Source organism: Sinohyriopsis cumingii, chromosome 3 (assembly GCF_028554795.1).
Source record: "Sinohyriopsis cumingii isolate HCF-2022 chromosome 3, ASM2855479v2, whole genome shotgun sequence".
NCBI lineage: Eukaryota > Metazoa > Mollusca > Bivalvia > Unionida > Unionidae > Sinohyriopsis > Sinohyriopsis cumingii.
In genome coordinates this window covers 35,276,751-35,344,274 of record NC_142963.1, presented here as the reverse complement: position 1 = coordinate 35,344,274, position 67,524 = coordinate 35,276,751, and the positions used below count along the sequence as shown (strand labels likewise).

The 67,524-nt window shown below is 36.0% G+C and overlaps 2 protein-coding genes and 2 long non-coding RNA genes across 7 annotated transcripts in view; 1 reads left to right on the top strand and 3 right to left on the bottom strand.

Annotated features, from left to right (window-relative positions):
- The window catches only part of LOC149802672 (NAD-dependent protein deacetylase Sirt6-like), a 16,018-nt gene extending 15,182 nt beyond the window's left edge, over positions 1-836 (bottom strand). Inside the window, exon 1 of one of the 3 annotated variants that reach the window (XM_089952043.1) lies at positions 766-836. The gene's annotated coding sequence lies outside the window, so the exon portion shown is untranslated. Of the gene's footprint in view, positions 150-696 lie in introns of those variants that run through there. The other 2 variants (XM_089952041.1, XM_089952044.1) reach the window with 2 other exon arrangements.
- A 6,726-nt stretch (positions 837-7,562) lies between these two features.
- Positions 7,563-21,804, top strand: LOC149802671 (uncharacterized). Its single transcript, XR_016420083.1, has 3 exons — positions 7,563-7,648; positions 19,907-20,025; positions 20,825-21,804. It is a non-coding gene; the product is annotated as an uncharacterized LOC149802671 (long non-coding RNA).
- Positions 20,096-24,290, bottom strand: LOC149802670 (uncharacterized). The gene is made up of 2 exons (XR_016420084.1): positions 23,187-24,290; positions 20,096-21,745 (listed from the first exon to the last, which is right to left on the bottom strand). It is a non-coding gene; the product is annotated as an uncharacterized LOC149802670 (long non-coding RNA).
- Positions 24,291-24,967: 677 nt separating this feature from the next.
- Positions 24,968-34,472, bottom strand: LOC149802669 (NAD-dependent protein deacetylase Sirt6-like). 2 transcript variants are annotated; one of them, XM_089952039.1, is made up of 5 exons: positions 34,337-34,472; positions 32,373-32,837; positions 31,198-31,529; positions 28,520-28,713; positions 24,968-27,635 (listed from the first exon to the last, which is right to left on the bottom strand). In XM_089952039.1, the coding sequence occupies exons 2-5, from the start codon at positions 32,803-32,805 to the stop codon at positions 27,440-27,442; spliced, it is 1,155 nt and encodes a 384-aa protein (XP_089808165.1). In that variant the 5' UTR covers positions 32,806-32,837; positions 34,337-34,472; the 3' UTR covers positions 24,968-27,439. The 2 variants fall into 2 exon arrangements, with proteins under 2 accessions (XP_089808165.1, XP_089808166.1); XM_089952040.1 differs by having other exon boundaries at positions 34,369-34,467.
- Positions 34,473-67,524: the final 33,052 nt, after the last annotated feature.

Genomic DNA, 67,524 nt, shown 5'->3' with positions numbered 1-67,524 from the left:
CCCATTTTTGATATTTGGACATTTATGATGAGATGTAGGGACCCCTACACCCCCAAAAAATGTCCAAATAAAAATGGGGTAGCAAGGGCAAGTGGAAACTCGGTCTAATCTACACCGAATACGTAATTCTGCCTCTCTCTAAATTAGAGCCAAAAGTCAAGTCACATGGCCATGTTACGCAGTGTATAAAAGAGCCAATAGAAATGAATGTGCATCCTGTTCTAAAGACATACTGATACGTAATTGTAAAAAAAAAAAAAAAAAAAAAAGTCCACATTTTGCAAAATGCACAGCGAACTAACGATAATCATCAAATCATACTGGTTGTAATTACTTGGAATTTTGATCTGAAATATTTCAGTCCATGATATCAGCTATCTTCATTTTCTGACTCTAGTTTCTTCCTTTTTGAATTACCACTTTAATAATGGCTAGGACACAACATTTTTCAGTCAAGATCCTACTGAAACCTGTCTATAATTAGGCCACGATACACTGGCTCCCCGCCCACCACAAAACCAAAAACAGTATCTGATCTACACTCATGGACTTGAGGTTACTTTGTTTATACGAGTACCCTATATATTCTAACTCGAGAGTAACCACCGGTCCCTGTAGAACTACCTGTGTTGCTTTGAGTCTAAAACAAACTGATACTTAACCTGCTCTATACGGTGCTTAAAATAATCACGTTACCTTATTTATGTGAAGCGGTCAGCTAAGGCTGGTTTCGGACACTAAAGAAAGAAAAACATTCGTATGTACCTAAATTTAGAAGAAGTGTAAGCCTAATATTGTTAGAACTGTTTGTCAACATCAACTCCAGTCTGAATAATAATCTATTTTTAGCAACGATAAACATCGCTGACCCAAGGGAAACAACTCATACAAGCTTAAAATTAATACACGCTATACAAATTGATAATGAAATGGATGAAAACATACTTTCTAAGACCGATTGTTATGTTTAAAAATCTATTATATCGTGTATCTCCTTAAATAAACATATTAATAAACCTCAACAATATGTACACTGTACTCACAAGAAATAATCCACTTCCATAAGTAAATTTAATTTTCTAATCCTTTATAGACATGCATGTTTCATAATGTTCGGTGATTGGCGTGAATATGTATCCTCCCCAATTTTGTTTGGTACAGCTTGTACTCTTTCATAAAGGATGAAATAAAGAGCATTCATTCATTAATTCATGCATACATGGCCGCCTGATGGTTGTTGTATGGATGAGCGGATATCTATACAGGCTGGGACTGGAAAGCTGCCGCAGCAGTGGTAGTAGTGGGCTTAATTTGATCATTACAGATTAATGTTGCCATGTCTATTACACAGTACTATCATCATTATAAACAATTTAGTTTAATTATTTTTAGTGAGTGTAAAAATTAGAAACAAGACCTGGATCACACACACACACACACACACACACACACACACACATATATATATATATATATATATATATATATATATATATATATACACAGAGGAAGCATACATGTATACGAACATACTGTAGCAGAACTCTTATAATAACCCGAAGAACAACAGTGGCAATGTATACATCCTGAAAAGCCATAACTGTCGTGTGTGGTGCGTCCTTAGCAATTTTTTTCCACAAGGGGCTTATCTATGCCAGCTTGGAGTTTCATACACCTCTTAAAGGATTGGCGATGTGATCAGTCGGATCAAGGCACTGCGCGTTGCCATAAATCGGTTGCATAGACAATTACTGAAAGATATGTTTCTTTGTAGGCTTGGGTAACTGGCAGATACCGATGTGGATCGAACTTTGTCTAAAAACTATTGAGATTCAGCGGTCCATTAAATGCAATAATGATTGCAAGAGAAATATGAGACATAGAGTAAATAAGGGGCCACAACACCGTCGATATAAAATTAATGCGATGTAGATATTGCCACAAGAAACTTCCACCTGTTTATTTATGCTCATGTTAAAAATTTGATCGAAAGCAATACATACGAAAGACTGTTGACAGTATGGTATTAGTAGTAGAAAATGGGGGTTCTGTCTCACCTACCCCACTGTGTGGTCTAGGTGAGTAAGAACCATCATAGAACTCTACTACTCTTCTGGCTACCTGTGCTCAAAGGGGGTTCTGGCTCATTTTTCATCACTACTCACCTGTGCTCGAAGGGGTGTTCTAGCTCACTGTACTAGATATGTGCTTTGTAGTATAGCGAAGATGTATCTTCCGTGTTATCTCTGGAGTGAAGATAAGTTGGGTTTGAGTGAGAAGAGCTCTGATCCAGAGCTGGAATAAAGTGAGGAGGAGTCTAAGGAATTGTTGAAGCGTGCGAAGGAATTGATATGGTACGCGCATAAGGATTTGAGTTAAGTGCCTGAGATGATCTGTTGTGAAGAGAGTGAAGGGGAGTAAGTGAAGCGTAGTCACCGTCACTAGCGTCACTTGCTTGGGCTCAGATAACTGAAAACGCTTCAATTTATTCCTGATGTAATGCTGCTAATTGTAGTAAGCAGCAGTATTACATCAGGAATAAATTAATGCGTTTTCATTTATCCGAGCCCAAGCAAAATGAGTTTTATTGCTGGTTGAATAAGGTGGCTCGAGTGCAGTTGGTGGATCGTGCGGAATTTATAAAATTTGAGTATGTTGTTTAAGCGCATTTTTGAAATGGGTCTTGACGAGCATGCCTCGAAATGTAAGACTGTATCTGAAAAGAGCTTGATGGATGAGTATTGAAAAGAGCTTGATGGATGAGTATGATAAGATTATTTCAGCAAACTTGTCCTAATTGCTGTTGTACTCGTAGGGATACAATCCTTTTCTAGTTAATAAGGCAGTGTTAGTAGTACAATATCGACTCGTGATTTTTGAAGTTTTCTGCCACAAGATTGTTAACTAGCTAGCTAGTGATGAACCGAGAAACTAAAACGCATTGATGAATTGGGACAGCACGAAATACCCCAAAACTAGACCAAAACTGCAAAAACAACTACCCAAAACTAGCCTCAGAGCACCCAAAACTATTAAAATATATCACAAACTACTGTGATTTTATCCAAATCTAGGATGTCAAAACAAAACATTATGCGATATGTAATTTCTGGAACATTCGTTCCCATAGAGTTGAAACCTCTAGATAATATTTTAACAATCCATAGGTATTATACTAACTTGAAAAATGACACAAATTGCAAAAAGGAGTCTCAACAGTCACAGAGACGCCCGAGAGATTGTCATTCCTACAAATTCGCACTGTTGTATAACACGTAGTCACCAGACAATCTGTCCAAAATCACCTGCATGGAAAGTCCATATCAGACGAAGCGTATAGAAGAACCGATTCTAATGTGATACGGGCTGCGTTAGATAAAGTTAGGATGAAAACGGCCACTGATGTAGTGAATGATACTGCGGAGGAAAAAAATCTGGCTCCAAAATCTGCTCGTCATCTTCAGACAAACTATACTGTGAGCATAGAAGACAAAAACTGGTCGTGTGCCCCGTAGCCACATTGCTGATAACAAATTATCCATTATATGACAACTGGATGAAAATCCATTTATGCAAGAAGTAATTCTTACTAAAGGAAAACAACCTGTAATTATTTTATATAATAATAAGAAGCAGAACAAAAATACTGTTTCGGTACCAGCAGTAGCATTATTGGTGTCGACAGAACGTTTGATTTAGGTAAAGTATTTGTCACCAACATATCGTACATTTGTTAATATACTCTTGTTCCAAAACAAACACATTGTAACTGTCAGCAGGTGTCTTGAATGTGCAGTAGCTGTTTGGGTAATCGAACAGCGTGATTGGCAAGTGGCGATAAGTCAATTATGCGCTAGATAAACAATATGTGCTTCCTTTCATGCTCTCGATTTGAACTTTCCCGGGCTTTCCCATATAGGTTTGGAATATATTTTAATAGCTTTGGGTAGTTGTGGGTAGCTTTGGTAGCATTGGGTAGTTTTGGGCTGGTTGTGGGTAGCTTTGGTAGTATTAGGTAGTTTGTCTTGCCGGATGAATAACATTTGTCAGAGTCTAATCGTCATATACTATTTGATATTATTGGGGATGACACTTATTGGTGCACTTGATGCCCTGGGTACCCACTGCTTGCATACTTTAGTGGACATCGTACCAACGGAGTTTAATACAAACTACAAGAATTCTTATTTTGTTTGAATAAATTCGTAACTGTAGATTGTAGGGGTGAAACGAAACACCTGTGCCGCGTATCAATACGATTCACGATATGCAGCATTTGATACGATACATATCGATACAAGTATGAACTTGATGGTCTTTCCATCTTTGGAAGGTAAGTGGTGCCCTTTCATGTATGTTGACATTTGTTGTTGTATGTCCAGTATGCAGACTATAGATAGACATATAGTAATCATGTATTTATGTGCAACTCTCACTGATGAGAAGATTTCAAAAATACTTCTAACAGAGTACCTGCTGGTTGCAGTGAGTTTTATCCAACGTTTTAGGCCATTTAATAGTGAATCCATTCAACTTCCTTTGTTTTGTACAACATTAATGATTTGAAAACATATTATTACCAATTACATGTCTCAAGTATACTTGGAAGACATTACGATGTTATCTTCAAAACAGAAGAAATAATGCAATTTCCTTGTGCAAAGAAAATCTCATCTAGAACATATCGGGGCATTGGGAATAAGAAAGAATACCAACAAAATCTTTCACATTTAATTTCCTGCAGATGCAAAAGACTGCTGCAGCCACAGGTACTTGTATTTGTTAGTGAAGAAGGAAACTAATGAAGCCACCCAGTCCTATTCTACAATTTTCTTTTATCTTACACAAGGTGATAAACTTGAGCGGTTTGAAATCTACCCCCTCGCTCATTTTATGCTAATTTAATTTATTCCGTCAGCACCTTCATTCACTGGTTAAATATATCTGCATAAAAAGATAAATTCCGTATTTGTTCCACATGTACAATTTAAGGAGAGATGGTGACAGGAATTTATCTTAAGGGAGACCTCCCCCGTTATCAAAGAGAAAAGGAGGGGATAGGTTCATATTTATCTAAAATTCAATATATGTCTCTCTTTCTTCCAGCTCCACTCTCATTTGTCTACTGAAATCAACATCTTTGACACAAGTCACCTCTAGTTGTATAAGCATTAATATGTTAATTATTTCTGAGCATACTGTGCTCCTTTACCTTGTATCAATATTGTTCTCTGCTTCTTTCTGAAGGGGCATATACATAGCTAGCTTTGTCAGCTTGGATATGTTGTGAAACTGATCTTTGTGACTGTTATGTACAATTTTCCAGAGATCACAAATATTATCTTTTGAATACATCTGCTCCAAAATAGGACGTTTCAGTAACATAAACTTTCTTTGTTAAATCAGTAGTTTACTGACTACTATGCCAGATTTCTTATATGTTCCATAATGCTGTATAAGGGTATTTAGTCCATCAATGCTTGTGCAGACAGAGGTATTAAAATAAATATCTTTACTTCTTTATTGCATTTGTTAACATTTATTTTACTCAATTTATCTTAACCCTGATATGGATAAATGTATATGGTTTTATAGCATATGATCCACAGGCAGAATTTGATTAATAAAAAAATGAAAATTAATTATACTTTTAAATTTTCTGCATTTTAATTAGGCTCAGTATTCTGCCCTTTGTACATTTACTTTCGAAATATCCCTGAAAGGGCCATGCCGTCTATTTGTTGTCCATCCATCATGTACATCTGACTCGTGTTTAACATCAGTTCGGGCTCAAAATCTCTCACTGGTGTCTCGATTAATGCTTTTCCAGCTCCAATAATCTGATATACGTCATAACTTTAAAAATTATTGTCATCATCACTATCATCAGCAAGTATTTAGTGAAAGAAGTCGTAATGTAACACGCCGGAAATCCGACATTTGGGGTTTTCTAGGTAGCCCGCATTTTAAACACGTATTTGTAAAACCTTCATCAATTGTTTAAACTATGACATATTTTTATTCCTGGGTACGCTGTTATAATCAAACAAAGTTTCACAACCATTCATATCGTATTTGAAGAACCCAGATGTGAAACATTTGCTACCCGAAAAACAGATGTCTCGACAAGAACGGTTAAATTAAAATTGTATATTTGGCCGAGCATATTTTCGTATGTGGGACTTGCAACAAATTTGCGGAAGTTTTCGCGTTTTGCTGTTCTCCAAGCGCGCCAATTCGTACAAATTTTGCACGATTCGCGCAATGGCAAACACTGACAGCATCTCCGCTTAAGCACATGATATATCTAATGACTTTCTCGCGAAGTCTCTTTTGCACTGCCAATACTTCCTGTTTGTCACACAGTGAATAAGCGACATTGATTTCTGATTGGTTGTTATTGTTAACCTGGAGTGGAAGAAGCAAAAATGAGAATTCATTGTAACACATTTCAGCGTGCAACACACCAGTAGCGTAGTTTTCAAATCGACCAAAGCAGTCAAGATGCAATTCAAAGTAGAAACTCCCCGTGAAAGTGGTTATTTAATTATGAGTAAAGTACTTCATTAAACATGTGGGGAATGTATATTATATGCTGGACATACTTCTGGGTTAAGATAATTAGGATGCAATGGGGGGGGGGGGGCGCAGATTATGAGCCATATCACTTTGTGTTAACTTCTAGACGGCGAGTGGGTATTCTCAAATTATCTTTTTCGCTTTTACTGTTAAACATGAGTGGCTGTGACTGCAAATGCTGTTTCAGTTGGATTATAATTTTACAGAATAATAATGCAACTAATAATAATTATTTATGACTGCTGAAGACTATAATAACATTCATACGGTAAGTATAGTTTTGTATAGAGTCTCCATCTCTTGTATCGATATATGTATCGTTTCAGCATAAGTATCGATGCATCAATATATAGATAAATCGTTTCGTCCCTAGTAGATTGCATGCTTTGTGTTGCTCCTCTATACGCTTTAAAACATTTAGTTCCTTTGAAAGAACCATCACAAGCAAATGACTATCCTCAGAAAACGTATGAATATCATCATAGTATAATCTAGCTACGATGTCATAGCCTCAGCTTGATTTGTTGTTTAGGCTACGAACTGATCCCATATCATTTAATGTAGCAACAAAAAAAAAAAGAAAAAAAAAAAAAGAAAATCACTAAGCCAGAAAAACAAACGGTGTAGAAATCTACTACATAAGTATAATCATGTTGTGAAAGAAGTTTGGCTTATTTTGAATTTATTAAGCCCTTACACGATAACAGAAATTGTCATGGTTACACTAACCTCACCGTGTCCGCCATGACAGATAACGCGAAACTCTCGCAGTGACCCCTTTTCTACGTAAGGCTTGCCAGACCATATTTGGATATTCTACGCTATGTTATTATCAAACAAGTGGCGAATAATCGCTTCTTGGTGGAATTTCAAAGTTGCCGATAAACTGTATTTACTTTTAACGCGCATAATTTATGACTCAAACCGCGCCAAAGTTTTACTACGGTTTGTTTACGTTTCCAAATAAGGCCTCATTGTCCTTATATAGAACACAAACAGCTAGAACGGAAGTAATCATTATTTGAACTAATATGGCGGACGATCTCAACGAAAATATCGAATAAAAAAGGTAAACGAGATTTTAGAACTATTTCTACAATGATTTGCGAGATACTTCCGGTTTTAAATAAGAGGACTACTCAATTTATTGCATTAAACGCAAGGAATTTGTTCAAATTGTTGATATTAGGCTAAAAGAGCGCCGGGTGTGAATCACACCCGGCTTGGCGTGCTCCATTGACACACATGGGCTTGTTACAAAGAAAATCAAGGGATGGGGGTTCTAACCTGTGTTATATTGTTACAGGTTAGAACCCCCATCCATTGATTTCTTTGTAACGAACCCCTGTGATTGATACGTATATGCTCATGTTAGTACACTGTCCACGAAGTAGGAGTAAGCATACTAATATTAGTACTAAGTATAATCGTGTCGATGACCGATGAGAGTTAATGTCTGATGCATTATGCCGTAACTTCCAACAACCTGCATTTATCACAGTTAGCCTAATATCTGATTACGACCGTTTGGTTCTTGATGCAAATAACTTGCCTGTGTTTTCCACAGACTCGGGCAATTACCTTTAGTGTAATTGGACTTTCCATAGATGTATAATAGATTGGATCAATGAGTGACAGAGGATAATAATGGTGACAAGTGAAGTCTCAAATCTACATATGCATGCTCTATCCCACACATAACTCGGCCATTTTGACTGAATGTCCACAGTATAGAGTTCATAATGCACAGTTGTAGCTGAAAACAGTTCTTGGTTGGTTGGCCTGTAGATATTAATGATATTCCCATGTACCAATGAATTCTGTGTGTAGTATCCAACAGTACCAGTTACAGTATCATGCCAGATATTGTTAGGATCACCCAAATGATTCAGGTTAATTTAACCTGTGCTACCCTCAGCAGCAGTTACAGTTCAGGTTTATGAAGTATTGCATCAAATTGTTACATATTGTTTGGGCTTGCCCCAAAAATGAATCCAAGTCTTCTATGACCCTTCCCACCCCGTTTTGAATATTTTGACATTTATGTTCGGGTGTGGGGTCCGAGCCAAATGCCTACTGAAAAGTTAGACAATTCAACAAAGACATACTTGTCCATGTTAGATGAAAATGAGAATGATCATTTCAGACAACATTCAATGGTGTAACTAGTAGCCAGGCCCCAAAAATGCACGATTGCCAGACACTTAAATATTCTCCATGCTATTATTTTCTATGATTAAATAGAAGTTGTACCAGTAAAAAGAGTAATTGGTTAGAAGTGCATGATGTGGGGAGACTGTAGAGGGTCTGCCTTTTGAGCAATTATACAATGTGATTACATTATTCATAGAACTATGATGGACCCTCATAGCTACTGATAAACAAAATAATTGAAGTGGAATAACAGCAGTGAGCTTAAATCACCAGGAAACTAATTTTACTTGCAAAATAAAAATGTATGTGTGTGGTTGTGGATGCTATTTGTGGACTTTCTGCAGCAAACAACCATTGGCCATGGTGCTGTTGGAATTGCAACAATGGCAACTATCAGAGGCACACCAATTGGGTTTGTTGTTGAAGCCATAGCAATAATAAGTGGTGTGAATGGTGGCACTGGCAAAATAATTTTGTTAATTTACATTCACTAATACATGTTTATTCAGAAATTCTCAGGGATGCTCTAAGTTGTCTTAGCACAATTTACAAGATATTATCTTGATTAAACAATAGTAATAAAATTAAAAAAAAAGTATTTGTGGCAATCTCCAGCCATTGTACATCTGACAGTCAATATATATGAAAACTATTTTATTCTTAGTGGAGATACTCTTTATTCTGCAAGTTTTGAATACAGACTATTGGGTTAATGTGAAAAATGAACATCTTAGATATATAAAAAAGTTCAACACAGATTCTTTTTTATACCCAATCTACCTTTGCTTTGTGATAATAGGGAAAATTCTCTTTCTGACCTACTTTGATTCAAAACTTTAGAATTGGTTAAATAAAAATTATCTAATGACAAAGTGAATGCAACATAGCTCTTTATTAAAACATATTTTTGACAAAATATTGCTATCCTATCTACAACATACAGTACCAGACAACTTTTATCACATCAGACATCTTTTTAGCATGATTTAAACATTCAAAAATATTCTGTACATTTTTTATGGTCATACACACATTTTCAATGTTATACTTAAGGTAACATGAATTTAACACAAGTCTTCATGGTGTATATACAATGAAGACAGATAAAATGAATTCAACACAAGCCTTTATGGTGTATTTCCATTGTAGACTGATATCATGAATTCAGTACAAGCCTTTATGATGTATATAAACTGTAAACAGATACCAAGCATTCAGTACAACCCATCATGGTGTATATACATTGTAGGCAGATACCACGCATTCAACACAAGACTTCATGGTGTATATCCATTGTAGACCAATACCATGATTTCAGTACAAGCCTTTATGATGTATATACATGTACACTGTAAACAGATACCAAGCATTCAATACAACCCTTCATGGTGTATATACAATGTAGCAGATACCATGAATTCAGTATAAGACATCATGGTGAATATAAAATTTAGCAGACACAATGAATTCAGTACAAGACATCATGGTGAATATATAATGTAGCAGATACGATGAATTTAGTACAAGAATCATGGTGTATATACAATGTAGCAGATACCATGAATTCAGTACAAGACATGAAGTCTTGTGTATATACAATGTAGCAGATACCATGAATTCAGTACAAGACATCATGGTGAATATGCAATGTAGCAGATACCATGAATTCAGTACAAGACATCATGGTGAATATACAATGTAGCAGATACCATGAATTCAGCACAAGACTTCATGGTGTATATACACTGTAGCAGATACCATGAATTCGGTACAAGACATCATGGTGAATATACAATGTAGCAGATACCATGAATTCAGTACAAGACATCATGGTGAATATACAATGTAGCAGATACCATGAATTCAGTACAAGACATCATGGTGAATATACAATGTAGCAGATACCATGAATTCAGTACAAGACATCATGGTGAATATACAATGTAGCAGATACCATGCATTCAACACAAGACTTCATGGTGTATATACAATGTAGCAGATACCATGAATTCAGTACAAGACATCATGGTGAATATACAATGTAGCAGATACCATGAATTCAGTACAAGACATGAAGTCTTGTGTATATACAATGTAGCAGATACCATGAATTCAGTACAAGACATCATGGTGAATATACAATGTAGCAGATACCATGAATTCAGTACAAGACATCATGGTGAATATACAGTGTAGCAGATACCATGAATTCAGCACAAGACTTCATGGAATATATACAATGTAGCAGATACCATGCATTCAACACAAGCCTTCATGGTGTACATACATTTAAAATTTTATAGGATAACTATAATACAAAGTTAAAAGTTTTTAAATATTTGGGGATTTAGGACACTATGTTTCTAGGAATTTTAATTAAATTAAATACAGTTTAACTTTAAACACCTGTTGTTCTGAAAATCTAAAATAAAATGAGTAATTTGTGGAAAAGATCACCTTGCTAATCCAAACTGCTTTAAATCCATTCTGTTTTTTTTCCAATTTAACTTTTAAAAAAAGTATTATCAATTTTTGTTCGGAATGAGTACAAATATAAGATTCTATTTATCACATGACAAAAAAAACCCCTGATTTTATTTGACACCACCACAGAATACTGTAGAGAAATGACTTTGAAATACATTAGGTAATACCTTGTCCCTTTGTTTAACAAGCCATCTAGACATTATCTGTGATGCCATAACATGTTATTATATGTGTTACAGATAAAAACTTTGATACAGGTATACTAACCTAAACAACACAGTGGTCATGTGATCAAAAGAGTATATAATATATATATAGACAGACTGTATAATAAATAAGTAGAGTATATAATAAATAAACAGTATATAATAAATAAATGGAGTATAATAAATAGAGTACATAATAAACAAATAGTGTATAATAAATAAATAAAGAGTACATAATAAATAAAAAGAGTATATAATACATAAATAGTTAATAATAAATAGAGTATATAATACAATAATAAATAGAGTATATAATAAATAAATAATAGTGTTTGCACTATCCAACAGTGCAAACACATTTATCTATGGGTATATCTATCCAACAGTGCAAACACATTCATCTATAGATATGTCTATCCAATAGTGCAAAAACATTAATCTATGGGTATGTCTATCCAACAGTACAAACACATTAATCCTTGGGTATGTCTATCCAACAGTGCAAACACATTAATCCATGGGTATGTCTATCCAACAGTACAACCACATTAATCTATGGGTATGTCTATCCAACAGTACAAACACATTAATCCATGGGTATGTCTATCCAACAGTACAACCACATTAACCTATGGGTATGTCTATCCAACAGTACAAACACATTCATCTATAGAAATGTCTATCCAATAGTGCAAAAACATTAATCCATGGGTATGTCTATCCAACAGTACAAACACATTAATCTATGGGTATGTCTATCCAACAGTACAAACACATTAATCTATGGGTATGTCTATTCAATAGTGCAAGCACATTTATCTATGGGTATGTCTATCCAACAGTGCAAACACATTCATCTATAGATATGTCTATCCAATAGTGCAAAAACATTAATCTATGGGTATGTCTATCCAACAGTACAAACACATTAATCCTTGGGTATGTCTATCCAACAGTGCAAACACATTAATCCATGGGTATGTCTATCCAACAGTACAACCACATTAATCTATGGGTATGTCTATCCAACAGTACAAACACATTAATCCATGGGTATGTCTATCCAACAGTGCAAACACATTAATCTATGGGTATGTCTATCCAACAGTGCAAACACATTAATCTATGGGTATGTCTATTCAACAGTGCAAACACATAAATCTATGGGTATGTCCATCCATCAGTACAAACACATTATAGGTCTGCTAGTGTGCTCTAACAAATTTCGTTTATATGATATATTTAATCTTCAAGATGCGATTTTTAAAGGTATTATGTCAATTACCTCAACATTAATGAAAATAATGGCCACAAAACATTGATTTTTTTATTGCACAAGGAAAAACGCTGCTAGACAATTTTGTGCTCAGCAATTTCCAGAAGACAAAGCAGAAGTGACATGCTGTAGGGAACTGTGCAGGTATCAAGGCACCAATTGTTTTACCATAGACCTCAATGCAAATGTTCCGTGATATAAATATACTTTATATCCTACCGCAGCATGAGTGTCACACACTGTCATAGAGAACAATGTTAGATAGTCAATTTGAAAAGGAAAAAAGCCAGGTATTCCATTTCATTTAAGAGAGATAACTCTGTTGGAACTAGACAGGGGTAAGAGTTATATAGTCACAACAGACACATTTTCTGCCATGTGTACCACATTTTAAAAAATTCAAAAAGTACAGACTATGATCCTTAAATGAATTAACATAATCTCACATGTTGCCAAGAGGCTCAACTTTTTCTTAAGTCTAACAGAAAGTACAACTCTTACATAATGCACCAATCACAGCTAGTGTTGTTGTTTATTTCTGAATACAATGTTCCCTACACCTTAAGCTCTGCCCACCTGGGATTGTACAATTGGTACCGTTATACCTGCATTTCTACTTTCATTGTTAGTTGCATTCAGTAGATGGTACCATGTGTTCTCCGACCAGCGACAGGTGAGATAGTCAGCAGGGACCATTTGAGAGACGACGATTTCGATACCATCTATAAAATTAAAGAGTCACTTGGTATTATGACCATCAGGTGACTCCTGCCCAATGCAGTACCAAGTGTGTTTTCTTGCCAGATAACTGAGTCCATGAACACGAGATCAATAAAAACCAAGGGTTATGGCAGGGCTAACAATGTGTAGACCAAAAGAAGCTTGTACAGAAGCGAGAGTTAGTGTGGGAAAAATATTTATACATCTTTATCTTGCTATATTACTGGTTGTCAGACCCTAGCCGTCGCCACAAATATACCTAGCAAAAGATTGATCAGTGGGAGAGAGCGATTTTAGAGGGAGGGTGTTTGCAAACCATAATAGCCACACCCCTACCCCCCAATGAATCCTGCTTTACCATGATGAGTGTGTGTGTTTGACCCTTGAATTTTAGTTTTGCCCACCCTCCCATTATTCTCCCCCCAATTTTTTTATATTTGAATGTCCATGCTTATTTCATGCCTATTCCACAATAATAACAATAATAATAATAATAATAACAACAAAACAAGTTTTCTGTTGTGAATACTTGATGTACTGATTATGCTTAATTGTAAAGGCTAATTACCCCTTCATGTTGAGGCACTGAGAGTAAATTACCTTGTTTGCCAGAATATGCACAAATGTATCAGTGGCTGACAGTCTAGGTCAGAGTCAAACCCACAACCCATTGCTTTTGATTGTGAATACTGATGTCCACAACCCATTGCTTGTGAGTGTGAATACTGATGTCCACAACCCATTGCTTGTGAGTGTGAATACTGATGTCCACAACCCATTGCTTTTGATTGTGAATACTGATGTCCACAACCCATTGCTTGTGAGTGTGAATACTTATGTCCACAACCCATTGCTTGTGAGTGAATACTAATGTCCACAACCCATTGCTTGTGAGTGTGAATACTGATGTCCACAACCCATTGCTTGTGAGTGTGAATACTGATGTCCACAACCCATTGCTTGTGAGTGTGAATACTGATGTCCACAACCCATTGCTTGTGAGTGTGAATACTGATGTCCACAACCCATTGCTTGTGAGTGTGAATACTGATGTCCACAACCCATTGCTTGTGAGTGTGAATACTGATGTCCACAACCCATTGCTTTTGATTGTGAATACTGATGTCCACAACCCATTGCTTGTGAGTGTGAATACTGATGTCCACAACCCATTGCTTGTGAGTGAATACTAATGTCCACAACCCATTGCTTGTGAGTGTGAATACTGATGTCCACAACCCATTGCTTGTGAGTGTGAATACTGATGTCCACAACCCATTGCTTGTGAGTGTGAATACTGATGTCCACAACCCATTGCTTGTGAGTGTGAATACTGATGTCCACAACCCATTGCTTGTGAGTGAATACTGATGTCCACAACCCATTGCTTTTGATTGTGAATACTGATGTCCACAACCCATTGCTTGTGAGTGTGAATACTGATGTCCACAACCCATTGCTTGTGAGTGTGAATACTGGTGTCCACAACCCATTGCTTGTGAGTGTGAACACTGATGTCCACAACCCATTGCTTTTGATTGTGAATACTGATGTCCACAACCCATTGCTTTTGATTGTGAATACTGATGTCCACAACCCATTGCTTTTGATTGTGAATACTGATGTCCACAACCCATTGCTTGTGAGTGTGAATACTGATGTCCACAACCCATTGCTTGTGAGTGTGAATACTGATGTCCACAACCCATTGCTTTTGATTGTGAATACTGATGTCCACAACCCATTGCTTGTGAGTGTGAATACTGATGTCCACAACCCATTGCTTGTGAGTGTGAATACTGATGTCCACAACCCATTGCTTTTGATTGTGAATACTGATGTCCACAACCCGTTGCTTGTGAGTGTGAATACTGATGTCCACAACCCATTGCTTTTGATTGTGAATACTGATGTCCACAACCCATTGCTTGTGAGTGTGAATACTGATGTCCACAACCCATTGCTTGTGAGTGTGAATACTGATGTCCACAACCCATTGCTTTTGATTGTGAATACTGATGTCCACAATCCGTTGCTTGTGAGTGTGAATACTGATGTCCACAACCCATTGCTTGTGAGTGTGAATACTGATGTCCACAACCCATTGCTTGTGAGTGTGAATACTGATGTCCACAACCCATTGCTTTTGATTGTGAATACTGATGTCCACAACCCATTGCTTGTGAGTGTGAATACTGATGTCCACAACCCATTGCTTGTGAGTGTGAATACTAATGTCCACAACCCATTGCTTGTGAGTGTGAATACTGATGTCCACAACCCATTGCTTTTGATTGTGAATACTGATGTCCACAACCCATTGCTTGTGAGTGTGAATACTGATGTCCACAACCCATTGCTTGTGAGTGTGAATACTGATGTCCACAACCCATTGCTTTTGATTGTGAATACTGATGTCCACAACCCGTTGCTTGTGAGTGTGAACACTGATGTCCACAACCCATTGCTTGTGAGTGTGAATACTAATGTCCACAACCCATTGCTTTTGATTGTGAATACTGATGTCCACATCCCATTGCTTGTGAATGTGAATACTGATGTCCACAACCCATTGCTTTTGATTGTGAATACTGATGTCCACAACCCATTGCTTGTGAGTGTGAATACTGATGTCCACAACCCATTGCTTGTGAGTGTGAACACTGATGTCCACAACCCATTGCTTTTGATTGTGAATACTGATGTCCACAACCCATTGCTTGTGAGTGTGAATACTGATGTCCACAACCCATTGCTTGTGAGTGTGAATACTGGTGTCCACAACCCATTGCTTGTGAGTGTGAACACTGATGTCCACAACCCATTGCTTTTGATTGTGAATACTGATGTCCACAACCCATTGCTTTTGATTGTGAATACTGATGTCCACAACCCATTGCTTTTGATTGTGAATACTGATGTCCACAACCCATTGCTTGTGAGTGTGAATACTGATGTCCACAACCCATTGCTTGTGAGTGTGAATACTAAATGTCCACAACCCATTGCTTTTGATTGTGAATACTGATGTCCACAACCCATTGCTTGTGAGTGTGAATACTGATGTCCACAACCCATTGCTTGTGAGTGTGAAACTGATGTCCACAACCCATTGCTTTTGATTGTGAATACTGATGTCCACAACCCGTTGCTTGTGAGTGTGAATACTGATGTCCACAACCCATTGCTTTTGATTGTGAATACTGATGTCCACAACCCATTGCTTGTGAGTGTGAATACTGATGTCCACAACCCATTGCTTGTGAGTGTGAATACTGATGTCCACAACCCATTGCTTTTGATTGTGAATACTGATGTCCACAACCCGTTGCTTGTGAGTGTGAATACTGATGTCCACAACCCATTGCTTGTGAGTGTGAACACTGATGTCCACAACCCATTGCTTGTGAGTGTGAATACTAATGTCCACAACCCATTGCTTGTGAGTGTGAATACTGATGTCCACAACCCATTGCTTTTGATTGTGAATACTGATGTCCACAACCCATTGCTTGTGAGTGTGAATACTGATGTCCACAACCCATTGCTTGTGAGTGTGAATACTGATGTCCACAACCCATTGCTTTTGATTGTGAATACTGATGTCCACAACCCATTGCTTGTGAGTGTGAACACTGATGTCCACAACCCATTGCTTGTGAGTGTGAATACTAATGTCCACAACCCATTGCTTTTGATTGTGAATACTGATGTCCACATCCCATTGCTTGTGAATGTGAATACTGATGTCCACAACCCATTGCTTTTGATTGTGAATACTGATGTCCACAACCCATTGCTTGTGAGTGTGAATACTGATGTCCACAACCCATTGCTTGTGAGTGTGAATACTGATGTCCACAACCCATTGCTTTTGATTGTGAATACTGATGTCCACAACCCATTGCTTTTGATTGTGAATACTGATGTCCACAACCCATTGCTTGTGTGTGTGAATACTGATGTCCACAACCCACTGCTTGTGAGTGTGAATACTAATGTCCGTTCAGTGTGGAGAGTATAGTATTATTATTCACAATAGGTACAGAACCATAGTTAAAAGGAATTTTTAAAAATATTTAAAGGTCACCGGCCACACTCTAACATTTTCCTTTTTATAACACATTTGCATTACATGATTAAAAGTAGTTATACTCGCACAAAAAGAACAAAAAAATTATGAAGTGTAAAGAAGAAATAACAATTTAATTACTTGAAATAGAAGTATACAATGCTGTTACTTCCCCTTAGTTACGATTTCCCACCTATAAAGGATGCCAAGCAGAAATGACATACATTTATCCTTACAAGACTAAGTACATGCTTCTTGTTGTTGAAAAATTAATCACTATAAAGTATGAATAGGGAATATTTAGATGAAACTAATGAAAACTAATTTACTGTTCAGCCTTATATCGGTATGCATGCACGACGCACTAGATTGTTTCACTTTTAAAACTGTTCCATTGTTTCAATTTATTTTGAAAATCCCCGTTAATACAGGTAAAATGAATCAATGCTGGTTTCCGTGTGTTGGCAGACTTTATAAAAAAAGAAGAAAGAAATCGGCACACTTAAAGAATCCAAAGGAACCAAACTTGACTTACTGTAGTCGGCTGTCTTCATAAGAAAAAATCGGCACACTATAAAGATACCAACGTTAGTTTCCGGGGTTGGTTTGCTTTGTAAGAAAATAACCTATGTATTTGATATCCTGTTGGTAAGTTTAAACAATGAGTTTATAGCTCCCTGCCAGTTGTGTTTATCACCCGGGCTTTTATTTATTTTCCATATGTAATCATTATTGATGTTTGCAGGGCAAATAGTATACACAATAATAACTTACTTTAATAATACTTTTGTAACCCATTGTTAGCAAAAAGATTATCATTTGCACTTACATTGAATGTATTTTAAAATAATGATTTTTTATTTGCGAGATACCGTCTTATAGTTAACCTGGATACAATACAATCTGGGTCAGTTTGCAATAAGTAACTTATCATGCGTAAATGGCAGGTGCCTTCAAGCAACCAAGTGATATTTTCGTCTCATTTGTGATTTTATTATTTAACATAGCAATACACACTATATTAAGGATGCATATGCAAGCCGGCATTCACTACATATACAGAGTTCGTGGATATATATTTTTTTAAAATAATTTTCGCATGATGAAAAAGAAGGAATATATGATAACAATGCAAGGTTAATTTCTTTCATTTTATTTTAAAACGTGTATGTTTATCAATTTATTTTGTACCATGAGTGTGTGTGTAGGGGGGGGGCAAAAATTAAACGCAAAATTATTTCCTTTCTAATTTGTATGGAATAATGGAGCAAATATGATTGACGATATTGACCAGTAATGACAAGCTTTCAATTTACGTGCACACACACTAAGACAACTTGAAAAATAAAAACAAACAATAAAATTAACTGGTAAGAGCTTCATATTGCAGCAACTAAATACCGACAAAATCCTCAATATTATTTCTCTGTCTCTCTCTCTCATGTGTATTCTAGTGTGTATTGTATGCAGCTGTGTTACAACGTGAAGCCTAAAATTAAGTATATTTGTTACAGTATCTCATGTACACTATCTTAGCAAGATGTATACATATTATGTAGAATATTATCTATTAAGTATTATTGTTTTATAAATCAATATTGATAATTTGACTGGAAGACTTAAACTGAGAATGTCGTTGTGCAGATGCATATATTTTTTAGCATAAAAAATGTATATAAATATTTTAATTAGAACAAGCAAGATATGTCAGTTTGTGTTTTCTCTCAGAGTACGTTACGAAGTATGATTATTTTCTTTCAAAGAATATCAAAATGGTTTGTTTTTCTCCTAAAACCAAATAACGTACAAACTATTGTTAAGTTTGAACGAATTGTATTTCTAGTTGGGCTAAATTGTCTTTGGGCCAAATTCACTATAATCTGGCATAAATGATACAACTTTCCCATCCATCCCCTATTTGATCCCACAGATTAAATCCACTTTTTTTATGGTAAACATGGTCTTTCAGAAAAAGAAAGAACCCGTTTTCCCATCATCACTCTTTTGGTTACATCTGTATGCAACAGTGCACCATATTTTCTGTACAAAAGCATGATCGTATACTGTATCACATAGACATTTATGTGGAGAAATTAAACATCTGAATGGCTAGGTTGAATAAAAGGGATGAATGTACGTCATATCCGGGTTTGGCATGCGGAAACTACCAATTGTTTATGGATATTGCCAAATAATTTTTTCATTTAAAAATGTGGAGTTTTAAGTCTAATTAAACATTTGTATGGTGTGCATAACCAATGCATTTTGTTTATAACTATAATAATATCACACATTTGTACAATATAGGTAGCCAGTGACCTTTAATGCTGTCAGTGTAAAGATTTTACCTTCTAATGCTGCTCTAATTATAACATATATATATATATATACATGTATGTAATTTTTCTTTAGGTACTGAAGCACCCGGAACATAATGCACTAGAGAGAACCAAAGACAGTAGATGGTGTGACATCTCCTGTGGTGCATTTTGATGTCACAGTGAACTTTCCATTCATTCCCCGTCTACATGGTTTGTATAGCTTCATAGATGATATGGATTCCTAAGGCCTCACAAATTTTATCAGCATATGAGTCAATAATTAAGTTATGTAATTTTTTATTGCAGAAAAACTACAATGTATTGGTAATATGTCAAACTTTATGATCAACCCTTAGTTATAAAAGTAAGCAAAACGATTTGGTGCAATTGTCAGTTATAATTCAGACATGCAAAAGACTTCATGTGTGACTACCATATCTACTGCAAAGGCATGAAACACATTTTTTATACTCTTATTCAAGGGACTAGATACACCATCACACAGTATTGCTGTTCAACATCAGACTGACAGGATACTTAAGAAAAACAAACAAGCAAACAAAACATAACATTGTATTAACTAAGCTCAGTATGATTATGTAAGCGTTTTGACTCGGTAGACCAAGCACTTGTGAACTTGTCATTATTGAGCAATGATACACTTTAAATGATACACACATTCATGAGAAATCCTCGTCTTTCTGAAAACTACGATGATCAGAATACATGTCTAAAATTTCACCTACTATCCAGGTTGTGAAGTAAATGTCCAGCAAGTAAAGAGAAGGAGGAAAGGCATTGCAAACTTTCATGTACTTGTCAGCATTCATACACGACACTCATGTAAGAAAATGAGCTTACTTTTTCAATGCTACTTATACATTAGTCCATTTTTAAAATGTTGGTAAACACATTTAAGCTATGTACAGATGATGTCACATTTTAAGAAATAGAAATATTGTTAATTTTGCCCAACATAATTTTTTCTCTTTTCTTCAAAACAATGAAGTGAAGAGTAGTTATGAAATGGAGAAAGCAGGACTTTCTAGAGCCATACCAAACTTAAGTTATGACATGAAGAAAGCAGGACTTTCTAGAGCCATACCAAACTTCAGTTATGAAATGGAGAAAGCAGGACTTTCTAGAGCCATACCAAACTTCAGAACCACAGTATGGAGGTGGACACTATTATTACAGACAGGCATGTGCATATACAGAACCATAGTGTGGAGGTGGACACTATTATTACAGACAGGCATGTTCAGATACAGAACCACAGTATGGAGGTGGACACTGTTATTACAGACAGGCATGTGCAGAACAGAAATGGATCAGAGAGAATATGAGAGCCACACACTATTATGTGTGACATAAAGCCAAGTGTATGTAGATATTGCAGTTTTTACTACACTGAATGATACCATTTGATAAAACTCGTCTACAAGCACATATAGTAATATAACATTTCTATGTTTAAAGTTATATTAAAGTTGGAGGGAACATATCACTAGGAATACAGTCAGCCCCCTCCTCCTCGGCTCTTTACATACGCACACACATGGAATGGAGAAACGAACTAAAGAAAGATTTCAACCAAAACAAAGCTAACACAGATTCTTTTTTGTAGCACATATTCAGTATCATATATCGCAACAAAAACTATTAGTATTATTATTCATTCATTAAACTATGACTTATACATATGTTAAATTGAATACTAACAAAGTCTTGTTTCCAATTCCATTAATTCTCTTTGGTAAATTGTCAGTATGAATATGGGCAGTGGATGACATTTTTCAGTTTCTTGAATTATTGGGGTAACAATTTCTTTTCAAACTATGTTGAAGAATTGATGGTATTGCTGGAGGAAGTGGTCAGGAAGCCACAGTCAGTTGATAGACACCTCTATGTAGCCATGTATCTATTATGACTGAAAAAAGAACATACAGCAAATTTTAAAACTTGAATAAAGTTATGTTATTTCATGTATCCCTGTTTTCTGTTACTTATTTCGTGTTTTCAGAGTCAATGCCTTTAACATAAAATTGGATTTTACTACAACCAGCCTTAGAAGCTAAAGAAATCAAATGGGAACAAGAACAGACAGTAATATGTTTTTAATGTCATAGTATAGAATCTGTTCAAGAAATGAAATTACAGAGGATTAAAGAAGTTTTCATGAGAATTTCCATGATAATGATCAAATGATTTTAGCACAATCTATTATCAGAATGAATGGTTTGGGTAAATATTCCACTCAAGTCAAGTGATAGTACTGATACATTTTGTTAATAAAGGAAAGATCTTATTAAAAGGAATTTTAAGCTTAATTTTCACATGCGTATAAAGCAATCACTTGTCCCAAAATTGACCCTGATAGTGGCACCATAACTATTGTAAGAATATTTTGTCTACAAGTGTTCATGTACTCGGACAGGATTTCCTTGCAATTTCCGTATTGCTGAATGTAGGCACGGTATGCTGCTTCCAGGACATATTCATCCAAGCAAACTGTGAAATCTTGGATGAGCAACGATACAATCCATCTTGACCTCTACACTTCTCGACTATTTATTTACTGCTGTAATTTCCACAGGTACACCAATATACATGGTAAATACACTCCATCATTCATTATTGTGTTAGAGAGCAAACATATGGGTAAATTATGAGAAGTTCTTGCATGTTAAAGTATGATACATATGTATATGTGATGCATGGTTAGACTTTTGTTCTTCCTTTTGTACCACAATAACATAAAAATAATCAGCAATGTATTATTATTATTATTCTCAAGATTTGTTTCCCCATAAATATGTATACTTCCTTTGTCACTAGTATTATACACCTAGACACACAGAGAAAATATATGCTTGTTGAACATCTGGATACACCAGGTCTATGATTACTTTTTCTTTTCAATAACATTCTTAAATTTTACTATCTGTGGAGGGTAGTAAACAATCACACCCAAAGTAAATTCAGGGTCTGCATTTCATCACAGTTTAAAAGAACAAACTTGTCATAAAGTTAATAAAGTATTTATTTCTACACCTCACAGTCTGAGTCTTAGGTGTTTAACTTTTAACACCACTAATTGCTGATGAACCATGCCCACATGACAATCTGCTCTGAAGACATACAAGTTTTGCCCAAATTTGTGCCCTTCTCTTTTCATTATGAAATTGAAATAATATTAACAAAAGAATAATAATAATAATTGCCATAATGATAATAGTAATTACCAGAATGAAAATAGTAATTGCCATAATGATAACAGTAATTACCAGAATGATAATAGTAATTACCAGAATGATAATAGTAATTGCCATAATGATAATAGTAATTACCAGAATGATAATAGTAATTACCAGAATGAACAGCCCAAGTGCTACTCGGCCTAATTATGCCCCTCTTTAGGGTCCACATTCTCGTCTCTTTCAGGTTTAAATTGTCTAACCTCAGCGAGCAGAATTTTCTTAGGAATCATTATGTTCTAGGAGTTCTTCACATGACGAATATGAGCAGGACATAAATTCGCTTAAATCATCACTAAATTCAGCCATCACCACATATGCTGAACTTGAGGGGCTTCCCAACAGTACATCACTTCTGGAAATCCCATTATCAATGGAAGTATACAAATATTTCCAGAGCATTTTCCATAAACCATCAATAAATGCACACATTATCTTGATTTTCTTCTCCGTGAGTTTAAATATGCATTTTAATGCACGTTTCTGAGTTATTTAGCAAAAAATGAACATTCTAATATACAGTGGAACCCCGCTACAACGCGATGATCGGGGTCCATAAAATCGGATCGCGTTAAAAGCGGGGTCGCGTTAATGCGGGGTTTTACAATATTTAACTTTTTTTCCGAGAACATATACGTGTATACATGTGCAATGATCAAAAGTCGGCTTATCATCAGATGAATATTAACTGGAATGCATTAATTAAGATATATTCAAAATAATCGATGGCTAATATATTTATAGGTTATTACTGTGCATTAAAAACATTTACTAATTTTTATTTGTTTGAACGATAATACAGATTGACCGATAATACCAGACTATCGCTATATCATGAAAAGTGTATCAACACCGTATGCTACCGTGCCGTCGTGGCATGCAGTTCATCCATAATGGATGTAATTTCATTGAAAATCGTACAGATTTAAAATATTCAATAATTTTGTAATAGTCTGAATTCGTCGTGTAAAATATAGGATGAACAAAATATTGAAACCATTTACTTGCCGTCTGATATCGTACGGTCATTGCATGCAGCTATTCCCGGGTCTACATATGGTGTCTGTATTGGATATTATTTACTTTCAACTGTTTGTTGTTTGATCACACCGCCAAGCACAGCACACATGTTGGCGGCTTTCGTCCTTTGATGTTTATTAAATTGTGCGACTCTTGTATCAACCACAGCTTTGTCTGCTGCTTGGCTGTGATTGCAGTTAAATAAGAAGCCCATGTCGGCTATTGTTTGAGCAACGACTGTATACAGATTTCATGGAAGACAATCACAAAGACGATTTACTGGCTTTACTCATGGATCCGTAATAAGTAACACTTCCGATAATGTTTACTTCGGCTTAACAATTCAAAAACCTAATGAAACCAGTTTTCTCTTCTAGAGTAGAATATGGAGCTTCACCACAACCTGTTCAAATTGATAAATTTCAGAAGCCAAGCGTTGTACACACTATTTCTCGTACATTATATATATCGTATTATTTTAGAATTCATACACGATCACTTCTCCAAAATCACTTAAAGAACCTGGATAAATTGTTAAGTTCCGATCGTTTATTATTAAAAGTCATACGCGAATTCTTCCACCAAATTATAATAAACGTTTTACACACTATTTCTCGTACGTTAAACAAATATTTTCACAGTCCGATAAAAATACACGTAAATGAATTTAAATTTCAGGAACCATGCCACGATCATATTATTTTAAAAGTCACAACTAATCTCATGCCCAAAATGAAGTTAATTTCTTTTGTTTTTTTTACTTTTCTCCAAATTTTTTTTTTTTCATGTGTGAATGAATATACGAAATTTCGGGAGCCATGCTACGACCGCGTTATATCCGAATTCGCGTTATGGCGGGGCGCGTTATAGCGGGGTTCCACTGTATATTGTGTATTACATTCATATAGACCATTAATCCATGAGCATGTCTATCCAACAGTACAACCACATTCATCTGTAGATATGTCTATCCAACAGTACAAACACATTAATCTATGGGTATGTCTATCCAACAGTACAAACACATTAATCTATGGGTATGTCTATCCAACAGTACAAACACATTAATCTATGGGTATGTCTATCCAACAGTACAAACACATTAATCTATGGGTATGTCTATCCAACAGTACAAATACATTCATCTATAGGTATGTCTATCCAACAGCTGAAACACATTAATCTATAGATATGTCTATCCAACAGTACAACCACATTAATCAATGGGTATGTTTATCCAATAGTGCAAACACATTAATCCATGGGTTTGTCTATCCAACAGTACAAACACATTTATCTATGGGTATGTCTATCCAACAGTAGAAACACATTAATCTCTAGGTATGTCTGTCTAACAGTACAAAAACATTAATCCATGGGTATGTCTATTCAACAGTACAAACATTTATCCATGGGTATGTTTATCCAACAGTACAAAAACATTAATCCATGGGTATGTCTATCCAACAGTACAACCACATTAATCTATGGGTATGTTTATCCAATAGTGCAAACACATTAATCCATGGGTATGTCTATCAAACAGTACAACCACATTAATCTATGGGTATGTCTATCCAACAGTACAACCACATTAATCTATAGATATGTCTATCCAACAGTGCAAACACATTTATCTTGAGATATGTCTATCCAACAGTGCAAACACATCCATCTATAGATATGTCTATCCAACAGTGCAAATACATTCATCTATAGATATGTCTATCCAACAGTACAAACACATTAATCTATGGGCATGTCTATCCAACAGTACAAACACATTCATCTATAGATATGTCTATCCAACAGTGCAAATACATTCATCTGAGTATATCTATCCAACAGTACAAACACATTAATCTATGGGTATGTCTATCCAACAGTACAAACACATTAATCTATGGGTATGTCTATCCAACAGTACAAACACATTAATCTATGGGTATGTCTATCCAACAGTACAAACACATCCATCTATAGATATGTCTATCCAACAGTACAAACACATTAATCTATGGGTATGTCTATCGAACAGTAGAAACACATTAATCCATGGGTATGTCTATCCAACAGTAGAAGCAGATTAATCTATGGGTATGTCTATCCAACAGTACAACCACATTTATCTTGAGATATGTCTATCCAACAGTGCAAACACATCCATCTATAGATATGTCTATCCAACAGTGCAAATACATTCATCTGTAGTTATGTCTATCCAACAGTGCAAATACATTCATCTATGGGTATGTCTATCCAACAGTACAAACACATTCATCTATAGATATGTCTATCCAACAGTGCAAATACATTCATCTATGAGTATATCTATCCAACAGTACAAACACATTAATCTATGGGTATGTCTATCTAACAGTACAAACACATTAATCCATGGGTATGTCTATCCAACAGTACAAACACATTAATCTATGGGTATGTCTGTCTAACAGTACAAATACATTCATCTATAGGTATGTCTATCCAACAGTACAAACACATCCATCTATGGGTATGTCTATCCAACAGTACAAACACATTCATCTATAGATATGTCTATCCAACAGTGCAAACACATCCATCTTTAGATTATGTCTATCCAACAGTGCAAATACATTCATCTATGGGCATGTCTATCCAACAGTGCAAATACATTCATCTATGGGTATGTCTATCCAACAGTGCAAATACATTCATTTATGGGTATGTCTATCCAACAGTACAAACACTTTAATCTTCAGATATATCCGGCTCAAATAATGTAAATTAGAGATAATAATCATATATTAAAAAAATAATGTAGGCAGAAAAATATTAGTACATAAAAATGGTCCTCCATTTTTTTTATAGCAAAACGAAATGCATACTTAGGTATATAAATAAAACCAAGTCTGGGATGAAAAATTTGTTCACTTGATGGATATCCACACCTTGATGTTCACTTGATGGATATCCACTCCTAATTAAGTGATAAAAGTAACTTTTTGTTTACTTTGTTTTCATTCTGCCATTTTATTTCTGCTATTTCTTTCTTAAATCATGAAAAGTACAGGACGGATCTGTGTAAATATTACATTATAAATAATTCATTGGAATACATTTAATTATTGGTACGCACATATAAATAAAAAGCAAATACAATTTCCACTAATTTAAAATAATAAACATATACTCTTATTATCCACATATTACAGTACTAGCTGAATATTAACAAATTCTGTGATTCCAAGTCCACAGTTAAATTCTTCACTCAAATAAGCTTAAAGAATTTGGTGTCGGATTCTTTTGATAGAAATCAGGGTCGAGCTGTCATCTTGTATATTCAACATTCTGTGTAACATTTCCTACTTCCTTCTTTCATCATACAATTTCATCCTCTCCTCTCTGCCCTGCTCCCACTCCACAAGTTTTTCTAATCCCAACATGTTGAGCATGACCACTTTCATCAACCTATCACAATCTCCGAAGATACGGACCCCATTTGGGGCCAACTGATCCTTTTCTTTCTCATAACACAATGCATCATATGGTGTTGGCTGTCTGTAAGAAAAACCCACAAAATATATATATATATATATATATATATATATATATATATATATCCTTTCATGTCTAATATTTAAGAAAAACCCACATTATATATATATATATATATATATATATATATATATATATATATATATATATATATATATATATATATATATATATATATGTCTAACATTTATCAATATACCTGTATTAACCAATCGTTCTAACAGACACAACTGAAGTCTCTTTGGAGAATGATCTATTTTAATGCTGCTAAACCTGATAAAAATAGAAAAATAAAATATAAAAAACATGCTATTATTATTGTTAAAAAATTGTGTTGCTGTGCTGGCTAGAGTATTATTACAAGCCAAGGAATGGAGGACATTTCTAGCAACTCTATTACAAGCCAAGGACTGTTGGGGATTTCTCAAGCTACTCTATTGACAGCCATGGAGAGAGGGCATTTCTCAAGCCAACCCACATGATATATATATATATATATATATATATATATATATATATATATATATATATATATATATATCACTGGCAACTTAATAACACTTGTCAATACCCAATCACTTCACTGGCAACTTACCTGACACTTGTCAATATTCAATCATGTCACTGGCAGCTTACATGATACATGTCAGTGTTCAATCATTTCACTGGCAACTTACATAACACTTGTCAATATTCAATCATTTCACTGACAACTTGCATGACACGTGTTCAGTATTCACTGGCAACTTATATGACACTTGCAATTTTGCACCAGTGTCATGACTTTTGCATAGTCATAACCATCTGTATGTGCACTGGGAATCAAACCAAAATTTAACACAAATAACTTACTGTTACAACTACTGCACTTTCAGTATATGGCTTACCTGTTACACAGAATAAGTCTGATTGGTTTCTTTCCCATCTGTACAAGATCACTGGCTGGAGTGACTCGAAGTGTGGACCCAAGACACAGAACCAGGTCTGCCTTCTTTGCATTTTGTGTCGCTGCTGACAACACTTCATCCTCCAAGTAATCACCAAAGTTGATGATGGTATTCATCAGGTATCCTTTACAATCCTGTAACATTAGACAGATTTGTAATTTATTATTAGGATAGGCATGCAAAAACTTTGGTGACCTGACAACTTTTATAAAGTACAATGATTGATTTTGTTATTATTTTGCATGTGCATTTTTTTCTGATTTTTCCAACACAAAAAAATTAAAGGTAAATACAGACTACATAATTCGCAGGCCAGTTGAGTTTACCCAGGAGACTAGGCTGAACTATATTGTACAGTCCTTGCACAGTCAAAGCGTCACTTAAATCCTTATTCATTCCCAAACATATTATATTCAGTTTTTGTTTTATTCATTGTTTCAACCTAATTGCATTCTTCCAGATAACATTTCAGCAGTCCTTAATAGCTATTTCATTTATGTTGAATCACGCACTCACGAGTTACTCATTTTCAATGATATAAGTGATCCATCAACTTGAGGTAATATTTTTTAAAAGGTACACACATTTGATTGTACAAGGCACATAACCAGCATAATTTACATGTTTATGAAGAGTGGTAATATTAAAGGCTAAAATTCTCATATAGATCAACTAGGATCAACATTAATCAATTTTAGTTTGTGTTTTAGCTGAACAAACATCATAAATTTCCACACAATGGAAAGCTTGATGCTTCAGTGGTTCCTATGTTGATAGTCAGCTAATTTGACTTTTGTTTTGTGACTGCAGTACAGGCCAGTTAATCATTAAAACCCTGAAACTGACTTGTGCAAAGAGGGAATTTTGACCGGCAACTATACCAGTACATTGATGTGTTATTGCCTTTTATTCCATAATATTGGCACGATTACCGTAGTTTTGTAAAACAGAGTGTAAGGCATACATATGAACTTTTCAAAAGCCAAGCAAGGAGGCTGAAGAAAAAAACAGATTGGGACCTATAATCGGGAGGTTTATCGTGGCATTTTTAAAGCCTTGTTGTCACTAAATAATGATCAATCTTCCTGGTCCAATATACATGAAATTTGCAAAAAGACTAGCCGTTTCTTCCCGTGACATGCCCTATTTTCCCTCAGGACATGCCCTATTTTCATATTCTGGTCAGCTGTGGTCAGCTGCACAATAACAAAAGATTAGTCTTAAATAAACAAGCAAGAAAGCCAGCATGACTAATTAAAAGCTAATCCTTATCAATGTAACTAATTTGCGAAAACAACTGGCCTTCCGTCATAATTTAAAGAAACCATGTTCTACACTACTGTGTGTTATGCAAGTACCAGCAATTGATTGGCAAATAAAGGATTCCCACTTTTGTTGAATTAAAGGTACCTAAATAGGCAGCCTCATGGTACCGTACATGTGGCAACTATTTTCCCCTCGTATATCCGACCGTATTCCCTTATTGTAGACTCATAAAGCATTCAATATTGTTTACAATAAAACATATTCTGAATTAGTTTTTTGAGGACACAATTGCTTCTTGGTATATATTTTCATTCCTTCTTTTAATTTAGTGATGGTAATTAACATTGGTATATATGGTATAAAAAGTGTTCACTCATGTAAGTTTCTTTCGTGGGAATGGCGCTATAGTATATGGAGTTACAGCATTCGTAGTGATCATTCTTTGGATTGAAATTAACTATGGGCGATTTTATTCTTGTGAGCTTTTTCTTCTGGTTTATATTTTTATTTTTTGTATTGTTGTAGAGGTAAAAAAATCATTAATTTTGTGAATAATGTTTACACTTAACATCCTATTTAGTGAAGAAGTGAAATCTTTCTAGTAAAGTAATTATTTCGTCACAACAATTCACAGGTGGTACAACAGAAGATGTAGGACTTTTCTTGTATAGAAGAAATGAAAATCGAAGACATAATGTAATAATTGGGAGTTTTCTGCAAAAATCTATTATGAAATCTGGAGATAGGCATAGAGCGATCCCAAAAATTGGAGTTTTTCTCCCTTCCGGCGTGAAAGTTGACAGGTATGGTGTAAGGCCGCTTACATCAAAACAAACTACAACTCCGCTTTTACAGTATTAGAGTATTAGCATAATTTTCGAATGCATTATTTCTGAAACTTTATTATTGTATTTTGGAGATATCATTAAAGTTGAGCGCATTGGTGCTCATGATTCGACTCCAAGGGATGTGCTTAATTAAGCGTTTAATCAAACCTACAATGTACATGCGTTGGCACCAATATGTAAATACATTCAGTAGCCTAACTGCAAGCATTAAATCCAACCATATTGTTGTTTCCTGTGTTGTCATATTGGGTTACTTTTTAATGAGCTAGGCATTTATAATTTCAATGCAAAGTAAAAACGTAATTACCGGTGCACTGATATAAAATGTCCAGTGCAATAGCATAAACAAACAATAATTGAGACATCAATATCTGTAATGGATGGATATTGGTAACTATGTTGTACAGACTAATAAAATACATTGATGTCTGTCTGCAACAGACAGGCACAGATAACACTATAAACCATCTCCATAGAATAAAGCTGGGCATAATTATATCAAACCTTTTTCTCACATATCCTTCCTGTGCGATGGTTAATTTTACATCTTTGGCAGCATTTGGGTGGAACTGATGAATTTCCTGTGACACTTCTGTAGGAAAATGGCCGTTCATACCGTGCCCCACATTTCTCACATTTTTCTATGAAACTGTTGCCATGAAGCTCTGAGAGTTTTGAGTGGGGAATGCCTGAGAGTCTATGAAGACCATCTGTGTTTTGACTGATCAAATGTTTCATGTGACCCATCTCCATCAGTTTCACAAGTGCCTCATGAGTGTAGGTTGGGCGATAGGAGCTGTATGATTTCTTTGCACTCTTCTTGACTCCTTTTTCACCTGCAACAGAAATTTAAAAATACAGCCCCAGTTTCAGATTTTCACTTATCAAAATGCCTCTTGAACTGACAAAAGTCAATGGGAAAATTATTTTCAAATATACTTTACACCAAACCTGTCACACTCAGGTTTCTATAACGTTATATTATGACCATGTAATGCCTTCCATTTCTGAGGACTATGCACACTGACCTAAGAGTCAATCCATAACAGAATATGAAATAGTTTTCCTCCAAATATAATCATTTATACACGGTAAGACAAAATGGTGCGGGGCCCCGAGTGGCTGAGTGGTCTAAAGCGCTCACCGTTACGGATCACTGCCATCTCACCTTTGTCTGCATAGGTCCAAGTCTCGGGTTGGGCCAGTGTGGATATGTGAGAAAGCTTGCCGGTAGCTTCTTGTGGGTCGGTGGTTCTTTCCCGGGTTTTCCCGGGTTCTTCCTCCACCATTAATACTGACTGCCATGTATAGCCTATCTTGTGCTGAAAAATGGCGTTAAACCCTACAACAACAAAATGGTGCACACAAAAACCTAAAACACTCCTACAAAAATTCCTCTTATCAGTTTAGAAATGAAATAAATTACCAAAAATGATTGCAGCATTTCAAAATCAAATTCATGATATGTAGTTAAAATCTTTATAAACATACCTATATCTAAAACAGTATATGGAGGATAATGGTCATGGCAACATGAATAAAATCGTGTCCAAGTTTGTTCTACCCTGGGAATCAACCCAGGTTATTAAGCTTATAAAATGCGTTTTATTACAGGATAATATATTAATATCATCTTTTGTATATATTGAATGCAACACCTTTTTTAAATTTTCTTTTACCATATTCTTTCTTTTTGTCTCTGTCAGTCCATTTCCCATCTATTCCACGAAAATCTCCAATACCAGCTGCTGTTGATATTCCAGCCCCAGTGAAACCAATAAAATAGTCAGCTGATTTGATCATTTGGGCAATTCTCTTGGCTTCATCTTTGACCTTCTCTTCTTCATCATGATATTCTGCAGTTTTTACAGCTTCCTGAACTAACTGCACCTCCAAGTCTGAGAGCTTCATATCAGGGTTCTTTCTCTTGGCTGCAGATGACAAATATTTCCAACACTGATAATGAAAAACTGCATTTCCTTCCTCAGACCATGCTGCCTTAAGATCTTTTCTCTCATGTTCGGTTAGGTTGAAAGCTCTAACTTCAACATGGGCATGCATAGAAGTTATGGCCCCTTCTTTACAGGTGAATAAAGAGCAATGAGCTGCCATCAGATATTATCTCCTCTGAAAATGACGCTTTTCTGAAGACAAAAAATAATTGTATGTATTTCCTGTATCTGTGATATTTTTTTCCAAAATAGATAGAAAAATGCGTTACTGTCTCTGAATCAACATCACTACTAACATTTTTTTCAGGGGAAAGTTTGCCCCCTTCTTACTGCCAATTGTTTTTTGAAAGACAGAAATGTATGCATCTCAAAATATCCCATTTTAAATATATTCTTAATATTCTGACTTCAGTTATTATAATTTAGATTTATCGATGTTTTGACCAAAAAAGCAAGCTTGCCTGAATATACTTATAAATGAAATGAACTCCATATTTTACATAAGTCACAAAGCATGAAAACTGATTACACCAAGCATTGCCATAGTAACATATCTAAAGAAATAACTATATTTGAACAACTGTTTACAATTATTCTCAAAACACACAAGAAGGGCACATTAAGAAGTAATTAGTTCCTTTCTGGTGCTATGATCAAATAACTTCTAGTCAATCTAATCACTTTGTTGGAATAGGTTGGCAATTTTTTTTATTACATACAGTAAAACCTCCATACTGTTTATAATATCAGACATTAGATATCACCCTGTTCATCCATGCACAATAGTTCCGTGCAACAATATGGTGCTTTAAACAAAGATTATTAAAGCATATTTCATCTTATGAGGTCCACAAAATTAAGAGAATATAGAGGTATAATACTGACATGTAATGTTGCACAGAACTAAATCATAACTTGTACAGGACCCTAATTTTCTATTTTTAGTATACAAGTTTTATTTTTTCTGCAAATCAAGCATTGTCATGTAGAATCCGGGGGAAAGCACTTTCCATTCTGTTTGGTATATATATATATATATATATATATATATATATATATATATATATATATATATATATATATATATATTCCATTCTGTTTCGTATATATATATATTCATTTTATTAATTCTCAAAAAAAAAAACCCAAAAAACTAAAAGGTGAATGAGCTGCTTTTAAAAAATATTTAATTACTAAATTGCCTTCGTAAAATAAACAGTCTTAAGTTATTTCATCTGTCAGAGAACTTGACTAGTCAGCGGATTTCTCTTTATCCATCAAAGGCAACATACTATTTTGAAGCACTCGATACAGCTCTACTGCGTATCATTTCTATGATCTATAGTCCACATGACTCGTATAGTTACTTACAAGTAACCCGTCATACATGTACTATATAATAACTACGTAGTTATTATATAGTACATGTATGACAGGTCAGTTGTAATCAACGATACGAGCCCCTGTGGTCTAGTCCAACAATGTTAGACAGCGTCGATGTTTTACATGTAGGACTATTCTTAGTCCTACATGTAAGGCATAGCACATTTTGATTTTGTTGAGGTGCTATGCCTGACGCCCACAACATAAATATCAGCGTCGGGTCTTACAGGTAGGACTAGACTATTCTATGATCACAAGATCGAACGCAATTTACCGATGTTCTAGGCAAAATCTTCTTTAAAACTTACCTCTCATGATACTCTAAAAAATAAGATCTTACATTTTCCAAATTATGCACCTCACACACAACTCGTCATTTCCTAAAATACACATGCATAGATATATGTTTACAAGCAAAACAACTACTTAGTTTTGGTTGTACAAGTTTACTGGTCAAAGGGAGGCTACTCACGTGTTTTGACGAATACTTAAACGAAAACAGTTTTATGTCGCTATGCAGTATCGTCGCTAAGAAAACGATCTAAGTTTGAGTCCCAGGACTCGTTCAACTAATTTAATTCACTGCTATATTATCTTACAAGGTTTCTAAATACTAAAAATGGAACAAGATCTTTTCAATGTTTTAACAAGAATTAATTTATCATGTGGTAGATTTTCATGGCTACATAAAATGTTAAAGAAAAAACAAAACATGTTTTTCTCTGTTTTTACAGCTACGTAACATTTGTTTTATGTTTAAACCAAGCAATTCTGCCTTCCTGCAGGTACATTTGATCTAAACATAAAGCTTGAAATGTATTTTTGCACTTCACTTTGAAAATTAAATCTACGTTGGTCAGTTTAATAACCTGTCAGTTGCTTTTGCCACAAGGTCCACACCATAGTTACTTAAACTTCTCATTATGTATTTTTTTAAAAATGAAACAAAAATTTGAAAGCATTCTGTATCATAATAGGCTCTCCCACATTCTAAAAAAAAATCACAAAAACAAGCAAACAACCTAGATAGTATTTTTTGTCAGCCATGTTTAAAAACATATCACTTTAGTTGCGTGTCAGGGAGTTTTTAAAAAAATAAATTGTCGGTTCGCATTTATATAATAAGAAACATTAGCTTATTGGAGCTATTTTATCTATAGACTATGTATTGTGATCGAAAATAAGCACTCATTTTGTCTGTCAGAATAGGTTGAGACCAAAAGCAAATAGATAAATACACACTGGTATTAACGAAAGATCCTAAGCAGATACACAAGAATGAAACACGTTGAGAGGAAGGTTTATTGACAAATTAAATTTTGTGATTTAACGAAGTCATCAGCTTTACGAACAGCCGTTACTGTAGTGTCGATATCAAGCTCATCACAGTAAGTTTTGACGTCACTATTGATTAATTGATTGATTACTTGGATTTACGTCGTGTGCGCCCAACAGGGCATGTGCGACGGGTTTATTCCAGCATAGCGGGAGGCTAAATGTTCCTCGGGGAAGGAATTAGTGCCACATCCCCCAGGCGTTTATGTGCTCAAGGAGCACTGCTAATTTAGCCTTCAGGAAGTAGGACTATATGTCTCTAACGACCTGAATGAAGGGCTTTCACGAGTGGGAATGGGACCAACACACACATGTTAACAGACAGTTGATTTCATTTCGGTTATTGACAGTAATAGTGGTCGACCCAAGCAGTATGTAACGCCCGTTGCGATTGGTCGCAACGATGACGTCACATTGGGTCGCCTAGCATTAGGCGGGTGTAAATTGGGCTAGTTGTACTAACAGACAATAAAAAAAATGGCAATAATGTGTTAGCCACCTGTGCATTTGGGTCAAATCAAAACAAGTTGTAAAATTTTCCTACGTCCTAACAATCGTAAAAATTCTAGTACATAGTGTACGTTGTAGATGCCATACAAATTTTTAATAACTAATATGCCTGAGCGACATATAAAAGGTTTGGTCACTGTTAGGTCATAAAAGGTTTGAATTTTGAAGATGTGGATTGAAGGATCAAGTTAGTGTACATACTAGTTTTATCGAAACGGGATACCAAGCCAAAATGGCTCCTGGATAAGAGGCAATATTGGTAGCCCTTAGAAGAGCTTTTTAAGCAAAAGTTCCCCGTTTTCCTTCTGCTCCTTTACATTTCTCCGCAGTCCTTTTTCCTCTCAAGTAATTTCGGGGAAATGGTAGTTGTGTGAGTAAAAATGTAGTTAGCTGCTTCCACTAGCTGCTGGACTGGGTAGTTCTTGTAGGCCTCTTGATAGAATTGTGTAAGGATTCTGACACCATAATGCCACCCGCTATTCATTTAACTTGGCTTTTATTTATGTTAGGTGTTTCATGCGTGTTGCACGCTTATTTGTGTTTGCATTGGATGAAAAACTCTGTGCTGCTTTAGTGTTAGTATAGTCTGTATCACAGAAGTAGGCCGCAGTATTACCTTGGCTGTCTTTCATGTTAGGGTTTTGTTCTGTGCACTTCCCACTATGACGTTATTCTTAAACTCAACTAATATGAGTTGTCTAAGACCATCATAATCTTTATCAACATGTTTAGATGCACACCACCTATCAAATATTCATCACACAGTATGTATAGTTTTCCTACAGCATGCGCAGTTTCATATTTTTTTTTATATTACCCGGCGTTAAAATATCACTTTATGTGATTCTGACTGGTCCAAATAACCCATGAAATTATTGTGCAGTATTCTCTTTACTGATTGGCTGCAGTCATGGGAACACTTTTTTTAAACCCGCCTTCTGGAATTTTTTTGTTTGCAATGAACATTTTTGGCCGCATTTTTTGAATCGACTCGCGAAATGCTAATGGGAAAAAATGGTCCCGTTTATTTCAATGTACCTAATTTACCTCCCAGAGGGCTTCCTTATGTCATATACAACATATCATAACATGAAAAATGGCTAAAACCACAATACAAAAACAATACCAACAACAAGTAAAACTACGTGTATTGCTTGTGTGGAGTAAGGGTTGACGAAGCGGTATATCTGTAGCATGGAATCCACCCTATATACAAGCTTGGTTTAAATGTTAACTTACAGAAGTAAAAAAGCTCACCTCTATTCACAGAAGAGTGAAGATATAAACCAGACTCCAAACTGACAGCAGTTTTTACAACCATTGCATATTTAAGATGTAAATATGTGATTCAATTCCGAGTCAAAATGAAATTTCTTTGCATATTCTTTAGTCTACTGTTCCAAATCAAACACTGCAGCAACAGAGGGGGCGAACAGACCACTTGTCTGAAACGTCATTTGCTTAAAATAAAAGCTCCTCCGAAATAAAAAAAAAAATAAGGTCACTGACGCTAAACCAAAGCGTTTAACCTGACCGAGAGTTTCTCTAATTGGATTACTTTATTTTTGTCGAAATTTTTGTTTACCCATCAGAGGTCCCGCCCCCTCTGCTGCTATTAATTAAAAAATATCATATTAATAATGCCATCAGCTAAGGAATCTCACACTGCTAGATTAGCTCGAGAGAGACTAAAAGCAATCAAAACATCCTGTTCATGATTCTGTTAGACAAAAATTGCAAGAACGTCAAGAAGCCCAAGTTGAATTTACAGAAGGCACAGACCAGTTATTTAAACCGGTTACAAAAATTACTGGAAAAGCTGTATGGGGAGACTTTAAGGATGATGAGGATTACGAGGATGAGGACGAGGAGAAGAAAAAGAAAAAGAAGAAGGGTATTCTTTAAGTATTAAAACAAACCGCTGAGCAAACGGAAAAAATAACGAGAACTAAGAAAACAAAAAAGATTTTACGAAAACTTCCAACTGATATAGCTGTAGCTCAACCTCCACCCGTCGACGAAGAAATACTTGAGGGTATTGGAAAAATTCGTACTGAAGTCACCGACGTGAGAAAAGAATTTGCACATAAACCTAAAACAGGAAGAGTCAATGTTGAATTGATTGTAAAATTTAGACAGGAGTTTATCGAAGATATTAGAAATACTGAAGAAGATGATTTACCCGAAAAAATACTATCTGGTATACTTAATAAATCTGATATTTTAAAACTCGGTTATGAAAAAACAAACGATGAAAATTTTATTAAATGGGTATATCGTATATATTACGACATAAAACGAGTAAAAATTAATGATCATAGATACGATACACTTGTTAAAGAAATAAAAAGACTTGATAGAGAGAGGCTGGAACAAATAGAACAACAGCCGGAACCTTCATATCAACTTCTTCCACCGCAACCACAAATAACAACAACAATCACCACAGCAAAAGTTGATGTCACAGTTTAAAAGGTCTGAAGAACTACTTAAAAAAGCAAGGGTGGAAAGATCACCCTTAAGACTCTTTGAGAAAAGGACGGAAACAAGTGAGGATAAAGGAGCAACGGGGAGTGGTCTGGGAAATAATTTTGTTTGTCCTGATAATATCCTCAATGACGTGTCACGGTTAGAAGTTCTCATAGGAGGAAAACGTGCCGGAAATAACTCACCAGAAATAATTAATGAAGCAGCTGATATTTGTCAACGATTATTCGAAGGTGGTTTTATGGATATCAGCGTTTACCGAGAACTTATCGATGAACTCGTTGATGATTAGTCACCATGATTAGATAAAATGGTAAATAAAATAAGATGATTGTACACACTACTCAACGTGGACCGATCATGGTCAGAGTAGTAAATTCACGACTTCCAAATTATAAAACAATTTAAGGAGATGGACTTGGTGATGTTGTTCAAGGTCTATTTAGAAGGATGGCTCCAAAAGCAATACCGATTGTAAAACAATTATCTGTGAAGGCTATTGAGGCTGTTCGTGATAAAATTCCTGGCACTATTGGTAATCTTGCTAGTAAATGGTTCTTGACAGTCAAGGACAGAGTATCTCGATTAGTACGAAAAAAACCGCATTAACCAGTGAAACTGGCCAGCACTGAAGTTATGCCCGCAAATGTCGGTAAAATAATAAATCAAGCCGCAAATAAAAAACTAGCGGAATTATCCGAAGAAGCAGAAAGAAATATAACTGCAAATTTAATAGCAGGAAGTGATCTTCGTGTCAGACGACAATAATTTAGATCACCATTTGAAAAAATGGGTAATTATAATAAAATGTTCAAGCGTATATCCGATCCGGGGTTTGATATAGACGCGCCAGTTCTCAAAGATGAATCAGTACGTGATTATCAAATTTATTCCTATGACGCAAAAAAACCAAATCAGCGGGGGAGAATCGAATTATAGGTTCATGATACAAGTAGATATTTCTTACCCGCTGAGGCATTTATTGACGTAGAAGGTGAAATTATAAAAGCAGATGATACTGAGTACGGAGGTGATGTTAGAATCGGTTTTGTCAACAACGGTATTATGGCGTTGTTTGACAGTGCCACATACATGATCGATGGAAGAAATATTGAATCGATTCAAAAAGACGTTGATGTTGCCACAGCGATAATAGGTCTAGCAAGATATTCAGATGATTATACAAGATCAACCGGTCCGACAATGATGTTTGCCAAGGACACTTCTGATCACCCAGACAGCAGACCGCATAATATAAGACGACCCAGAAATTTTACCAATAACGCTGATGCTGATGTGTGGTTAGTTGTTCATGATGCTAATTCAGAGTTCAACTTAGGATTTTCATCACGACGATCAATGTTAAAAGGCGATCGCAGAAGATTTTCATGTGCGATTCCATTATTTCATATTTTTGGATTTTGCAGAAATGTTAGAAAAATTATCTTCGGGGCTAGACACACAGCTGTGCTTGTAAGAAAAAGTGATGATAATGATGCACTCTGGAGACCTCTTGGTGATGCTGATAAAGTAATACTGAAAAAACTTTCATTGTGGATGCCAGTAATGACTCCATCAATTGCTGAGGAACAAAAATTACTCTCTTTTATGGACTCGGGCGGTAAATCATTGTTATCATGGTTGACAGTGACCACAGATGCTGTTCAAACTTCTGTTAATGGTTTACTTACATGGCATATAGTTTCACAGCAGGGTGTTTCTGCACCACGACATATATTTGTTGCTTTTCAGGATATTGCGCGAACGAATTCACAAACACGTAGTCACATGATATTTGACAAACTTGGAGTTAATGAGGTTTCCTTGCGGATAAATGGACATCAAGAAGCAGCTGAAGATGTATTGTTAAATTTTGATCAAAATCACGTAGTGCGTGCATATCATCGTTTGATGTCATTTATGGGACGTGATCAAAATATAGATACTGGTCTGCAAATATCACAACTAGATTTTACAACATTATATCCCATTTATTACTTTTCGTTGAAACATCTTGATTTATCTAGACAATCTGTCGTTGATATTCACTTTCGAGCTCGGGTAACACAACCTCCTGCTGCCACAGATTACAGAGCAGTTGCTGTTATATTTAGCGATAAATCAATGTTGCTTGATGGTGTTGGTGGACGAATGAGAGTTATTGATGCACCAGTGGAAAATCTTTAATCATATTATTTAAAAACACGAGTATTATCGTAAAATGCCATATCATCACGTTAGTGTCAGTCTGACTCCTGGTCAGATTAAAAACCTTCAATCAAATTCAGCACAAAAAAAACTGCGGAATGAAAATATCACTAGAGCGAGATCAGATCACGGGTGGTCAAAATAAATTATCATTATCAGAACGTTAACTTAAACATTTCAACGGCGCTAAACAATCAAAAGCAGGCGTCAAACTTAATCTCTCTGCGGGTGCGGTTAAAGACTCAATGAAAACAGGTGGTATTTTTTTCCACTTCTCGCGGCTATTGCAGCATTAATTTCCGCAGCTGCAACTGCCGTAACAAAAGCAGCCGCATTAGGTACTGTTGGAACCGCTGATGAAATGGCATTAAAGAAAGCAACAGGGCGAGGATTAAAAACATGAGGGATCGGATTAAGATTACCGCGATCTCGTTGGGGAAGAGGTCTGAGGCTTCCAGGAACACTTCGTTAATTATTACAGCATAAAATTTTGATTTACTTGATGCTGCTAAACAACTAAAAATAAAAAACTTCAGAGGTGTTTTTATGCGAGATCAATTGTCGGACCGACCAAACAATATTGAAACGGGTATCATTAATCTCGATGATAATTCAGGACCCGGTACTCATTGGGTATCATACGCAATTGATCCACGTGGAGTCGTTTATTTCGATTCGTACGGGTTAGCTCCACCTCGTGAGTTTATCAAGTATGTCGCGCCACTCCAATCAGCGGTTTGGTATTCAACGCTACCAACACAAACAATGACGGATCCGCCAATATGCAGCAGTGAAGTAATTAATGTACTCGACGCTATATCAGAGTCCTCCGCGGCACCTCATAAAGTCGTGCATGATTATACAAGTAATCGCTTCGTTTTAAACAGATCTTAGATCTTATATAATGGTTGATATTTACGGAAGATCTACTCCTATCAAGAAAAAAAAATCCGACATTGATTTGTCGAAGTACGCGACTAAAGATGAACTTGCTGTTAATATGAACCTGGCTGGAGTTGACCCAGATGAGGTTGTTATTTTTCAGGATCGATATGGTAAGTTAAAATCTAGCGATATCAAATGGAATGATATAGTTCGACGAGTATTCGGTGCGGTCACGGATAACATTCCCGTGTTTACTGACGGAGGTAGAATCACAGACTCAAGTATATCGTTTACAACCATCAGAGATGAAATTGCAAAAAATGTTGCTAATCGCTTAAAAAATACCGGTGACATAATAACATGTGAACTCAGCATGGACGGAAACAAGATAACAGTGTTAAGAGATCCAACATACGACGAAGATGCCGCGACGAAAAAATATGTGGACGTCGGCCACAGCACCATTGACGGTAAATTATCCACGTTGCGGGCCGAGTATGACGTCGGCTACAGCACCGTAGATGGTAAATTATCCACGTTGCGGGCCGAATATAATGTGCACGTAGGCGCTTTTGGAAGATTTCGAAGAAATTTTCAAAAAATCAATGAAGCCATAGATGATTTCTTCGGCACTCCGCTCACCGTTGACATAAAACTTTCCGAAATCAAAACTAACATAGACACAAAAAAAACACTCGAAGATGTCGTAAATGGAATTCCTAATATCGTTAACAAAATTAGTCTGATTAAAATTCCAGCCGGAGTAACTCCCGGGCATATTACCAACATCGTATACACGGTGTCATTTGGATTCGCAACATGGTCACAGCAAAATAAAACTATCAAGCATACAGCAACAGTCACTGGTGTGTACAGGCTGTCTGTGTTCAGTGCTGAAAAATTCGAGATATTTACAACGTATCCTTGGCGTTATTCAACTGATAAATTTTCTGGAGTAGTGTCTATCATATTAAACAAGGGAACTGAAGAAATATTTATTCTGGAAGCAGCTGATAAGAAATTAACCGCAGCATCTTACTGGTGGTGTCTAGAATTTGTAGCTGAAACACCTCAATTGGTTACTGTGTAAAATATAATGGACGTTCAAAAATTTAGGTTCAATCAAGTACGTGAATGGCAAACAAACTTAAAAGATCGAGTCGAACAATATACAATAAAAGTAAAGAAATATCGACGACGACTAGTTATCGTCGACGCAATCGTTTATTTAGTATCCGCTATTGTTGTGTCCACCGGCGTATTATTATCAACGATAATAATGATGGCGCCAGTAACCGTAACAATCTGTATTTCAGCAACAACAACAATTGCAGGTGTACTCAATATCATTGCAAAAAAAATATGCACGTGCATGAATAAAAAATTGCATGATTACATGATAAAGTTGCACACGGCGACGGTAGCATACTCAAAGTTATCGTCTTTGTTATCAAAGAGCCTTAATGATGGAATCATCTCCGATTTCGAGTTTTCAGAAATGACTAAAATATACAACTGTGCTAGTGTTAAAGGCACAAATATATTAAATAATGACATCAGTAGAGCTACTCCAGCGGATCGTGACAAACACAACTCCGCTGAAAACCACGATGATCTCAGTAAGTTCCACTAATCCTGAATTTAACGTCAGTTTTCCAACTGCGATTCCAGCAAAAGAAATCGCACTGGTAGAATTACGAGAATATTCAGTTGGCCAAACATAAGATCAAAATCGTTTAATGGATAACCAGCAAATAATTCGCTTGTATTTGCTAATAAGAACAAACCGGATGGAACACCTGACTAGGTTGTTGTTGGAATACCCACTAGCAGTTATGAGTTTGAACACAACGATGAATTTGCGCGTAGAATAAAATCAATAACCGGAAAAGAAGCAAAAATATCATTTAACGTTCATGAGCCGACGCTATCTTCTACGGTTGAGATACATTCTCCTGATTATGCCATTGATATTTATCAATCGTCAATTAGATCTATTTTAGGTTGGCCTGATATTGCGCCAGAATATCATGGACCACCAGAACCACGTCGGGATGATTTCATTACAGATGAAAAGAAATTTATAACAACACCTAAATACCGAAATTTATATCCATGGAATGGAACCGGTGCATATAAAGTTTATACTTTTAGTGGTGAAATAAGATATTTGGAGGTTTATGAAATGTATTCCGGCCCTATTAATTCTGAGGTCAAATAATCAATCGACAATATACAAAATTTGTTTTTATCGTTATCGCAACATTATAACGATGATATAAAACAACAAATCAGTGAGTCAATGAAACATCTAAATCAGTTGGAATCAGAGCATAATTATGTTAATGAAACTTTCATTAAGGAAGTACGTGATCATGCAGAAGTAGAGTTTGCAGCTCGTGCTATTTCTCTTCCCCGCCCTATAAGACCATTTCTCAATTATTATAGAATAACGGAAAAGGAATATGAAGGGAAAGATTTTACATTTTCAGTACAAATATTTAATAAAGATGAACTGAAAAAAATTATTGATACAAATTTTCCTAAAATCATCGATGCATGGAAAACAATAGCTCCACCTCCGGTTGTTCTCAAACATGATAACGATCCATATGGCGGCAGCAGACATATTTCACCAGGAATCGTTAATATAACATCAACAATCGCGGTTAATCTCGTTTGTGATGTGATCGATGGCAGCTATCAAATAGATCTTGGAAAGTCAAATCAGGCTCAACAAGGATACATTTTATACACGTTCTCACCACAAGTCCCCCCTCGAAGTTTAATCGTGCAAGAACCAACTAATCCTGTTTATAATAATATGTTAACACGAATAAATTTTAAGTTCACAGACCACCTCCGACGCTTAATTGACCTGCGGGGGGGGGGAGAGGAATTAATTGTGAATCTCTATGCAAAATCGTAGATTTTTATTGTGATCAGAAATATTTTATTATTATTCTGAAATATTTTATTTATTCAGAAATATTTTATTTATTTAGAAATTGGTGGGGTGGTTTGGTACTCAAAATTATACAAATCGATCGGTTTGTTAATTCTGATGGGGTGGATGGTACTCAAAATCATGCAAATCAGTCAGTTTGTTAATTTTGATGGGGTAAATGGTACTCAAAATTGTGCAAATGAATCACTTTGTTGATTCTGATGGGGTAAATGCAACTCAAAATCGTGTAAATCAATCAGATTGTTGATTTTGATGGGTAAAATCGTGTAAATCAATCAGTTTTGCAAATAATCTAAATAATTATTATAATGTGAAATATTTTATTCTGAAATAATTATTTTATTCTGAAATATTTTATTTATTCAGAAATTGACAAGGTAAATGGTACTCAAAATATTGCAAATCAATCAGATTGTTTACTTTGATAGGGTAAATGGTACTCAAAATCGTGCAAATCAGTCAGATTGTTAATTTTGACGGGGTAAATGGTACTCAAAATCATGTAAATCAATCAGATTATTTGTTTTGATGGGGTGGTTGGTACTTAAAATTATGCAAATCGATCGTTATTCAGAAATATTTTTTTATTATTCTGAAATATTTTTTTATTCTGATATGTAGTTAGGACTCAGTTCATCGGACATATTATTCTAGTTTTTTAATATCATTGATATTTCATAGTATAAAACAAAACAAAATAATCCCCATATAAACTTCTAGTTTGCCATCGCATTCTAGCAAGTTTAGAGGATACATATAAGGACAGCAACAACCCAGAACTCGTAGCTTGCCACCGCATTCTACCAAGTTCAAGGGCATAATCCCCATATAAACTTCTAGCCTGCCATCGCATTCTAGTAAGTTTGGAGGATACACATAAGGACAGTATAATCCAGAACTCGTAGCTTGCCACCGCATTCTACCAGATTCAGTGGGCACACGAAACACGACCCCCTATGAGAGCCCCTAACCCATGAAACAACGGTATAGAGGCTCAAGTGGGCGTGTTTGGTGAGGACAATACAACCCAGAACTTCTAGCCTACCACCGTATTCTAGAAGTTCAATGGGCACACATAAGGACAGCACAACCCAGAACTCGTAGCTTGCCATTGCATTCTACCAAGTTCAATGGGCACACGTAAGGACAATACAACCCAGAACTCGTAGCTGCCATCGCATTCTACCAAGTTCAGAGGGTACACAAACTTAATTAAGGACAATACAACATCAAGGACAGCACAACATATAACTTAATTAAGGACAGTACAAACATAAATCTTAATTAAGAACGGCACAACAATAAAGGTCAGTACAACACCAAGGACGGCACAACAATTAAGGACAGGGGGCCTTCTCTACACTCAACAGATTTTGACAAACATCCCCAGTAATCAGCCTGTGGGTGATACAAAACATGTATCCCACCACTGGTGACGTGGTGGGAGGGTGTTCTGTTGAGTTTCGAGGGCTAGCGGGGCCCCAGTTAATTATAAAAATCGCTAATAAGCGTAACCACCGACAGTTGTCAGTCATGGGACTCGATCGCCAGACCTCGAGTTTCATAGTTCGACGCGTTCGCAATGAGCTACGAAAGCATTTGAAATATATACATTTCAGAAATTATTATATAGTTACCTATAGTTACGGTTTCTAAATAGATCGTAAATATTTCTGCATTAAAACAGCGGTTTCTGAATAGATCGTAAAATATCTGCACTAAAACAACGGTTTATAAATAGATCGTAAATATTTCTGCATTATAACAATGGTTTCTGAATAGATTGTAAGACATCTGCACTAAAAAACAGCGTGTTCTGACTTGATTTCTCGTAACAGATCTAAAAATAACTCGCTATATTGTACGATGTAAAATACGTTTATTCTTCTATTTTCTAAGCTAGAAACCATAAATATCCTTCTCCTTGTTACATTACTGGTATTAATTACGACGTAGATGGTTAATTGACTAATTACGACCGTAAAAATCACAATCTACGGAGAAATATATGTTTACAGAATTATCTCCCTTCGCTCAAGTCGGAAAAATAAGTAGTGTGTGAGTACATTACAGACCCCAAAAAAATTAAATAAATAGTTAATAAATATAATTCGAGGTAATTACTTACTGGCTTGACAATTTATCTCCATTATTGATGTTGGAAGATGATTCTTTGTTCATATTTGTTAGAGAAAGCGGATTTGGTGTTATTTTCCACGACAGAATGTATTGAAAACCTTTCAATATCAAAATATTTGCCAGGTGCATACATCGATTGAAATATTCTCTCTTCATCCGTTTATAAATTTATAGATAAAACTGCTTTGGCACTCTTATTATTACAGCCAGTGTTTCCAAATCTACAATTCTGAATTTGCGTGACAACCCTCAGATTAGATAAATAATTATGGGTTTTTATATCGTCGATATGATAGATCACAAGACCATCTTTGATCACTCCGAAGAAACACTCGTATGCGAATCGGTGACAGTAATATCTTTTCTTCCCAACGGTAAACATTAGATAACCATGATTATTAACAGTACCGACTGGTTTTTTCAACCTACAATTTCTAATCAAACCATCACGATTTGATTCATAATTCTTGATGATAGGATGCTTTACAAACTCGTGGTTCATTTATATAATAATATTATTTGTTTAAATCATAATTTGTCTGAAAACTTATTTAGATAGTCCTCTGCGGATTGTATAGCTCCGTCTACAGGGTTATTTTTTTATCATAGTATCTTTTAAGTTCTCGATATTTTTTCCACCACAATTTGCGCATAATTGTGTTTTTTCTTCGTACTCCAATACCACATCGCAGGCACGGTATTGGTCCTAAGCTTCCACGGTGAACGCTCTGCAAGTGTTGTCCGCTTTTTACAGGATTTATTACAAGGAGTCAATGAACCGATCATCAACCATTTGCATCGAAACATTATGTACATAATATTTAAATTTAAATATTTATTTGGAATATAATCTGAACGAATTCGATGAATTATCCAGAATCAGGCCCTGGAAAGCAGATAAATTTAATCTCGACAGAACATATCCTGACCTACCGATGCGAGATCTGGTTGATCCGAAAAATAAAAGTTTGATTAATAAAATTCACGGCGCCAAGAAAGAATTTCACACAGATGGTGCATCTCATGTATGGTCAACGTTCAAGATTATAAGCAACGGTGTCATCGACGCTACGATGAATGACGAACGAGCAGCAACTATCATTAACTACATTGATAATTGCAAATATCTTTTCAGAATAAAATTTGTCGTGCTAACAGAAACAGGTAATTGGATTATCCGTGACAAATATGATCCTGTACACAAGGGTGAAAAAACTGTCGTACTAAGTAAAGATTCCAAACCAGGGATATTAACTGGAATTGACAAACCATATTATGAGCGAGCGTATCCTGTAACAGCAGTTATTTATGGAATCTATCTGATAAAAGAAAAACCCAGCGTTGATAATCTGAAACCGATGAAATTTTCAAAAATAAACTGTGTAGCTGAACGAGTAACAGAACATTTTACCGCTTCGACTCGTGGAAACGGTCTAACGGATAAAAGACGTAAAATAATAAACACGTGGGGGGAAATATTTAAAGATACCGGGGCGTCTATCAAAGATGTGGCTGAGTTAGGAAAAAAATTAAAATTCCCAATAACCGTAGCGACGATAACTGGAGAAATATTATATGAATCAAAATATAAATCAAAAGGAGCTTAGATTAAAATTATTGATCATAACGTGCATGCATGGACCAGCGTAGTAACAGTGTTTCCACGAAATCGAACTGTTATATACTATCGCGGAGACATGTTTGATTTTATTAACGAAATAAGTAAAAACGATCCTGTGTCAGTATGGCTGTTTCAGAGTTCTGAAACCGACGAATATTGTACCGAAGAAAAAAATAAATTTGATCAGCTTGTACGACCTAATGGTGCTATTTATCGAACAGATCTTCTTCACGAGAAAATAAATAATCTTGCGCTGCGATATACTGATGATACTGACGAACTATTGAGCAACTGTTTTACTGTTCCGTCAGTTGAGGCTCATTTTGCTAGAAAGAAAAAATTCGTGGAAACCAACTAGGTTTGATTTTCTTGATGATATAATATCCAGTTGTGTCGAATACGGACACGGTGGACTATGGAATATTAAATACGCTCACAGAGATGTTATTTCGGTTGATATGGTCGCGTGTTATCCCAGAAGTTTTCTCGGGATGGGAGATTGTTCTGTATACTTTAAAAGATTCGGTCATCCAAAGCACGAAATGACGCGAGTATCGATAAATGGACCATTACCGGATTTTGACCTGATTGGATTCGCTTGTATCGAGTCATTCGAGTTTGCTAAAGGACTTCATCCAGTTTGTTATGTTTGGTTTGGAAAACATTTTTCAGAAAAAATGTGGGTACCAATAATACTATTACGATATATGCTCGATTGTGCGATGTTAATATCGTTGATTGTAAACGAAGCAATTATATCATATCGGAAACAAACCGAAGCTTGGTTACCACAACAAAAAGATTATTCTGATGATGAAAACGCGGATAAAACCGATTATGAGAATAAAATTACGAAAGATCTTGGCAGAAAAAATAATTGGCAAGTTCACTCAAGGAGGATCATACTGTCATAAACGACATTGTACAAGACTGATCATGGACGATGCTGAGTTAGATTTTATAATCGCTGATACAACGAAAAGAAATACGTTTATAAATCGAGAAATAGCTTTCTTGCCAAATGGAAATAAACTAGGTACAATTGTAAGCTATATGGACGATGAGTCACCTCAATATACTCATTTAAGATCTTCAATGTTCGCATACGTTTCGATAAATCTATTATCGATGATAAATAAGGTTTCTAAATTTGCTGTCAGAGTTGCTACGGATTCGTTTTATATCAATAAAACATATTCAGGATTGCTAGAACAACTACATACCGATACTTGTGCACAGTGGGGTTCGTGGAGAATAAAAAAAGAAAACATACTCGATTATTCCGAATCCGCTGATGTTACGATTAAAGATATTTACCTGACAAATAACCAGATATCAAAATTATCATCTGCACCATCGGTGTACGATCCAATAACCAGAAATAAAACGATTTATCTGAACGGACCGGGATGTTCTGGTAAGACGACTCGAGCAATCGAATTATTTCAGAAATCAGATATGATTGTTTTAACGCCTACACATAGACTCGCGCGAGAGATGAAACAACGAGGAGTGCAATCGTGTACCTATCACAGCTTCTTCCGATGGAAGGGTGACGCATGGAATCCTGATCGAATGGGAGAGAAATATATTCCAAGGATTATCGTTTGGGATGAAATATGTACAGTATCATTAGAAACGTTAAAAACATTTCTTGATTGGCTATTAACAAAAAATACTGCTGTGATAATGTGTGGCGATCACGGTCAACCACCACCTTTTGTTGGACCATTTCCACATGATTGGCTGAAAGATTTTGTTGATTATTACTCGGAGATAACTGATGATCATAGAGCACTTGATCCAGAATTAAGTGAGTTAAAAAAATTAATCAGACTACAGCCGAATAAAACTCAATGTGAAGTAATGCGTGGGATAATTTCAAAAACTTCAATGAACGACTTTCTGCAAACGTGGAGACCAAACGATTTGATAGTTGCAAGTAGAAAGATAGTCAGAGACACACTTCAGCAGCGGTTGTTTCAGTTACATAAAGAAAAGTTTCCAACGTTGCCAGTTCCGTTATGTTATCGACCAGCTGATACACGGCGGCAGAATATTGATGTTGATATACCAGGACAGATCGAGAAACAGAATTTAGTATTAAATGATATTGTCACAGTTGATGTCAATGTTGTTGAAGATGCGTTAAAAACAAATAAATCCCCGTGGACGCTAGGATACGCGATGACGATTCACTCATCTCAAGGATTAACTATTTCTGATACAGTTGTTTGGATCGTCGATGATCGTATCGAGTGGTCAAATTTGGTATATCTCGCAGTGTCTCGAGTCAGAAGAATATCTCAACTACGAAGGATTTTCATGAACGAGTCAGTGATCAATGATGATGATATTGACAGCGATATAATAAGAAAAAATTAGCTGGTTATAAACAGTGTGATAAAAACAATAAACGTGATTTTGATATTGACACTGATTTCATCAGCGCGCCGAAACAACAGCAGAATAATCATTGTGCAAGTTGTAATTGTATAATGCTGTTGCAGTATTCGAGTAATAATCCAAGACAATTTACCGTAGATAGAAAAGATAACCATCTTGGCCATACACGACAAAACACGATGCTGACCTGTCTTGAATGTAATCGACGTAGGGGTGCTAGTTAAGTGATTGCGGTGGTAATTGTATATCCTCAGGAATCACCTGCAATTGTTCACATGTAAAACCACGTTGAGGAGCAGTTGAATCCAGTCTGTAGATTGCGTTTCTACCAGTAGATCTTACTATGTTAGATATCTTGTGTGTCGTAATACTCCAAATAGGATCAGGTCGCTCTTTTTTACCACCTTCAAGTTCACCCGGTTCATATAAATATATTACAATAATATTACCCAGTACTGGTTGCGCTGAAAAATCACATCGTTGTACGTGTATATTTTTTTGGGTGATTGCGTTAATAGGTTGCATGTTGGTTGTTCGAGTAATCTCATTATTTAACGCAGCTATCACACTTGGTAATCTTGCAACCCATTCGCAAGATCTTTTATCTTGAATGAATTCCTTCGCGTATTGATATCCAAATAACCGCTCAGCAAGTGTTCTATTAAATCGTTCAACAATTGCCTGATCACGATGAATTGCAGTATGTCCTCGTCTGATTTTGACATTATGTTGCTTCATTAACGATGATACTGGACCAAGAAATTCTTTGCCAGGATCAACCTGTAATAGTTGTGGCCATCGTAATGGTCCTCGTTGATAAATTCTTTTAAACGCGGAAGCTACCTCAGTTGCTGTCATTGTAGACAACAGTTCTGCTTCTTTATATCTACTTGCAACGTCAATGACAGTTAACGCGTATTTGTATGTTATTAGACGTCTACGTGCTTTAATCGTATCATGAGGTAAAAACAGAATATCAGCCTGATGAACTTCATTAGGAACACTAACATCGAAATGTGCGTACTGAATTCGTTTCGGTGATGGTAGGTAAATTTGCCATATTGCTTGTTTGGATAACCACGCTTTAGCAGTAGAATGTTTGACTTTTGCTGCATCAGCGAGTTTATTAATTGCTGCTCTACCCCTCCAGTATCCCCTTGGACTATAATAAATTGATTCCATTTATAATTAATTGCCAGCTCCTAATACGAGTTTACCTTTCATTGCAGATTTTACTAACCAAGTAGCTAATGATTCTCTGATATTTTTATTTTTTATGGAATTTAACGAATGAATCAACTTCACATCTGCAATATGCCTATGTTGTAGATCTTTATTTTTATAAGCCACATCATGAACGTGACATGCTTTATCATTATCATTTATGGGATATTCACCTGGTTTTGGTTGATCCTGATTGTCAAGCCTGATATCAAGACGAGTACCAGGACCACAATAATTATATCCTGGTAGATGTTTTTCTCCAGGGTATTTAACCTATGGGGTTCCTGGGAACTTTGACATTAATGTAGCAATATCACCACCGTCTTTTTCGGGTAAAAACGAAAAAAAAAATCTGTTACATACTGCATATTTTCCACTGTATGCTATTCTTTTATTTTTTGTTGTTGTGGATAAAAGATCATTAGTTGGAGTTTTAGCTCTACAACGTAAACAATATAAATTCATGTTATTTATAATATGGATATAATTGATTTCTCAGCGACACGAAAACAAGAGCTAGTTAAACACCATCCTGCGTTGCCAAATTCGATCAGAATGATAATAATAGGTCCATCTGGATCGGGTAAGACGCAATTATTACTTAATCTGATAATGAGATGGCTAAAATGGGATAAGTTGTATTTAGTAGCTCCGTCAGTTGATGATCAGAGATGCTATGATGTACTTAAAGATTTTAATGAAAACGCAAGATTACTGGACGAAGATAACGATGTTATCGAGTTTATAACCGATATTGATGAAGCGCCGAGTGTTGATGTTTTAGACGGATTTATTAATAATTTAGTTGTATACGATGATGTGATGCTGGACAAACAATCAAATCCTGCTAGAATTTTTTCACGTGGCAAACATAAAAACACTGATGTGATTTATGTTACTCAGCGATACACACAAATACCTAAAGTGATCAGAGATAACTGCAACATTTTAGTTATGTTTAATGGAGTCGATACGCACACGTTGCGAAATATTCATCACACTTTGTGTAGCGGTGACATGGATATAATTAAATTCAGAAATTTCTTTTCACGAGCACAATCAACTCAGTACGGGTTTATAACAATAATTTTACATGATCCTAGAACAAGATATCGTATTGGACTTGATAAAATTTTTGGATAAATTTATAGCAGCAGAGGGGGCGGGACCTCCCGTGGGTAAACAAAAATTTCGACAAAAATAAAGTAATCCAATTAGAGAAACTCTCGGTCAGGTTAAACGCTTTGGTTTAGCGTCAGTGACCTTATTTTTTTTATTTCGGAGGAGCTTTTATTTTAAGCAAATGACGTTTCAAACCAGTGGTCTGTGAACTTATTTTTTTTATTTCGGAAGAGCTTTTATTTTAAGCAAATGACGTTCCAGACAAGTGGTCTGTTCGCCCCCTCTGCTGCTACTGCAAATATCCGGCCACAAATACATTACAGTAAATATGGGAATTTCTGCATCCAGTAAACTTCTTTCACACGAATATTGGCAATATCAATGTAATGTTCAGTTGTGAAAGTGACACTTTACGGCTACGTGAACAAAGATCGTCAACTGTACGGGTAATGCGTCAAACAATGCGAAATCATACACTTTTGACATTTCGTATTGAAAAATGATTTTGCCTGTGTAAAATGTTCTGTTTGTTCAGAAGGACGCTTAATATTTGATTTAAAGTTTGTAAGAAAAGTATAATTTACTTTTAAACTTCAATGCTAGTTCAACTTTGCTTGGGACTAATTTTTACGCACAACAAAAGAAACGTACATCGTCTGTCAAAATGAACGAAATTATTCGTTCTTCTTTCCATCTAAATAATTGACACTGAAATAAAAGCTATGTAATAAAAAGAATCTCAAATGGTTTATGATTTAATATTAAATATTATGAAACTCGTTGAATAATGTCTAGCTTTTGCTCGCAGAAAGCTGGACATTAATCAACTCGTTTCAGATATATATATATATATATATATATATATATATATATATATATATATATATATATATATATACGCTTCTACCCATTTAGTTGGACTGAATGTATGTGTGTTGGATTGCATATGTGGTGTGTTTGGATAGTAATCAAACAGCGTGTGCTGGTTGTAAGGCGTGTGTGTTTGGATAGTATATTTGATGTGTTGGATTGTAAAGATGTGGTAAATTGTAGATTTAAAAAAAATTAACTTTGCCATTTCCGTTTGTACCTATATACACTTTTGTTCTTACCATACTTTTCCCATCTTAAACATATGGACACATTTAACATAAGATTTCCCATTGTTCCCATGCAGCCCAACTATGCAAACCTATGACGTTATGTTAATTCCCGTATATCCCCCAATCCCAACATATAATTACTAATGAATCCAAATTAAATACACTACACTCAACGTTTTACATCTACAAGCAACACTAGTTTTTAATTTACAGAAATAAGTGTAAGAGTATAAACACAGAAGTCTAACAATTATTCGTTTTCAATCATCCCTAATTACACGTTCATTTATTTTTACATATCTATATTTAAGTATAAGAATTTGCCGTTATATAAAAGCAGTAGGTGTTTGTTCTCGAACAGTCAGTATTTGTATATACTATGTAGCTCGAGGTAAAAATAGCACTGGACAAACTTACAGTGGAAATTCACATGTTTATTTTTAGAACATGCATATTCATACAGGCACTGCGCCTATGAACACTTATCAGTTTCTAAAATTATGATGGCCTAGATCTAGATGCTACTTCCATGGATTATCTGATTATACAGCTTGACTTAAAAATAGCATATCATGCAAAACAATTTTCGTGCAATCTGAAAAATCACAAGTAGGAGTTATTTCTTTTTAATGCAGCTGGAATCATAGTCAACATGCGAACTAAGAAATAGTACATTGAACTGCATCCATTAAATTGAATATATTTTGACAGGAAAGTTCTAATTCTCGTATCACTGAACGGTTTCTTTCTCTTGGTTGACTTTCTCAACAGTTTTCAACATTCCTACATCTGAAAAGAGAAACAATATTTATTTTTTCAAATGCTAGGATGGCATATGATACTGTATTGCACATGAAATGCTAGGATGGCATATGATATTGTATTGCACATGAAATGCTAGGATGGCATATGATATTGTATTGCACATGAAATGCTAGGATGGCATATGATATTGTATTGCACATGAAGTTACATAATAAGCAGTGCTGAATTGCACTGATCTGCAAGTTAAAAAATAAATTATATTAGAACTCATTGCCTCCTTCAACGAAAATTAATCGCTGCATGTTTTTGTTCTGCAAATATAAAGTCCATATAGACAATCGCGATCAAAACAAATAAATGAAGTCAGCATTTCAACACGCTGGTCCTCAAAACGATGTCAACTATGTCTTCTTATGCATGCACAATTTACAGGATTAAAATTTACTATGATATTCATAAAATTATGAATAACCTGTTATTAAGTCATCTTTTTATTGAATATTTCCAAGATTTTAATATGCAGTAAGTACTAAAAGAAAATGACGTTAAGTTATAAATTCTTCAACATTTCGTATATCTTCTATATGTTTATCTATTATCAACCATAATAGCTGATCATAGATAATGAAGCTGACAAATGTGGTAACAATAAGTAAATAAATAAGTTTTACCTTTCTTCCTGTTCCAAATATGTTACTTATTTCCTCTTACAGTAAAGTTCGATACAGTTGAGAACACAGTTTGAGACTGAAAACTGTTAAATATGGATTTGTTGATTGTCTTGAACCTTACAATAAACATTCAGTTTCACAAGTATTTTTGTTCCGCACCCATTCATTCAATGGATGATTTTTTCGTCCGTAACACCACTTGAACAAACGTTTGCACATCGTCAAATTTCATTCTACATCGTAGTGATTGGAATATCATTAAAAGCGAATGTCATTTTGCTTTTCATCCATCACAATTTAACTGACCGGATATAAAATTATTTTTTGTTGAATGATTCATACAAAAATTATTGGATACAAAAAATGCACACGTTTTCCAGGTTCAGATATGTTTTGTAACTTGCTGTATGTAGAAAGGGAAAAATGGTTCTACGATTTGATTTCATTTCACATTTCTCATCCGCTTTCAAAGTATCTAATTTGTATCACCCACATTCTCCAAATCCAATCATGTATTCAACTTCTGAATATTTAGCAGAATTAATAAAGCAATTGCAATATCAATTTAGAATCGTCATGTGCGCGTGTATTATATGGCATTTACACTGGCAGCATTTCCATTTTGGTGATCCTCTTTTATCGTTAATGAGATATGAAGCGCAACTGTTGTCAGTTACCTGTCAATCACTCTTCTGAATCAAAATCAATAACTTGGCCCCTGATTTTGACTGTCAGACCATGCGTTTTCGTTGTCCATCTGTTTTTATTTGTCCCTTTGACAATTTTGACAGAAATGTTTGAACAAAGTCCCTTTGCTTCAAGGATCTTAAACATGTACAAACGCCGGTTGTCTGCCGAATAATATACACCATCCTTGTCAATCACTTCTATCCGAGGAATATCCGATATTTTACATTCTCCATTCATAATTTCCTTTATAACTGTTCCTATGTTTTTTCCAGTCTTAAATTTGCAGGAAATCGACTCCTGTGTGTACCGAATATCACTTGGACTTATACATACACTTGGCATTTTTGATTACTGTGGCACTATCGCTTCTTTCAAAACGTATTTCACAACAACGTGTTGATATACACTTTTCTAACTTTGAGAACTGGGTTTATATACATCTAGGTGTGATGGGTTTTTACCTATCTATTTATTGTGCATGGAAAGACCTTTACATTACGTAAGAATACTAATGGCTGAAGTTCTTTCTTAAAAATGATAACGACGAATGGCTGTGCGGGAACGATAATCGAAACCGAAAGTACAAATGCAGACTATATATTTATACAGGAACTTTACACACTGTACCTAATCAATGCGCACAAGCTTGCTCAAAGGGAACCTTAGTATTAGTAGTAGTAGTTGTGATGACGGGGATGATAGCAGTAGCATTTGTGACGTTACTGGCGATAGCAGTAGTTGATGATGCCATTAATCAATTGGGATATCAGGAGTACACAAACATATAAAAACCTTTTCTTGGGGGGGGAGTGGGGAGTCATTAGTCTGGTGCCCCCATCCCCAATGTACACAGTCCTCACGCAAACGCTCGTGTCAGGCTGGTCAAAACAATATGCTGGTAACCAATCGTCTGCTCTCACGTGATTTAAATGATATCGAAAGGTTATTCTGTCTATTGTGTATTCTAGATCAAGAAGAAGAACAGAATATGTAAGATTTACATCGTCTACGAGCTCATCTCATCACAAACAATCTTGTGGGCCTATATCACTCTTTTTTCCCATTCATTTCTCCCGTAACCTGACTTCCCGTAGGGATGCCACTGATGACTTTGCGACAATCTTTTTCTATTTTGCCCTGTTCTCCATTGCTCTTTGTGACTTTGCAAAGTTCATGTTTGTCCATATTCGTTGATATCTTCCCATCTCTTCTTCTGTCTGCCTTGTTTTCTATTTCCTCTCTCTGTGCCTTGTACGATTGTCTTTGACAGGCCAGATGAACGTGATATTTGACCATACCATTTTAGTGTTAGTTTCTTTACAGTGGCGAGCAGATCCTCATACGGTCCAAATGCATATTGGATTCTAATGCGCACATTCTCATTAAAGACGTGACCTTTAGTATGAGATTTTCAGGGTCCTTCAAAAACACTTTATTTCTAAGGCCTGGATTCTTCTCTCTAGTCCTGCTGTCAGAGTCCATGTCTCACACGCATACGGGAATATGGACATGATGGGGGAGTGCATAAGCTTAATCATGGATCCAAGTGTAATGTTGCTGTCCTTCTAAATAGGCTTCAGCCTAGCCAGTGCAGTTGCTGTCGGTACAATCCTAAAAAGAACCTCAGATACTTAAAACTTGTCACTGTGCTCATATTTCTGTCCATTCACTCTTGTTTCTTTTTTTATGCCACTTGGGTTATTGGTCATTAACTTTGTGTGTGTGTGATTTGGATTTTTAACGCAGCTTTTTACAATTTTAGCTTTGTCTTTTCAGCGTTGATCTCCTCCTTGACATTGTAAATGGAACATATTCTATTCTTCTTATTAATCCGGAATACACAATTCTTTGCACTTTTGGACCCTTGTTTTAAGCATCGCACCATTTTCTGCAAAGCAAACGACGCCAAGAAAAAGGAATGTGTGTTATAGATGGTTGGCGAAAACGAAATATTCTGTGATTTGTAGTGGCCACCTTTATCTTCCAGTGTTAAGATACAGCGTGCCTAATGCAAACTGAATTTCGTTTTAATAAATCAACGGGAGAATTTTATATCAAATACCATATTCCCAAATGGTGCTATAAAATTTGGGGTATAAATAAACGACTCATTACTTACGCATTTATTTGATACTTAAGTTAATTTATATAATATCATTGCACGAAAGAAGATTATGCACAGCATGATAAATTTGTATATTGGAATATCGTTCTGAGAAAGGTCTACGAAGCAGAAAGATGTCAATCGCTGCTTCACAGGTGTACATAGTGTGGGTGATATATCATGAAATCGCTGCAAACAGTCGATAAAAATATTTAATGAAAGTAGTTTTCACAGTAAAACAGAAACAAAAGGAGAAATAGTCGAAAAACCTAATGTGTGCAATTTTTTTTCAACATATACTTTTTCATACGAAGGCCACTATTTCATCAAGCCAATATTACGTACTTGAAATACAAAACGAATATATCTCAGCGATCTATTGAAAGAGGATCGTGGCAGAAATGTACATGCTTATAAGCATGAAGGATGCTTTGGGGGAACGAAAGGTACGCTATATCCTTAATTACTAATGCAAATATCATCTAATATAAATGACATTAACGCACCTGGATAAAAGTTTGATTGATAAATAAACATGTAATCAACACAAAGATGTCTACCCCCCCCCCCGCCTCCCTCTCTCTCTCTCTCTCTCTCTCTCTCTCTCTCTGTATCTCTTTGTATTTCTTATGTCAGATACGATGTTTAAAGCACAGCTATTTACACGATCCCACTCAACTATATTTTATCAAATATCTTTGACGAATTGCAATTTATACCAAATCGTAGGTATATGGAAAGTAGTATATGGGGACACTTTAGCGTCAATATACTTAACGTTAAAATATGGGGTTTGCACTTTGGCGTCAATGGCAATTTAACATGGGAATGTCATCTGGAGATCAATGGGAATTCAGCATTGGGTGGCGTTATGGGGTTAATAGGGTCAACACTTTTTATAGGGTGAAATGTATTTGTGAGGACAAAGGGTTGAAAATGACAAACATACAAATACACATCTAAACACACAGAAAAGAAGACAGAAATGTTCAAAAGAAAGACTCACAGATAGAATAGAGACTCGAAAAATAAAAGTTTATTGTTTGAGTTCAAAATATTTATTCAAGTCTATACATGGGCTCTCTGGCCTGTGCTTTGGTCTAAGCACTCTCCATTTAATATATAAACATTTGGACATAAACAAACCTGTTTACCAGTTACTTAGTTCTTGGTTCTACTAAACTACTGTTTGAAATTAAAGTTCACTCCTTTCTAAAATCACTTCATCTGTAACGTATTTGCATTTAATGTTCATTTATAAGAAAAAGCTAAAATAAAAAAAAAACAAGTAACAAACAATCAAATAGGACAAAGTTCATGTTTCTCTCTATATCCGTCACACACATTGTTTAAAATCTGTTTAGCTACCACTTGTGTCCCAGCATAGATGTTTCCCATCACGTACTCCCTTTCATTCGTAAATCTGCTGTTATGTCCATCTTGCTAGGTACACTTATCGGTATGCAGATCAAGTGCAGTCATCGTCTTCTTCTCATGGAGGTACAACACATGCCATATGAATAGTCACTTTTCCATCGGTGATGTCAAATTTTTCTCTCATCGACTGCACGTCTTCAATAGCCCTCAAAAGTTTGGAAGAAGTTATTTCTGCAGGTGTGCTAAATCCGAGACATACAGGCGAGCTCAAACTGTTGTGATACATAGATAAGCTCAAACGACCTCGATCTGTGACTTGGCAAAGACATTTGAGTTCCTCTAACAGTGAGTCAAATAGGTCCGTAATGAAACCTGCTTCCTCCTCGGCTGGAACGTCCGACGCGAAGTCTTTAAATTTCACAATGTAGGTATAAGTTGTCGTTCTAAATTTTCTCCAGGTCGCTGTCTGAGTCATTTGGATGCTAAAATACTCTTTTAGGTCTACTGAATCCTTTCCCTTCTTGAACACACTTTGCTGTGACGGCATGGTGGTGAAAGAGGTCAATGATGTTTGTTCCTTCTCTTTTTTCTTCTGAGTAGAGTTATTCATCTTTCTCGTCGTTTGTCCTCGCAATGAAGTGTCTTTCTTGGAAGTCGTCCCTTTTTATACTGGATGATATCAGCATGTCCATAAGGTTAAGTTTTGTGGTCTGGAAGTTTCACTCGTTACACGTAGTTTGTCATGGAGTTAGTAAATAAACAACTAAGATGTGGTACTGCACTGGTGATGTGATCGTGAGGCATAGAATCACACCCGAGTTTCTCGTTGGACTTGAGTCTTACGCTAGATACTTGCTGTTTGAAAGGATTCATTTTTCTCGATTGACTTTGGTAGTGACAACGAACTATCGGTCTTGGACGTTGTCCTTTTTATATGCTGACCAATATCGACGTGACCGTACGGCAAAGTGAAGCGGTTGGGAAGCCGCACTCACTACTGGTACACGATTTGATACAGCTTTTCCAAGGGTCGACTGACGATTTGGGGAGTGGGTACACTTTCGATCTGATGCGGTTCATGGGTGGTCACTTTAAAGTTTCCATCCTCTCCAGATTGCAAGGCTTCTTTCAATACCCCAAAGTTCATCACTGGACTGGTGCGATAATTGAGTCAATCCTTTCACTTTACACTCGGTGTGCACTTCTTGTTTGTCCCGGTATTCATAGCCGTAATTGTTAGGACCACAACCACTAGCAAAACTTAGAATCTTGTCGTCGGGGTGCTAGTCTGTCCAGGCTCCTAAACGGTCTCCTTCATTGTCAAGGTGGCGTTGACCCAAGGGATCGATGTAGATGTAACTGTCTGTGTCAAAGTACAGGACGCGATCTCCTAACAATTCTAAAGTTTCGTACAATTTTAAGCGAGCATGGGCTGTCACGTAAGCCGCAATGTTGACATTTCCAAGTTCGTCGGCTTCTAACAAGTCCAGTTCTTCATCGTAGTTGACTAAGATCAAGTCCAAGGGCTTTCATGTGTTTCCTTTATTTAGTTTTGTCGTAAATCATCTGGAAGTAGCGGAAAGATTCTGTCAAATACTCCGTCTGGGGTAAACACGGTCGTTGTGCCATTTTGCCCCACAAGCAATTTAACATCACTTTGGCAAACGATCGCCTTCCTTCGTTTTTGTCGATGTGGTCTAAAGTAATAACTTCCTGCTCCCAGTATTTCTCTTTGAATGTCCGTTGGTCTTCGGGAGTGTGGCACCAGGAAGGATAGCCACTGGCTTCTTGTTTCAGTTTCAAAAAGGCATCCACGTAGTCTGCGAAAATGCCTTTCCGAGTCTCGTCGCCCTTGTGGTATTTTTGCGTCTTGGGAAAGTGGTAAATTTCGTACACTTCTAACAGTTGGTATCCCATGTCCAGAGCTTTGAACAATTCCACACTGACCAAGGTTCCCGTCAAGGCGCATTCTTCCTGGGTATGCTGACAAGGATGGTCTTGGTTACATGTTTCGGCACAAGTATGGCACAAGGGAAGCATCAGTTTTCCTTGGCAATGGTGAGGTAACACGGGATGGTACAAGTCCATAGGAGGCAAGACTTTGCACTTGATCAATCCTTCGTATTGTCAAATGTTGTCCAGGTCGATGTGTTCCGTCAGCAATTGCGGGTGTCCTGCAGGAAGCGACAATATTTGCACACTATAGGGTACAGGGAACACACGTGTACCCACTCTCCAAATCGTCGGTCGACCCGTGGAAAAGCTGTATCAAATCGTGTACCAGAAGCGAGTGCGGCTTCCCAACCGCTTCACTTTGCCGTACGGTCACGTCGATATTGGTCAGCATATAAAAAGAACAACGTCCAAGACCGATAGTTCGTTGTCACTACCAACGTCAATCGAGAAAAATGAATCCTTTCAAACAGCAAGTATCTAGCGTAAGACTCAAGTCCAACGAGAAACTCGGGTGTGATTCTATGCCTCACGATCACATCACCAATGCAGTACCACATCTTAGTTCTTTATTTACTAACTCCATGACAAACTACGTGTAACGAGTGAAACTTCCAGACCACAAAACTTTACCTTATGGACATGCTGATATCATCCAGTATAAAAAGGGACGACTTCCAAGAAAGACACTTCATTGCAAGGACAAACGACGAGAAAGATGAATAACTCTACTCAGAAGAAAAAAGAGAAGGAACAAACATCATTGACCGCTTTCACCACCATACCGTCACAGCAAAATGTGTTCAAGAAGGGAAAGGATTCAGCAGACCTAAAGGAGTATTTTAGCATCCAAATGACTCAGACAGCGACCTGGAGAAAATTTAGAACGACAACTTATACCTACATTGTGAAATTTAAAGACTTCGCGTCGGACGTTCCAGCCGAGGAGGTAGCAGGTTTCATTACGAACCTACTTGACTCCCTGTTAGAGGAACTCTACTATGGAAACTATACAAGTCGGTACTGCTCATCAGAATGGTCCCAATTCATTATTAGACTACGAACTGACCGATTCATGTACAGTTCAAAATGTGTAAAGTGCAAATGGTTTTTGACTTTAAACTAACAAAAAATATAACCATTGTCTGAATCACCAATTATTGAAAAAATGAAAAAGAGTCTTCTAATGGCGACATATCTACCCGTCCAACCCAGTTCCCTCCTGATTTAAAAACTACTACAAAAAGTATGCTTCGGTCCAGCACTCTCAGTTTGTATCCGTATGATTAATTCTTTATGGTACAGCACACAGTGTATATTAAACATGTATGCTACACTTTGTTTTCATAGCGAATACAGAATGCAGAAAATACTCAGTATTCAGAGTATCTCTACACACTCTGCTTGACACTTGTACCAAGTGTGGTCGATATTATTGAGAATTATTTGAGAATTATGCTCCGGAAACTGTGATATTTATGGCAGACAAACGGACATAGTGATAGCTATCCCCACATCGACATCACTAATCTAATTTATCACATAGTCAGTACACTTAAGATACAGTGTGTGCAGTTTCGTATTTTTTACATGACAACATGTTAAATATCACTTTATGCGATTCTGATTGGTCCAAATAAGCTGATGAAGTTGTTACGTAGTATTCTCTTTACTGAATGGCTGTGATCGATCGTGGGGAAAATCTCATTACATCACACATTGTACCTTTTTTTTTTTTTACTATTGCACGAATTTATTTTGGCGGCCATTTTTCGAATCGACTGCCCAAATGGAATTGAGAAAAGGTCACATCTGTCCGAATATAGCCCATTTATCCGCGAATTTGATCGTTACGCCATCTATAGATTATGCGCTGAAAAATGGCGTTTAACGCTAAACAACAAGTAAAACTTAGGGAATTGATCAATTGATTCGTGCGTATGGAAAGGGGGGCGGTTACCTGTAACATGCAGTCCACTCTATTTATAAAAGTGGTTTAAATGTTAACTTAAAAGATTAAATAAACTCACTTCTGTTCACAGATTAATGTAGACATAAACTAGTCTCCAGACTGAAAGAACGTTATCCAACCACAGCATGTTTCGCTGTAAAATAGCACTTATCCTGTGATGCAATTCCGAATTTGTCTACGTCTACTGTGGTCGACTGTTCGAAATTGATTAATGCAAATATCGGGTCACAAATAAATTACTTTAAATCACCGTTCCGGTGGCCTAATGGTTAGAGCGTCCGCATCGGATGCGGGAGGTCATGGGTTCGATCCCCGGCCGGGTCATACCAAAGACTTATATAAATGGTACTAACAGCTGACTCACTGGGCGCTTGGCATTAAGAGGTTAGTGTTAGGACTGGTCGGCCTGGTGTCAGGATAATGTGACTGGGTGGGACATCATGCTACATGACTGCGGCATGATGCCACAGTGCTAGACATCACTATAAACTGGCACACTGCAGACATCGTAGCGATATGACTGAAAACTTGTTAAGGCTACATTAAAAACCCAAATCACACACACACAGACACACACACATACACACACATTACTGTAAATCTTTAATATCTGCATCCATATCAAACAATTCGAAGAACAACTGATAGTGACGTACTATCGCTGTCAAGAATGCAATTTCTTTAACCTATTTGACATCATACTGAACTTGCATATACATTAAGTGTTGAATGAATATGTTCTTTGAGTCAACTATTCTAGTTATTCGGAAGGACAGTTGATCTTTTAATTATAGTTGGTACAAATAAAACTAATATATTTTACCAGTTATAGAACAGAGCACAAAAAAATCCAGGCTTATATTTTTTCGCAACAAATGAAAGGTGCATTATTTACGGTAGATACTCACGTATAAGCCGAATAATTCAGAGAAAAAAATAACGGCCTGGAAGGGGGGGGGGGGTCCGCTTATCCACGGGCTAATGTCTAAACTTGACAGTTTTTAGATCTTTTTGTTGACTGCTGTAATGGCTGTAAATCTTGGGACACGAAACAATAATTTTTTTTCCGTGTCCTAAGACATAGGCTTGTAACTTTCGGTGACCCGACAATTATTAAACTGTTACACAGTACTATGATTGGTTTTGTTATTATTTTGCATGTGCATATTATCTGATTTCTCCAATACGAATTTAAATAAAGGTAAATAAAGACTTCATAATTCGCGGGCGGGTTGAGTTTACCAGGGAGACGATGCTGAACTACAATGTACAGTACTTAGTACAAAGCGTGCATATTCAGTTTCCAAAAGTACAATATCCAAAGAAATATCATCCACATTACATTAATGTAGCATATAGTTATGCCAACATTCTCTCCATTGTGCATGTTTTAAACGTAAACAACTTCACCTTACATAAGTTACTCTCTCAAATGTACATAATAACTGGTGACTTACCTTAACGATGGTAATTATCATTGGTGTATATACGGTATAAAATTGTAAGGTGTTCACTCGTGTAAGTTTCTTTAGTGGGAATGACGTATAAGAGATGGAGTTACAGTATTCGTAGTGATCATTCTTGGGATTGAAGATAATTGTGGACGATTTTATTGTTGTGGTTTACTTTTTTTGTTTTGGTTTATTTTTGTTATTTTTGTATTATTGTATAGGTAGAACAATGGTTAATTTACGTGATTAATATTTAAATGTAACATTCTATTTAGTGAAGAAGCGAATTCTTTAAAGTAAAGTAATGCAGGGCTTTTCTTGTTTAAAAGAAATAAAAATCGAGGACATAATGTAATAATCGGGAGTTCTCTGCAAAAATCGGAAGATATTATGAAATCGGGAGGAGACGTAGAGCGACCCCAAAAATCGGGATGTTTTTTTCCTCCCGGCGTGAAAGCTGACAGGCATGGTGTAAGGTCGCTTACATCAAAGTAAACTACAACTCAGCTTTTACAGTATTAGCATCGAACCGCATTGTTTGTTCGTTGTGTTGCCATACTGGGATTACATTTAAATGAGTTAGGTATTTACAATATCAAAGCAACGTAAAAACGTAATTACCAGTGCACTGATATAAAATGTCCAATGCAATAATGCATTAACAAACAATAATCGAGTTAAAAGCGTGAGGTAGTGTTACAGCAACTCGCACATGCTAAATTCTTGTCATCGTTCGATCAAATTATACACAACACTAAATTAGGCAGAAACAATAATAAAACAGAAAATAAAATAAATTACTTTTCAAACAAGTTTATACCATTCCTTTTTAATAATCATGCACGGTAACCTCGAGATAAGTATACATATAATTTGTTTTAAAAATATAACTTTGCCTAAATAAATGCATTTAGAACTTACTTTGTGCATCTTGAGATGTCGCGGAGTTGTAGGTCGACTTATACGCGGGTCATGCCTTTTTTTAGTGTTTATACCTGTTCTGTTGGCGGGGGGGTGGGGCTTATATGCGAACGGGTTTGTACGTGAGTACATACGGTAAGTCAGAATGAATGAAATTATTTCTTCCTCTTTCACTCCTATTTCCATTAAAATAAAAATTATATGATAAACCGAATATCAAATGTGTAATGATTTCATATAAAATTTTATGAAACTCGTTGAATAATGTCTCGTTTTTGCTCGCCAATGCACGCAAAAGTTGGATATTATTCAACTCGTTTCATAAATTCAGTATTAAATCATTATCCAAATAAGATCCTCTATATGTGTACCAAATTTCCCATATATCAGATTATGAAAGTTTGCCCCGGAAACACATGTTTAGAGATGATTGCCGACATACACAAGAATTGAAAAGACTGAAACTAAAGTATAGCAAAAGGCGATGATCTGTCAATAGTCTGTGTGTGCAAAGATTCATATAGATATCTTGAATGATATTGGATGTGCTCCTGAAATGAAAGTGGGAATGTTGGGTGGATGAATGAACTCACGAAGGGATAAAGAGGATGCATATATTGAAACTGAAGAACTGTAAATAGCAACGGGAACCTCTAAACCACTAGTCAAGTATGTCAATTACGCGTGATAGATATTTTAAATGGCTTTTGCATTTTGTCCCTTAACTAAAGTGTGGTTTATGGATGGATGGACAAAGAAATTGTTGAAAATTGAAAATATTGAAACTGAAGAATTTTAAATAGCAAGAACGTGCAGACCACGTGCAGACCACAAGTCTAGTATGCTTTTTAAATAAGGACACGTGGAGACTTCAAGTCTAATATGGTTTTCAAATGTCATCGAGATATTTTGAACGGTATTGGAGTTATGCAATGAAAACAAATGTTCACAATATCGGATGGACGGATGGACAAAACTATTGAAATTGAATAAATGTAAATGTCATAAGGCACACCTGTGTCTCTAGTCCAATATATGTACCAGGTTTCACAAAGACAGATTGAAAGGTTCGAGAGTTATGTACCAGAAGCGAAAGTGACATATCCTGCACCACTGCACTCCCGAAGCTATTCGCGAAACTGTGTTGCATTGTTTTCGCTAGATCCAATCATACACGTCTTCATCCCGTTATATTTACAGCGGTGTAGAAAACGCATGATTTCATGCTGTGTACCAACATGGAGAATATTCCAGTGCATACACACACGTTTGTGCTAGCCAGGTTCCAGATTAAGTCTTGGCCCACAATGTCCATAGTTGCCCCCCTTTATCCTCTTTTTTTTTCTTTCTTCTTTTCTTTCTTCCTTTTGTTGTTGCTTATTTTGCTTTGTTTACCATAATTTTTCTAGCGAGTTATTTTGTGGGAAAGTGATAACCGGGACGCAATAGTCACCACGATATATACGATATATGGTAAACGGAAAAAATGGCGCCGGACGATACGGCGACCGGACAAAATGGCGATATTTTTCATACCCCGGACAGAACTGCGATGAGATTATACGGCCATAGGATACGATGGTG

What these genes read in the sequence shown, in the direction of transcription:
- LOC149802669 (XM_089952039.1), bottom strand. Translation starts at nt 32,805, where the DNA reads ATGGCAGCTCATTGCTCTTTATTCACCTGTAAAGAAGGGGCCATAACT. An exon ending in AGACAAAAAGAAAGAATATG is followed by an intron (nt 31,530 to 32,372) that starts GTAAAAGAAAAT and finishes TTTCTGTTGCAG; the next exon opens with GTGAAAAAGGAGTCAAGAAG. An exon ending in GAAGGATATGTGAGAAAAAG is followed by an intron (nt 28,714 to 31,197) that starts GTTTGATATAAT and finishes CTAATGTTACAG; the next exon opens with GATTGTAAAGGATACCTGAT.